We start from the raw sequence: 72,089 nt of genomic DNA on the forward strand, positions 1-72,089 counted from the left end.
AGGTGACGGGATGGGGGGAGGTGGTACAGAGGAGCTGGCATACAGGTGATGGGATTGGGACAAGCAAGACAGGGGATTTGGGACACAGGTGACGGCAAGGGGGAAGCGGTACAGAGGAGCTAGGATACAGCTGATGGGGTGGGGGCAGGGGCATAGGGAGGGTGGAACAAGTGGAGCTCGAGCTCCAGGCGCCTCTGGGGACAGAAGGCGCCGGCTCACTGCACAGCTGAGAGCCAGGATCTCGGGTAGGAGGAGATGCCTAGAAGAGAGGGAAGGGGTGGCCACCACACTGCCTGCATGTTGCATATCACTGATTGCACAGTGCAGAGAGTCCAGTGCAATGCAGTGCAGTGTGGTGTGTTGTTAGGGAAGAGGGGAGGTTTGAAGGCTTGTCAGAAGAACTTTCCTGGCTGTCAGGGATCTGCATTTAGTGATCTGGAACATACAGGCAGTGTGGTGGCCACCCCTTCCCTTTCCTCAGTCCTTTACTTCTATCCACGGCGGTCCAGCCTGTCAATCACATAGAAGCTCCGCCCCTCCAGGCTGGAACGAGGAGCTGCTCTGCTGCTGCCCTCTTGGCGAAAATTACTGTGTGTATATGTCTGTGTATACTGTGCGTTTATGTGTATATGTCTGTGTTTGTGTATAAATGTGTGTGTATATGTCTGTGTGCTAATGTGTATACATGTGTGTTTGTTTGTATATATATATATATATATATATATATATATGAAAAAAATTTTTAGATCAGTGCGCTTATCCAATGTTCGAAAGTCCCTTCCAAGGGTCGCCCGATGTCACTATGCAGAGACTTGATTAGTCTTATTGAGTCCGCATCCAAAGCCGTCTAGCAAATTTCCTCGTGATCTATAAACACCTTCCAAACTTCTTTGGTGGCAGCTCAGTTCCTCAAAAAATGACTTGGGTAGGTTCAGTCATGAATTTCTGTGGAGGTAGGGGAGAAGAACAAGCGCCATATGGTGTAGTAATTCAAGTAAATAGTGAATTATGGACACGTGAATATGAGGTAAGTGCTGGATATAATCTTGAAATCAGGCCTATCGGTCTCTCTTTTCTCAGTGGCTGCTCCCCACCTATATGTCAGGAGACAAAGATCATCGCCAAATAGTGTAATACCTTTGTGAATATCTTAGGGTACCCTCCCCTATATGTCATGCTTACCAAATCGATGTTTCAATCAGGCACATAGGATAAGCTTTTTTATCCAGATAACTCAAGCAGGTCCTGTATGATGTGCTTATTCATTCAATTTCGACCAATTACCTTGTATAGCAATACAAAGTTTTTTAATAAACAAAATAAAACATAATAAATAAATAGAGTAAAGGTCTTAAGGTGGGTACACACTGGTAGATATATCTGCAGATCAATTGATCTGCAGATATATCTATGGACGGATCGAGCAGTGTGTTCAGCATACACACTGCCCGATCCGTCGGGGACTGACGTCATGAACTGGGCGGGCGTGTACACACGCCCACCCAGTTCAGCTGTCAATCACTGCCGGCCTCCGCAGCATGTGTACGGTCGGTCGGCCGACCGCCCCGTACACACACAGCGACGCGCCAATATATCGGTAGATATATTGGCCGTCGGCTGTGCTGCGGGGCCGACGCGATACAGCCGTATTCACAGACGTATCGGCCGTACACACTGGCCAACGGTCCCGCGATATATCGGCCGTTCAGGAGAACGGCCGATATATCGACCAGTGTGTACGGGCCTTTAGCTCAGTGATACAGGCAGTAGGTAGGTAGGTCAGTCTCTCAACGCGTTTCGCCTTTTGGGCTTCCTCAGGAGAATACAGAACCATAAAAAGTGCACACATTTATAGCTACTTTCTGTTTAGTACTGTGGTCACTTCCGGTTCACGTCATTTCCGGAACCGGAAGTGGCACCCGATCGTCATTAGCCCTCTATATAAACAATACATACATAGTGATTGCATATCAAAGACATTGGTGGGGCAGTGATTCTGTGAGTGGGATAATGTTTCTGAAGCACACCACACAAGCAGTGACATAAGTCGCCGCTTGTGTGTATTCGATTACCGGAAGTGACGCGGCTTGTACCGGCCGCGGCCGCGTCACTTCCGGTCCAGTGGCCAGCGTCTGTTCTAACATTGGCGGAAGTGACACGTCCTTAATGTTAGGTCACTTCCTGTTCCTATCTGGAGGAAGAATACATGGTGAATAGGTATCTTTACTGGCGGAAGTGACGCAAATGCTGTCACATATGATAATAGTGTAACGGAGGGGGATTGATTGGGTAATCCTTTTGGTGCTATATAGCCATCCGAGCACGTAAACATAGACACATAAACAGTAACCAGAGTCCGATCCCACTCTTGCATAATATCAACAGTGGGCAGACTCCATATGCGACCCCGAAAATAGCAGATACTGGTTATGGCAGTAGGGCCTATTTGTATATATATAAACCAGCTGCATCCTTAGAGATTATTTGTGCCTATACAAATATATAAAATCATTAACAATACATCTGAATTTAGAGACAATCTTAAAACCACTCTAAAACATATCAATATACACATCATGAACATGCATAAAACAACAAGGCACAGTATATGTAAAAGACCAGCATAGGTATTAAAATATTAGTTCATATCATAAAAAATTATAAAAAAGATGATAAATCTGGCCCTGAGGCGACAATGTGAAAGGCGGTGATAATTGGGGGGGGGGGGGGGGGGGGTACATGTAAAATATCTGATTTTGGAGACAAAAGGCAAAGGCATTATCTTTCCTATACTGGTCACTGTATGTACCTCATAAAAAAGGGGCAATGTCATAGCCTTCGTTGTGGCCATGCGGTTGGAGTGTATTTAAAGTAAAAATCCAGTACATCTCCCGTTAGGATAATTTTCTCAGTAAGTCGCCCCCTCTAGGTCCTAATTTGACGTGTTCAATGGCTCTGAATGTGAAAGTTTCCGTGCATGAGTTGTGAGTCTCAGCGAAATGTCTTGAGAGGGGGTGGCTCTCCACTTTATTTTTGATGTTTCGTACATGTTCCTGAATACACAGTTTCAGGAGTCTTTTTGTCTTGCCCACATACTTAAGGTGGCATCCACATTCAATCACATAGATTACAGATGTAGTATTGCAGTTAATGAAATCCTTCATCTTAAATTCCCTCGTCCGTTCAGAATTGAAAAAAGATTTCCTATTAGGGTGGACGAACCTACACATATTGCAGTGTCCTTTATATCTTTGTACACAGTATGTGTGTGTGTTTATGTATGTCTGTGTATATTTGTGTGTTTATGTGTGTGTGTGTGTGTATATATCTGTGTATACTGTATTTCTGTGTTTCTGTATGTCTGTGCCTAAATGTGTGTGAAACTATGTATGTATGTATGACAGGATGGGGTGATAGGATAAATTTTGCCTAGGGTGCCCAGAAACCTTGCATCGTCCCTGGATTTAAGACTGCTGTGGTGTCTATTGCCAATGGGGGGGTTATTTTATAATTGGTACCTATGGACACGAGGGGGTGCAAAACACAGCCTATATTTTTTTAACATAAAATATGTTAATATTTTTTTAAAAGTACCATTTCAACTTTATTAAGTAATAAAAAAAAATTAAATTTCTGAGCAGTTTTGTGGGGAAAAGAATTGTCAGTTAAGTGGTTAAATTTGCGCACCTTAATAGTTTTAAAACATATAACAGTAAATCCTATATAGCTCAGTTCCACTATATCTGCTAAACATAACCCTAAACAGATGAGCATTTCCTGAACATTTGTGATACCCGGCTGAGTACGGTCAGGTGTGTGTATGTCAACATACCAACCGGTTGTTAATGCTCTCGTTCTACGGAACGGAGATTGCGACAACTCTCTCTGCAGAGGATTCTTGCTGGTGTTTGGAGAGGTAAAAGGAATACAGGCTGAGACTGCGATGATGCGGGTTAAATACCTCAACTGGAGGTCGCTGTATTAAACTTGTAGAAAATGGAAGGGACACTACCCGCAATGTAGATACTCATAAATGTAAACCATATGTGCACTTATAAAACAATCTATACATTTCACACCTGAATGCAACTTCTAATTAAAGTCATGCAAATACACTAGATAACCCACCAAAGTTAAACACATTTAGGCAATGATGAAATGTTTCTATTGACTTCTATGCAATAACATCTAAACATTACGAGAATGCAAACATTATTACCGAATTGTCCAGGTTTTGCCTAGGCTCAGGTTTAGCAAGAGATCCCAATGGTGTAATTGAATTAGGATATACAGTATATGCATATATACTGTATAAAAAAAACCACATTTGACTGTTTAGGCTTAATTCTGTGAACCACAAAGGTATTCCTGGCGGAGGTAATGGCAAAATAATCCTTCCCGTGCAATAGGAGGACAATTAAGCAGCTCAACAAGAAAGAATTAAATGTATTCCACTGTATATCTGAATCCACGCATTAGATGGTGCTATTCCCTCCGTTTTCCCAGGCACTGTACTACAGACACTGGCCCTCATTCCGAGTTGTTCGCTCGCAAGCTGCTTTTAGCAGCATTGCACACGCTAAGCTGCCGCCTACTGGGAGTGAATCTTAGCTTAGCAAAATTGCGAACGAAAGATTCGCAATATTGCGAAAAGACTTCTCTGTGCAGTTTCTGAGTAGCTCGAGACTTACTCTTCCAGTGCGATCAGTTCAGTGCTTGTCGTTCCTGGTTTGACATCACAAACACACCCAGCGTTCGCCCAGACACTCCTCCGTTTCTCCAGCCACTCCCGCGTTTTTCCCAGAAACGGTAGCGTTTTTTCAAACACTCCCATAAAACGGCCAGTTTCCGCCCAGAAACACCCACTTCATGTCAATCACATTACGATCACCAGAACGAAGAAAAAACCTTGTAATGCCGTGAGTAAAATACCTAACTGCATAGCAAATTTACTTGGCGCAGTCGCAGTGCGAACATTGCGCATGCGCAGTTAGCGGAAAATCGCTGCAAAACGAAGAAAATTACCGAGTGAACAACTCGGAATGACCACCACTGTCCTGTAGAAGAGACTACCTGGAGCCTGTCCCGCAGCCACACTGCCTACTGTAATTAGAGTCCTCCTTCGCATAGGCCCTGCTGACTGGTGGGATGGGAACCGGTTACTCGCTTTCCCCACACTGCCTGTTATATTGCGTTAGTGTAGCTGAAATGTCACTGAGTCGCAGGGCTCTGCATACCCCTGGGAGAACTACTGACCTAAGGCTCCTTTCTCCCCTCTTCTTGTTTGGGGCGTCAACCCTTTGGGCACATTTTCTGTGTGTCGGATGGTCTTGCCTGTCACTAGACCACAGGGTATGTGGGTGGCCGTGGTCTGGGGTAGTGTTCAATATGAGTGTACAGGGCAAACCATACTCACAATGTCCTGGATCAAAAGGCACCAGAATGCTGAGCCCTTTTCCCTGACTTTCTCTACAGCAGGGATTCCTCTGCAGCTGCTGCTCTCACTCTTCTCTGTGCATCACACTCTATGCTGCCTCGTGTGCTGCAGGGAAGTGTGGTTAAGATCACTGCATCCTGTGGGTCCCGGCTCTGTCTTGCAGCAAGGCTCCCCTGCTGCCACCACCGGGTCCTCTACAACCCCTCAAGAAGGTCTTGGGGCTGATGCTGTGGGCGGTGTAGTGCACACACTGGCGGGTAGGTACCAGTGACGTGCAGTGAGGTCAGTGGCTGGGGAGGCACTGGCAGCTAAACCCCCCCTCCTCATAGAGGGGAAAAAAAAACAAGTGTAGTCCCCCACACATCGCTAAAACCAGCACCAAGCAGAACCAGTAGGGGGGGGGGGTAATGCCATAGCAGGGGAGACACTCAGTGTGGGGTTCCCCTGCCATGCCATTAATCACCCCCAAGCCAGTCAGCCCAGGGCTGGAATGCCTCAGAAAGTGGGGACCCCAAAAAATAAAAATGGGTTCCCCCCTCCCAAGCAACAACCAGCACTGGGCTGATAGCCCAGTGCTATGCCCCACACCCCTGGTGGCGGTGGGTGCGGGGTTTATTGTATGCTAATATTGTTCTTTACAGATGGCCTACAGGTCCCAGCAAGCCTTCCCCAGCATGCTGGCACTTGAAGAACTACAAGTGCCAGCATGCCCAGACATAAAGGGCCCGCTGGCACCTGTAGTCCACCTGTAAAGAAAATATTAAAATAAAACACCACATTGACAAAGTTTTATTAGACAGGGTCTTCACCTGGGGGCGGTGGCCTTTAAGCTCTTTTGCATGGCCACCGCCTTCCCAGGGCTTCCGGCATCTTCACCTGGGGGGGACGCCGCCTTCCCAGGGCTTCCGACGTCTTCCTCCGGCGTCTTCACCTGGGAGGCGGCGGCCTTTAAGCTCTTTTGCATGGCCGCCACCTTCCCCAGGGCTTCCGGAGTTTTCACCTGGTGGGCGGCGGCTGTTAAGCTCTTTTGCATAGCCGCTGCCCATCCAGGACTTCCGGCGTCTTCTCTCTTCAGGAGCTCTTCTCTGCTTCTCCTCCTCCGTGGACTGACGCGCCGCTGCCTCGCGCTGACTTATATAAGTCACCCAGAGGGGGCGGGGCGATGACGCTCGCGGCGGCCATCTTGAATTTCAAAAATGACACTGAGGCGCCATTTTTTAAACTGGTACCGCTCCGCGGGCAAACTCTGCAGAATACAGGTAAACTTCCACCGCCCGCACCCCCGTCGCCTGCATCACCGCCGCCTGCACCACGCCGTATCTTGCACCTCCGCCGCCACCGAGGCCCACACAGTGATTAACAGCGGATCCAGTGACGGATCTGCTGGCCAATCACTGTGGCCTCACTGACAGGGGCGTGCTTTCATAGGTTGAAATCACGTCCCTGTATGAAAGCGGCACCTCTTATGCCCATGGCCTGGCCCTGCCCGTGCCCGCCCCCCCGCTCCCATACCTTTCCCCATTGACAACAGGAGGCACCACGATCGGTGCCTCCCAAACACATACAGAGAGGAGGAATGATTAGAATAATATTAAGAGGATACATATGACACAGAATATGTGTCATAAGTATCTTCTTTGTATTATTTTAATCATTAATGACAGGGGAGGCACTGCCTCCCCTGCCTCCCCTGACTGCATGTCCCTGGTAGGTACACTACCGCTGCTGCTGGTCTGGAACCGAACAGTGCTCCTCATGGTCTGTCCCACCTCACTCTGGGGCAGATTTATTAAGCTCGGTGAAGTGATAAATTGAAAGGTGATAAAGTACCAGCCAGTTAGCTCCTAACTATCATTTTTCAAACCCACCCTGTGACATGGTAGTTAGGATCTGATTGGCTGGTCCTTTATCACCTACCACTTTATCACTTCACCGAGCATAATAAATCTGCCCCCCTGTGGACTGCTGCTCACGGCTGCAACACACCTACTCTACCTCTCAGCACACTGCTGACTCTGCCCTTAGAGCTTTCCCAAGTTCTTCCTTTCTCACCATGCTCCACGCGCAGTCTGACTCTCTCACCCCACTTCCTGTTCCAACAGGCGGCTCACATGTGCTCTTTTCCTGCAGCCAGCTCTGGGTCCTAAAGTCCTCCTCTTTTTAGAGCTCACTGCAGACTCATGCTGTTCACAGTAAAAGGGCAACTAAAAGGGAATTAACCCCTGCAGCCCTTGGAAGAATATTGCCCATGCCTCTTGGGTGTTAACAAGAAGGGGAACCATAGGGCTGTGGGCTGCATGTCTCACGGTGGCACTTGTAGTTCCACAGCAATCTGGGGGTACTACACATTCATTCAGCAAAATTTTTTAGACGTTCCTAAGTACTGTAAGTCAAAAAATATATAAAAATTCAATTTATTAGACTGGAATGCTCGCCAGTGCCGTTTCTAGCGGCGGGCGAGCCGTGCAACCGCACGGGGCGCCCGCCGCGGCACTTTGTGTGTCCTTATCTCCTCTCCTCCCTCTTCCCGAGCGCTCCTGCTCGGGGGGCGGAGTTTCGCAGAATGACGCGTTTGCGTCGTGACGTCACGACGCAAACGCGTCATTCCGCGAAACTCCGCCCCCCGAGCAGGAGTGCTCGGGAAGAGGGAGGAGAGGAGATAATCCTGGAAGGAGGAGGCGGCCGGCGCGAGGGACGTGAGGCGGCCTGACCCGAAGAGCGGGAAGATGTAAGTATTATCTCTCTCTCTCCCCCTTCCTTCCCCCCCACTTGACACCTGCCTGCCGCACTGTGTAAAATGGGGATACCTGCCTGCTGCACTGTGTAAAATGGGGATACCTGCCTGCCGCACTGTGTAAAATGGGGGCACCTGCCTGTGTACTGTGTAAAATGGGGATATCTGCCTGCCGCACTGTGTAAAATGGGGGCACCTGCCTGCGTATTGTGTAAAATGGGGATACCTGCCTGCCGCACTGTGTAAAATGGGGGCACCTGCCTGCGTATTGTGTAAAATGGGGATACCTGCCTGCCGTACTGTGTAAAATGGGGGCACCTGCCTGCGTACTGTGTAAAATGGGGATACCTGCCTGCCGTACTGTGTAAAATGGGGATACCTGCCTGCGTAATGTGTAAAATGGGGATACCTGCCTGCGTACTGTGTAAAATGGGGATACCCGCCTGCCGCACTGTGTAAGATGGGGATATCTGCCTGCCGCACTTTGTAAAATGGGGATACCTGCCTGCCGTGCTGTGTAAAAGGGGGACACCTGCCTGCTGCACTGTGTAAAATGGGGACACCTGCCTGCCGCGCTGTGTAAAATGGGGACACCTGCCTGCCGTGTTGTGTAAAATGGGGGCACGTGCCTGCCGCACTGTGTAAAATGGGGACACCTGCCTGCCGCGCTGTGTAAAATGGGGACACTTGCCTGCTGTAATGTGTAAAATGGGGACTTTTTTATTTTTATTTTTTTTCCCCTGTGGTGGGTGTGATGATATCAGACAAGGCCACGCTCACTTTAATGAGACCACGCCCATTTTAATCAGGCCACACACCCTTGTCGGGAGCGCATGCTTTTTCTTTTTATAGCTATGTGGGGTGGGGGACACGTTATTTTTTTTTAGAGTAATGGGGGGGGGGGGCGCATTTTGAAATCTCGCACTGGGAGCCAAATTGTCTAGAAACGGCCCTGATGCTCGCTGTCAGAAAGAACTGGATATTCCTTCATAAAAGTAATCATTGCAATGATGTCATTATTTCAGAAAGCTTATATTTCACAAACATAAGTTAACTGTATCAATTACAATGCCGTATGTAATACAATCTTCAGATATACAGTACAGTACTTCTCTGTAAAGTTCTTCCGTGTAGCCTACTGTGGTATTCTATTTTGCTAACTGGAGTCCTAACCCCTTAACCAAAACGTATGCCCTTATTTATCAATGAGTGATAAATTTCACTGCGAGTGATAAATTGCAACAGCCAATAAACTCCTAACTGCCATGTTACAAAAATGACAGTTAGGAGCGGATTTTCTGGTGCAATTTATCACTCACAATGAAATTTATAATTCATTGATAAATAAGGGCATTCAAGCATTAGCTATCACCTTGCAAGCTACACTTCATACACTTCTACATTTATCACAGTCAATTATGAAATACTTCACATTACTATATTTAAATTGGTCACGCTTGCGGTGTTGCACATTCCTTGAGTACCTGGATCTGGGTTTGTACAGTCAGGGCCGGCTCCAGGCCTACTAGCACCCTGAGCGAGAAAATTTCAAAGTGCCCCCGCCCCCGATGGAAAAGTGGGTGTGGACTCACAACTTTATATTATCAGACTATAAATAAATATATTTTCACACCCCCTCTACACACACACAATTAGCAGCCTTACACATACCGCCCACAGTAGTGTACATTACACATAATGTCTCCAGTATAGCGTCAGATACGCCCCCAGTAGTGCCAAATACATATACACCCCAGTAGTGCCAGATACACATTATATATATATATATATATATATATATATATATTATTATGTACCCAGCAGTGCAGTGCCAGACACACATTATATGCCCCCATAGTGCCAGATACATATTATATGCACCCACAGTGCCAGATACACATTATATGCTCCCACAGTGCCAATTATACATTATATGCCTCAACAATTCCAGATTCACATTATATGCCCCCACAGTGCCAGATACACATTATATGCCCCCACAGTGCCAGATACACATAATATGCCCCCACAGTGCCAGATACACTTAATATGCCACCAGCAGTGCCAGATACAAATAATATGCCCCCAGTAGTGCAGTGCCAGATACACATTACATGCCCCCACAGTGCCAGATACACATATGCCCCCAGCAGTGCAGTGCCAGATAAACATTATATGCCCCCACAGTGCCAAATACATATTATATGCTCACACAGTACCAAATACATATTATATGCTATCACAGTGCCAGATACACATTATATGCCCCCACAGTGTCACATACACATTATATGCCCATACAGTACCAGATACACATTATTTGCCCCCACAGTGTCAGATACACAGGTGCCCCACAGTGCCAGATACACATAGATACACATAATATGCCCCCACAGTGCCAGATATACATAATATGCCCCCACAGTGCCAGATACACATTGAATGCCCCCACAGTGCCAGATACATATTATATGCCTCCACAGTACCAGATACACAAACAATGCCCCCACAGTGCCAGATACACATAATATGCCCCACAGTGCCAGATACACATTATATGCCCCTACAGTGCCAGATACACATAATATGCCCCACACTGTCAGATACACGTGTGCCCCCACAGTGCCAGATACACATAATATGCCCCCACATTGTCAGATACACATAATATGCCCCCACATTGTCAGATACACATGTGCCCCCATAGTGCCAGATACTCATTATATGCCTCCACATTGTCAGATACACATAATATACCCCCACATTGTCAGATACACATGATATGCCACCACATTGTCAGATACACATAATATGACCCCACATTGTCAGATACACATGTCCCCACAGTTCCAGATGCACATAATATGCCCCCACATTGTCAGATACATGTGTCCCCACAGTGCCAGATACACGTGCCCCCAGAGTGCCAGATACATGTGCCCCACAGAGTGTCAGATACACGTGCCCCCCAGAGTGTCAGATACACGTGCCCCCCAGAGTGCCAGATACACGTGCCCCCAGAGTGCCAGATACACGTGCCCCCAGAGTGCCAGATACATGTGCCCCACAGAGTGTCAGATACACGTGCCCCCCAGAGTGCCAGATACACGTGCCCCCCAGAGTGCCAGATACACGTGCCCCCAGAGTGCCAGATACATGTGCCCCCAGAGTGCCAGATACACGTGCCCCCCAGAGTGCCAGATACACGTGCCCCCAGAGTGCCAGATACACGTGCCCCCAGAGTGCCAGATACATGTGCCCCACAGAGTGTCAGATACACGTGCCCCCCAGAGTGCCAGATACACGTGCCCCCAGAGTGCCAGATACATGTGTCCCCCACAGTCCAGATACACGTTCCCCCAGAGTGCCAGATACACGTGCCCCCAGAGTGCCAGATATACATGCCCCCAGAGTGCCAGATACATGTGACCCCAGACTGCCAGATACACGTGACTCCAGACTGCCAGATACATGTGCTCCCCAGAGTGCCAGATACACATGCCTCCAGAGTGCCAGATACACATGCCCCCAGCCTGCCAGAAACACATGCCCCCAGACTGCCAGATACACGTGCCCCCAAGAGTGCCAGATACACTTGCCCCAGAGTGCCAGATACACATGCCCCCAGACTGCCAGATACATGTACCCCCTGTAGCACTGTTCACCACCGCGGGCCTCTCCTGCTACTCCCACTGCTGTCGCACCGCTGCTTCTGTGTGAGGGGAGGAGAGCGCAGTGTGTGCCTCTCCTTCCCCTCACTCCCGTCTCTGGTGGCTCCCTGCCTGAAATCAGCCGCCGGTCCGTCAGCCAGTCAAAGCTTGTGGTCCAGCAGCAGCTGCCGGTCTGCAACTCTAATTAGGTTATGGACTGGTGGCGACTTATTTAAAATTGCGGCAAGCTTCTGGCCGCCCTTAGGAGTCAGTGCCCTGTGCAGCCACTCCTATGGACCGTGCCTGGAGCTGGCCCTGTGTACAGTGTTAGTGTGACTAGATAACTCTGTCAATACTTCATCGGGACATACACTGTACAGTAAATCCTGCCAGTCTGGTGATGGAACACCTTAGGTTTAGCTGAACTGATAGGGCCTATTTATTAACATTATTTTTACTAAACAAATGTGAAAAAGGGTTTTTTCACACCGTTGCACAATATTTTAGTTTCACTCAAGTGTATTAATGGGATTTTGGAGCAGTTTTTGTGAGAAACTCCTCCAGCCCCTTTAATTCACATTTTTTTTCATACTTTTAATGGGAAATGTGATCTGCCCAAATTTATTTTAATTTTTTTTTAAAAAACATACAGTCTCAGCTGGTGTAATCACAGAACAGCACTGCGATATGAGTACCTCTGCCCAGCTTTATCTTCCCCCCAGCAGAGAAAGCTGTGCGGGTGGTCTTCTGTATGCCGACTGACGGGATCCCGGCGCACAGTATACCGGCGCCGGGATCCCGACAGCCGGCATACCGACACTAATTCTCCCTCGTGGGGGTCCACGACCCCCCTGGAGGGAGAATAAAATAGTGTGGCGCGCATAGAGCACCACCGTGCCCGTATGGTGGCGAGCGTAGCGAGCCCGCAAGGGGCTCATTTGCGCTCATCACACTGTCGGTAAGCCGGCGGTCGGGCTCCCGGCGCCGGTATGCTGGTCGCCGGGAGCCCGACCGCCGGCATATCGTAGTGAACCCAGCTGTGCAGGGAGCCGGCAGTGTGATCAGCTATGTGTGTCTGCTGATCACCTTTAAAAAAAAAAAACAGCATACTTACCCACCCAGGAGCTGGTTATCGGTGCTCCGGTGAGCACTGCCCCTGTGCAGTAAAGTGATGCTGCAAAGTGAAAGCTCACTTTACAGCCCAGGGGTGACATCACCAGAATCTGGCGCCCGGCAGCCTCCGGGAAGCAGTGGTCACCGGCTCCTGGACGGGTAAGTATAAATACCGGTGTAGGTGGTCTCGGCACAGGGGCACCCGGTGGCGGCAGTAACGACGGATTGCCGCACATGCGCAGTAGGACATGGGGTTATTTATATAACATAAAGTGCTCCGATTATGCTGAGGAGCGCATTCGCAGGGACAGAGCTTTCTCGCAAGCTCTGTCTCTGCATGCAATAATTGATAAATCAATGTGATGTACTCAATTATCACATTGTTAGTTTGGCCGATTTTATCACCTGTCATTCGCATCCTCAGATGCTGATGGTGATAAATGAGGCCCTAGTGGAGTATTGACTTACATGCAACCCAGCTACAGTCTCAGTAGTGCGGTGAAACAGGGCAGTGGCGTATTCAGGGGGGTGGCACCAAGGCACATGCCCGAAACCAACCCTCCCCCCAAATCGTCTGCGGTGCAGCCTGTGTATTGTACCAGGGCTCGCCACTATTAAGGAGCCCGCAGCCATTGGTTAAATGAGGGCCAGCTTGAGGGCACTCAAGCAGAGCAGGAGCATGCGGGCAATACCCAATGAAGTGCGCAGTGTGGCAGCTGGGAGAGATGACTGCTGCTGAGAAAGAGACAGAGTTGAATGAGAAGAGTGGTCATAGCGGCTCACTCTGCATCTGCTGTGCATCAACCCTCCCGCCTCCCAGATTAACATGCTGGACTCCGGAGCCACACATGCTCATTAAGAAGGAGGGCACCGCTGTAGCAGTCACGTGCAGTGGTTGAACTAAGGACTCAGTGTAGGTGAATAGTGAGCAGAGCAACGTCTCAGGAGAGGTACTGTAAGTGTTACACTGGCTGGCATGGATTAGAAGTTTGGATTATTATTTTTTATAAAACGAGTGCTGCTGCCCAGACTGTCATTCTCTCTCTCTCTCTCTCTCTCTCTCTCTCTCTCTCTCTCTCACTCTCTCTCACTCTCACCAGGACAGGGGCTCGCTTTGCGACGGCACTCTCCCCGTCACCCTCTGGTTCTCTCTGTCACCTTCTCCCTGTCACCGACTGCCTTTCCCAGTCACCCTTTCCTGGTCTCCCACTGTCTCTCCTCATAACCTCTCACTCCTTTTACCCTCTCCCTTTCAACCATTGTCTACCTTCTTCATTCTCTATGTCACTCACTGCCACCCCCTGTCATCACCCACTTCCTTCCCCTGTCACCTATTCCCTGGCTTCACCCACTGCCTCTCACTATCACTCTCTTCTGCCAGCCTCTGCCTCTCCTTGTCATCCACTGCCTCTCTGTCTCCTACTGTATCTCCCTGTCACTCATTGCCTCACTCTTCTGCTTGTACCCTGTGCAACTATCTCTCCATCACGCTCTCTCTCTTCTGTCACCCTCTGCCTCTCCAAGGCATCACCCTCTTCCCGTCATATGGATATGGCATTCTCTTTGAGGCCATGCAGCTCATTGCCAGACCACGCCCTTGTAGTGAAGCCACACCCACATTTCCAGGAGCGTGCAAGAGGCATGCAATAATACCCCCACCTTCTCATCTCCTTTCATGGTTCACCCCCCCCCCCCGTTGTTTTGTTCCGAATCTGCCCCTGAAACAAGGTGCTCTTACAAACCTGCTCTGCAATACCTATATTACAGTCAGGGCCGTAACTAAAAGTGTGCCAGTGGTGCCTGGCACACAGCGCAGATGCACCGTGGGCGCAAGACCACTGGTAACACCCGCCTGGCCATGCTGCCAAAGCACTGTGGGGTCTGCGACCCCCGCCATCACCGATATGCTGCATTGCCCAGCTACCTCTTCTCACATAGGTAGCTGGGCAGTGCTGCAGCTCCCCCTCTGCTCCCCCCTTGTGCTGTGAGAGATAATGTCTCTACCAGCCCACCCCCAGCCAACCCACAATGTCCTGTGCTGTGAAGAGTGCAGCGTAGGGCAGGAAGGAGGAGAGGCCTGCTGGCTGGTCACAGGTAAGGATAACACATCTCCATGTCTTTCTCTCTCTCTCTCTCTCTGCCTAATGTGTAAAAAGGGGGACTCTGCCTGCCTAATGTATAAAAGGGGACTATGCCTTCCTAATGTATAAAAGGGGGACTCTGCCTGCCTAATGTGTAAAAACGGGGGACTCTGCCTGCCTAATTTGTAAAAAAGGGGACTCTGATGCCTAATGTGTAAAAAGGGAGACTCTGCCTGCCTAATGTGTAAAAAGGGGACTCTTCCTGCCATAATGTGTAAAATGGAACTCTGCCTGCCGTAATGTGTAAATGGGAGCTCTGCCCGCCGTACTGTGTAAAAGGGAGCTCTGCATGCCGTACTGTGTAAAAGGGGACACTGCCTGCTATACTGTGTAAAAGGGGACTCTGCCTTCCGTACTGTGGAAAAGGGGACTCTGTCTGCCGTACGGTGTAAAAGGGGACTCTGTCTGCCGTACGGTGTAAAAGGGGACTCTGCCTTCCGTACAGTGTAGAAGGGGACTCTGCCTGTCGTACGGTGTAAAAGGGGACTCTGCCTGGCATAATGTGTAAAAGAGGCTCTACCTGGTGTAATGTGTGTAAGTGGCGCTACTGTGTAGCGTAATTTGAATAAGGCAGACTCCTGTACAGCGTAATTTGAATTGATATTATTTTGTCGCCACCTTCCTTACTCATGAAGCCATGCCCCTATATTTTTTATGCGCACCTACAGTGCACACTGGTCCTGCTTTCTATATGAGGGGGTGCCGATGCTGTATCTTGCACACAGCGCTAAAATGTCTAGTTACGGCACTGATTACAGTAATGTCTGGTGAGTCACTTCCCAGTTGGGGAGATTCTGTCCTGTCTACCCTCTGTCCACTAATCACGGCACATCCCTGGTTCTTGGGACCACCTTAGGCTCTGGCTTTTAGTCAGGAAGATGTGCCTGGGGCTGCCTTTCTCCAAACTGACGATCCCCTAGGTCCACCTCTGCTGTCAATTACACAAAGAAAAACTGTTACGTGTCCCTACACTAGGTTATATATATATATATATATATATATATATATCATAATAATTGATGTAATAATTTAACATCTTCACTGAGCAGTCCTATAAAGAATAAACAAGAACATTTAATATATTATGTGCATTAAATGTCTGTGGTAGCATCTTGCTACATTAATAGGTTGTGTTTTTTTTAAAATACTTTATTTATTTATTCATGGGAAATCACGTTTCAGAGTAAATCAATAACATTTGTTTAATTGCTACTTTTCAAAATCGCTTTGCAGGCAACCTAGGTAGCATTCAGCTAAAGAGTGAGAGGAACCACAGAGGTAAGAAGCAAAAGATTGAGGGTTATTATTTATTTATTTACAGTTATTTATATAGCGCACACATATTCCGCAGCGCTGTACAGAGAATACTTGCCCATTCACATCAGCCCCTGCCCCAGTGGAGCTTACAATCTATATTCGCTATCACATGTACACACCACCAACAACCACCAGTGACAAAGTAACTGTTCGTCACAATGCCTATACTTCATGTTCCTAAAGCTATGCACCAGTCATAGCACAGCCGCACCATTAAATTTAGCCGCCATGTCCTATTAGCCGCCTTGTCACATTAGCCCCCGGGTCTTTATGCCTATCTGTCATGTCTAACACGGCTGTCCCTAAAGGCTAAAGCTAGTGATACCGTCTAAACATTGACGCCCCTCCCTGTAGTGACACCTGCTGCTGCAAAGCGTAGGGAGGGGAGCTGGCAACTGTGCCTAGAGACAGAGAGAAGGAGGGAGGGGAGGTGGGAAATGCGCTCAGAGAAGGAAGGGAGCTGGAAATGGTACCCAGGCAAGGAGAGAGGGAAGGAGGGAAGCTGGGACCCGGTCAGTGCACAGCCGCACTGTTAAATTAACACTAGTGCAGCCGCTAAAGCCTAGGGAGGGAGGGGACGGGAAACATTGCCCAGGAAGAGATAGAGGGAAGGATGGGAGCTGGGAACCAGTCAATGCACAGCTGCCTGTTAAATCGAGCCGCCATGTCATATTAGTCACCTTGTCACACTAGCTCCATGTCATTCTGCCTATCCGTTATGTGTAACACGGCTGTTCCTAAAAGCTAAAGCTAGCGCTACCATCTAAACACTGACGCCCCTCCTCGTGGTCACACTCGCTGCGTTTAACATTAGTGAGGCTGGTAAATTTGTACTCCATTAAAAATGGTGGAGTGCCCTCGAGGGTATGGTATCTGGTCCTCGAAGATAAGGGGCGTGGTGTTTCTACCCGAACCCCCCTTTCAGTCACTCCTTGGGTCCGTTATATATGTACTTTCCCATGGGACCATTCTGTTTGCAGTGCCTCCTCCCTCACTGTATCAAGAGCTGAGCTCTGCACGTTTTGCTACAGTGCAGCAACAGGCTCCTGACACTTAGAAGTATTCTGTACTGTGCACATCAGCGGGTGACACCCAGGTTTGGCCGCTCCCACACCACCCTTTTGACGCCACAGCATCTACCCACCATGTCACACAGCCTTGCTGTCATGTCCTACATGGCTTTCCCAAACCTAGCTACTGTTTAAACAGTGCAGGGACGTAATTTATTAGATGGGAAATTAGACAGCTAACGTTAGCTACCTCTCATCCTATATATTCCAGTGTTATACAAATGATTATGTCTGGGCCGCTGGTAATTTAACCAATCTCTTGCTTTGTGAGTGTCGGTATTTTGTACTAACAGTATATTGGCTGTCGGGATCCTTAGCAATACCCTTTGTTAAGATGGGTGGTCTTCAGTTTGCCGGGCTCCCGACAACCAGCATACCGGCGGCGAAATCCCGACCACCGGCATACCAACAGCTTTTCTCCCTCTTGGGGGCCCACGACCCCCCTGGAGGGAGAATAGATAGCGTGGCAAGCGCAGCAAGCCCGCAAGGGGCTCATTTGCGCTTGCCCTGCTGTCGGTATGCCGGCGGTCGGGATTCCGGCACTGGTATGCTGGCCGCCGGCAGACCGAAAACCGGCATAACATACTACACCCGTGAAGATCTTCCCCTTTGCAGATCATCCCTCCCCTTGTGAAGAAACTCCCCTTTGCATAACTTACCTGACAAGTTGTCATACTGCCTAGCTTCAGTCCTCCCTCTCCCCGCAGTCACGGCTCCCGCTTTCACGCTGCATGGCCTCCTGCTGGCTGCTTCTCCAGTCGTCGCCACCCCCGGCTGGTGCAAACTGGATCCAACTAGCGCCCAGGCTCCTCACATCGCGGGTGACGTCATTACGTCACCCGCGCTTCCGCACACTGCATCCGTGGGAACTGTGAAGAGAAGCAGTGGCTGCAGTCTACTTAGTTATTTTCTGTTAAGTCTGTCGCGATCTACTGATGGATGCTCCGCAAGCTACCGGAAGATCGCGGTCTACCTTTTGGTCACCTATGGTCTAGAGGTGTTATGATTGTTGGGATTTTATATTTGCGATTTCATTTGTCAGTCATTTAGTTGTCGGTATTGTGCTTTGTCGGTATTACATTACTGTCGGTATGCTGTTTGCCGGTAGTTTGTTTGCGTGCGTTATGTTTGTCGGTATATGGTATCTGTTGGTATTGCGTGTAATCTGTATTTAGTGGGTGTCGGTATATTATATTGTTGGTATTGGGGCAGTCGGGCATTCAGCAATGCCGGTATTTAGCATCTGTCAGTATATGGTGTGTCAGCATTTAATTACTGTCGGTATTTGGTTTGCCTGTGTTATGTTGCTGTCAGTATTTTGGGTGTCGGGTTTAGTTTTCGGTATTGTAAATATCGGTATGGTGTTCGGTGGTATATTAACTGTATCCCCTTAAGAAAATGAATGCATTTTGTAAATCCTGGATGTGCCTCAGTCTGCACAAGTAGAGACATAAGATTGATTTAGAATTTATGTGTGCACTGTTTCAACCAGCTGACCACTTTTTCCTGGCAATATTGGTTAAAGGCCTATCTCTAGACTCATGTCTAGAAACCCCAGTTTGAGTATTTAGCTTTCATTTTAGAACATTCACATGTCATCCATCCTGAAGTTGTCCCAATCGGTTTAACAAACGCCATATTTAATAAGTTCCTTTACCTACCAGCACAGAATATTTGACCTTTTGTGACCCATCTCCTGCCAGACAAAGTTTAAGATTGCTTTGTGAAATAAAGCTGTCGCCAAGATCAGCCTCATAAAAAATGGATTGTGCTTGAAAACCTGTACTACGAACACTGACAGCTCTGAAATATGGAATTAAATTGAAACTAGATTAGTTTGGGAGAAGATATAAGGAGAGAAAAACATATCTTTGAACTTTGGAGTTTTAAAGTTTTTTTAATGAAAGTATTTATCATTTTGTAAGCATTTTTTTTTTATCTTCGTTATCTTTGCTCTGTAACCTTAAAGCCAAGTCTTTGACAGTTTACGTTGTAAATAAAGTACTATCTTTTATATTAAACTCTATAAGCGGCATGAACATGTCCTGCTGGTAACTGCAATATAAAAATTGTCACCTTTTATAGTATAAAGTTAAGGGATCCAGTGTATTAGGCTTAAGCATGACAAATTGCTTCAAGAGAGTTAAAAAGTGTCTTGTGTTTGGATTAATCTGTGTTTATCTCAGAACATATCAACTGTAGTTAAAAGGATCTGTGAGCGGATTTTTTTCAAGCACAAAATATTATTGCTGACACATTTTATAAACTGAATGAACCTTTAATATCCACAATAAAATAATACAGCATTTACAAATGTATCCAAACAGTTCTTTTAAAAAAGATTTAGTAGGTTTTCAATTTATTTTAAACTTGATTATTTATAACGGAAGATACCATATTGATTTTTTTGGGTGGGAACCTTAACTGGGATACCAAAGGATTCATACACTTCGAAGATTCAATCAATTCCATAAATCAAACCAAGAACTCAGAATTATTAGATTTTTTTATACAAAATATAATGAATCATATAATTCTATTAAGATAACCATATTATATTTAAAAAAAAAACTTTCCCCTGTGGTATATTTCTTTTTGTGTCCACTCAAATATAAAGGAAATAAAATGAGCAGCTTGCAGTGTCCCCTGGTGTTTATACTGTACTGTACATTAGTTAGTACAATGTAATATTCTTTTTTTACTTCTTTCCTTATGAATGGATGCTGAATAGATACCTGGCCAGGAACTTATGGCAGACCAGAAGTGGTTCTTGTACAGCCAGGCAACATGAAGCTTGCTATTCTGGTGACTCCTGTACAGTGCATTACAAGTTATGAAGTGGCAGCATGTCCTGAGATTTGTTTCAGGTCTGCTCACCAGTGGCAAACGCAGGATTTCTAGAGGGGGGTTTCCAAATACAATCCATAATCTCCCACCCTGCGGAACACTGGAGGAAGGGCAGTAGTCTGGGGGAGCGGGAGAAGAACCTAGTAACCTGAATATTAATGTACACATTTGTCTTTTTATACACTGGATACCGTATGGAATACAGTATTACTATTTAACACTATAGATGGTCTATAGTACAGGCTGTCTCAAACAATTAAATAATATAAATAAGTGGTCAGGAAAAGGTTAAACATACCTTAATTAATAAATAAATAAATAAATAAATACACAAACATAAGCACACATTGCTATTGTCATAATTTGAGCCACTTGCCAAGAGGAGGGGGTTTCCGGGTAACCGGACCCCCATCCCCCTGCGTTTGCCTATTGCTCATGTCCAGGAACTGGAGAGAAGTCATTTAGTTTAGTGATTATAGACTGATTCTCAGTGGCACACAAAGCACCTGTAATTGAAGATATTCACAGCAACCAGATTAACTACCTTATAATCAGTGGCGCAAGTGTGCGGGTACGGTCGGGTACGGCGTACCCTTAAGAATTAGACAGTGGGTACGCCGTACCGCCATCCGCACACATTGCAGCGCACCAGTGACCTGCCCCGCCATTACTGCCGCCTCGCACTTTGCCTTTCCAGGGCTGCCTTGTAGGGAGAACGTGTTGGAGAGAGGAGAGCGCAGCATGCGCCTATCCTCTCCTGCCTAAATCCGGCGGCCACGGCGTGCACTGAAACGCCGGTTCATGAGCCAAGCAGAGCTCGCGGACCACCAGCCAATCAGGAGCTGCCGCTGCTGGACTGCGAGCCCTGATTGGCTCGCGGACCAGTGCCAGATCTAATATACAGGATGATGCCACCACAGGAGGACGCGGAGACCGGACTGAGGGCAGGAGAGGGGCAGGAGGGGCACGTACTGTGATCTCCTCTCCCCAGCAGCAGCAGCGCAGCAGCAGCAGCAGAAGACAGTGCCAGCCCCAGGCAGCAGCAACAATGGTGAGTTGCACTGCTGGGGCATATCTGGCACTCTGGGAACATGTGTAACTGGCAAAGTGGGGGCATATCTGGCACTCTGGGGGCATGGCATATCTAGCACTGTGGGGGCATGTGTATCTGGCACTGTGGGGGCATATCTAGCACTGTGGGGGCATGTGTATCTGGCAAAGTGGGGGCATATCTGTCCCTGTGGGGGCATATCTGGCACTCTGGTGGCATGTGTATCTGGCAAAGTGGGGGCATATCTGGCACTGAAAGTGCATATCTGGCAACCTGGGGGCATATCTGACACTCTGGTGGGAATATCTGGCACTCTGGGGGGCATGTGTATCTGGCACTGTGGGGGCATATCTGGCACTGGGGGCATATCTGGCACTCTGTTGGGAATATCTGGCACTCTGGGGACATGTGTATCTGGCACTGTGGGGGCATTTCTGGCACTGAAGAGGCATATTTGGCACTCTGGAGGCATGTGTATCTGGCAAAGCGGGGGCATATCTGGAGTGTTTGGGCATATCTGACACTGTGGGGGCATATGTGTATCTGGCACTGTGGGGGCATATCTGACACTGTGGAGCATATCTGGCAATGTGGGGGCATATGTGTTTCTGGCACTGTGGGGGCATATCTGGCACTGTGAGGGCATTTGTGCATCTGGCACTATGGGGCATTTGTGCATCTGGCACTGTAGGAGCATATCTGGCATGGTGGGGGCGTATCTGGCACTGTGGGGGCATATGTGTATCTGGCACTATTGAGGTCATATGTGTATCTGGCCCCCCCATATGTGTATCATGCCCCCATTTTCATTGGCCACGCCCCATGTGGCATTTGGCCACACCCATTAGGCATTTTTCTACTTGGACCACTGCTTATGCTACTGTGAGTATCCATGTTTTATAATCTACAACCACAATCATTAGCAATGGTACAGGCACTTACACCAGCGACATGTAGGCTGCAAGAGATTTTAAACTTCTTGCCCAATGTGTGCAACATATCTAGAACGTACTTCTACGCACTTTAATGTGGGGTGGAGATGTCACCGCTTGTCAGTGTCTGTTATTTGCCTAGAATCTGTTACAGCATGCTGGAACTGATTTATCTGGCCCTGCAGCGCTGGTCTCTGGGGTCTGCAGCGAGTACCTGGAGGCAGGTAACCACTGGCGCCAGTTGCAATAATTCAGTCTGGCGGGCTGTTTCTTCTAATAGCTGTGTTAGGAGCTGCAGAAGGCAACGCAGCAGTTCACCACCTCCTGCCGGGTCCCAGTCATCACTAGGAGACCGGGACGCTGGAGTAGGGCCACTGGGTATGCTGGTCCTGGCCATTGCTGGGAGCCTGGGACGCCGGAGCAAGCCAGCCTATAGAGAGCAATGGCTACAGTGTTCCCAGCTGGTTCTAATTAGCGGGAATACTCTGTACTGGTCTAATACTGGTCCCATTTAGTCAAGGGACCTGTCTCTTTTGGGCCATACTGATAGGTTGCTGTGTGTGATAAAAGGCAAGCAGGTGTCGAAGTCGAAAATATTTCAGTACACACATCACGTACAGAATACACACAGATGGCCTCCGTGCGCGTACTTGTTCTGCCGTGCGTGCACATATTCACAATTTGCGTATTAGCGCGTGGTATGAGTAATTACGGTAGTATTTGTAATCGTATAGAAAAGCCATAAAAAAATTACATATTTAATCCACAAAGTGCACAATGTACACATAGTCTACATGCACCACACCAGCGAGTTATACTTGCTTAAAGGGTATGATAACAAAGGGATTCACCTTTACAGGATTGGAGGGGACAGAATTAGGTTAGGAGGTGGTGTTTGGTATCCAGCTGTATGGTATTTTAAGAGCAATATTCCGGTGTTAGTTTGCAGAAGATCGCACGCTCCTGCGAATAGTTATGCGCAGGAGCAGAACATTAATATCAACTGTATTTACTGTACTCCTGATATTCGGCGAGAACCCAGTGGAGAACATCTGCAAGTGCACCTGGACCAGACATCGCCCACCTATTCAAACCAACCTATGACCTCTCCTGTACTGTAAATGACCATCCCAGTGACCAATAGACAAAGAGATTACAGTTTCCATTGTGTTAGTTTTTGGAAAAATGTATAAAAAGCCAGCTGCAGGCCCGGTCGCACACAATCTCTGAAGATCATCTACCTTGATGATTGAGGACCGGACCGGGAAGCGCAGGCGAACAAACGTATGTACCATTGACTGTAGCCTTTTTCTCTTATTGTATTGTATTATTCTTGTAACCCCCTGCTAGTAAAATAACCGTTGGTGGGTTGGACCCCAACATAGTTTTGAAATACAATTTGGTGTCGTGTCCCATTTCCTGCTAAGGTTTAAGGTATATTACTATCACACGTGTAGGTGCATTGTGCTCTCAGCATGTCCGTGTGTGTATGCACTGCGTGTACTTTGTACGTCCGTTGCGGCGTGAGTACGCAAAGTGCGTACAGGGTATGGGCCTTTGTACGCTAACTGTGTAAAAAGTACGTAGGATAAGGATTACATACAGCGGCCGCCGCGGCTCGAATTAAAGTGTATTAAGGTATAGCTTTCTGTCCTGTTAAATAATCAGCATTTGCAATTGGGGGCTCGATACGGTTTTCACACACTCAAGGGCTAGCAGATCATAGCTGACTTTAATCTATCAGCAAAGCGTGGAAATACATCTTTACGTTAAACCTTTTTCTGGTTGCTGGATGTTTTAAAACCCTATTTGTGTGCTGTTAGATTGCGTCTGCTCTGTCTGGTCTGCAGAGGTGCTGAAAGAATCCGGAGGTAAACAGGAAAAAGCTATTTAAAAATCTGTGTAATTTTTTTTGGTGCCAAAAGCGTACACAAAGGGTACCGATACTTTGCATACCCTCTCACATATTGTTGCCACAAGGTATAGATTTTTAGATCAGTTTAGATCTGTGTGAAATCGGATACATTTGTTGCTATATAGATAAATTTGAATTAATGTGTTAAGGGAATACTTATAATAAAAACACAAAACGCAGTTCTGGCCTGGTTGAAAAGGGTTACACAGAACAAGTGTGGGTTGTGTTTGTGAGCAATTATAGTTTGTATTGCTCACATTTATAGAGATTGTGTGATTTGTTTTATTGCGGATGCACATTTTGTACACGTGGCCTGGACAAAGTACATGAGCGCGCACGCAGCGTAAAAGGCACGCACGGTTTTGTGTTTACGCAAGGTTGCGTAGGAGTGCGGACTCTAAGTACAAATCACACAATAGTTGTTCAATTAAAGGAGGAGTAGTATACCTTAAATACAAATAGCACAGAACTATCCGATTTCAAAAGCAGATTAGTATAAGACTATTGTCTAAACTGTACTGCCTCTGGGGTAAAGCTGCCGATCAGAAATAGTGGAAATTTTCTGTACAGAAAAACACTGTGTATTTGTGTGAGCTGAAAGTAAGAGTGAGTGTATTTGAACCCCGTGAATTCGGGATCCCGTCGGTGGTAAACCAAGTAAGTGGAGGCTTGGCGGCATGAGGCGGCTGACTCACGTTAGTATAGATAGTAAAGTACGCAAATCATGAGGAGATTTGCAGAGTAGCGTAATAGGGAATTGTACATTGTGTAGTATTGAAGTAAAGGTTTTTTATTACGCTCTGGCTGAGGAGCGCAGCTTGTATATTCGACTCCAGTGGTCGCAGAGCGGATAGGTAACAAGTACCTATACGCTGTGCGATTGGACCGTGCGTTTGTGGGTGCGATATGTGACGCAACTTGATACCCTTGTGCAAACTTTTTGCACAAAACTGTGGTATCATTAGCGCCGTGTAGAGCATAAGCAAGCGTGATTTGTGTATAAGTGCATAGGGAGTTTTCGCTGGTCTCTCTCAGGAAAATCTCCAACGGTGGATATGCACTGGAAAAGGTAAGTCACTCCTAAAACTTCCAGTGAATAGAAACCAGTTAGGGTCCTCACTGGGTATGCGGTGGTCACTATTGGAGTGAGTCGTGGTACATCAACAGAGAAGGAGTGGGTGAAAGCGCTCAAAGGACTTTCACAGTCTATTCGTGTCATGCATTGGGGATTGCGTAAAAGGAAAAAGTCCGCGATGGGATCCAATTGCACAAGCGGTGGACGTATGGTAGCCAGGGTTCAGGTTGAAGAGCCGTGGCCCAAGGGGTCAGCTAGGTTTATTATGTGTGGGAAATATGGTCCACATGCGGAGACTTTTTGTTCTGAATGGGTACGTATGACTGCGGAAGATAGGGCATCATTCACTAGGATGGGCAGCTTTGAGCCAGAGGTACTGCAGAACGTAAAGATTAGAATATGTCTGATAAAATCTAGGAAACAAAGGATCAGACATAACGATTGTTTAAACTTGTGGCAGCAAGAGGGGAATGTGCAGAGGGAATTGGCTCTCACAGCAAATTCCAAACATAGCAGGAGTGTGGGCATGAACACACCATTACCGACACAGGTCGAAGGGGAGAAAATGGCTACAATCAATGGTATATCTGTAAATGATAGAAAAATGCAGAATCAATGTGTTAACCTTAACCCTTGCAAGTTGTATCCTGTTTTGAACTCTCTCCAAGGTCATAGGTCAGATGAAAATGATGCATCCATCCCACTCTCAGCCCTTATCCAGGCAGTCGCCTTACAGGAAATTCAGGTGGGCCCTGTCCAACCAGTAAGAGCAGTAACAGTATCCCCCACTGAAAGGACTGGTGAGATCACAGACATCGGTAAGTGTGAGACTGTTTCTTTACACAGAGACATTAACACCTCACAGTGAGCAGTTCAAGAATGGAATGGTTGGGTTACATCTTGTCTTGGAAACAGTAACTCCCAATAGGAGAACCGATAGTCAGGGAGTAACCCTCACCAGGAATACTGCAATGTATTGCCCGTGGACCAGATCAGAGCTGCGGTCAATCATTTCAGAATTCCCCGATCCCCAGAAGCATTTAGCCAGATGTCAGAAGTATATAAAGGCTCTGGGTAATGCCCATGAACCTGCAAACAAAGATTGGCGGATACTTTTGAAAGCATGCCTAACCCCTAATATTGACACCCACAAATTTATAATGGATTGTAAATTAGAGTCGGATAGTCCTATGACTGACGAACACAATCAGGAGAACGTGGAATGAATTAACATACAACTAGGATTGTATTTCCCCACTGCTGATAAGTGGAGCAAAATTTTCTCCATAAACAGAGAAAAAATGAAATGACATCTGAATATTTCCATAGGGCTTTGCAAATAATGGCTAGATACACTGGGGTATCGGATATAGGGAACGATGAGAATTACAGGGAGGTGGCTGTCTCTGTGCTAATGGACGGGCTCAATAAGGCATTAAGGGACAGGGTGCAAACATCTTTGCCTACTTGGAGAGAGGTCACAGTAAATAGTCTCATAGAGTGCGTTATGGAACATTACAAGAATACCGCTATATGTAGAGAACAGGAGGAGGATGGTAAGTATACAGGCATATACAGAAAAAACCCATCTGCCTAAACCTCAGACCCCTAAAGGTAAGTCAAGGTCAATAATATGTTATACTTGTAGGAAGGAAGGACATTTTGCCAGAGATTGTAGGAGTAGTAGGACACATAGTCAATATAGACCCTCTAGACAGAAAACACAAGCCACATTATTAAACACATAGACAGGACCAAGGGACATATAGTAAGGAATCACAAGCCATATAGAAAACACAGATTCGGCTAATGGGAAGAACGGAATATATGCAACATTACCCTTTGACAAAACTTGCTGGGGTTAAAATGGGGCCTCTAAACTTTTGCTTCTTTCTCTAGCAGAAATGGCCCCTGATTAAACTTAACAGGAGCTTTGTTAAGATGATATACATATGATGTGCTCCCACTCAGGAAGTACAAAGTATGTTAGACACCCACGAAGACTAATGTTACATTTCACTGTTCTAGATGCATGTCCATCACAGGTAGAGGAAATTATCTCACAGATGCCGGGTTCCTTATGAACTTAGAATGGACAGGACACTGGATTGATGGCTGGGATAGTCCCAGTATTGACACAGCATGCACAAGTTTTAAGGGGAGTAGACCAAGTAGAGAAGTCATTCCCCATAGTGCCCAATCCAGTTGTCAAATTCTCTTTATCTCTACAAACTTATCTGTCACTAACTTCTATGTGATTTTCTTTCTTCACAAGTTTCCTCTTCATCTTACGTTCACCGACAGGAGGGTACAATACATGGACCCGATTACAGTTCAAACGCCACATGCCTACTCGGGTTATGCCCAAATCCAGTATATCTCACCAACACAAGGACACCAGTATTACTGCAGTGTGCCTGGTCATGCACAAAGGGTGGAGAATGAGAATACTGGTGAAGGGAGACTGTGTAATAACACCGATATGCATGATGGTGTGACAGCCTGTTGGTGAATGCCAAACCTGACATTTTTCTTTTTTTTATTATTATTCCCCTCTCTTCTCTCATCCAGAGACGGTTTACTTCACACAACTGATAACACACGACAGTAAATTGGAAAGAAAAAAATTGTGTTCCCTACAGGAGAAGGAGGTCTGGAAGTCGAAAGGGTATGGTTAGGAGTCCCCAGGACTCTGGAGAGATGGACAAGGTAAGCCAGTGGCCCCAGAGCATATCTTCCAAACCAAGCTGAGGTGGCATATGGTCTGACTCACCTAGGGCAAGGATCGTATGGGTAAGCTGGTAAGAGCCTACTGGAGTGTGCCAGGATTCTCTTCTCATGCAGGTAAGAAAGCAATGACATGTCTTATTTGCTTGAGGAAGAATATTGGTAAGGCAATACCAACGGAGCCATCCCATATCCCTCCTACAGACGAACCTTTTCAGGTAATACAAATCGACTTCATACAGTTACCACCCTGTAGGAATTTGAAATATGTGTTAGTATGTATTGATGTGTTTTCCAACTGGGTAGAAGCGTTCCCTGCTGCCATAAATACTGCCACATTCACTGCAAAGAAATTTGTGCAGGAATTTGTGTGCAGATATGGTATTCCTAGAATGATTGAAAGTGATAGGGGTACCCATTTTACAGGTGAAGTCTTTCAGGTCATGTGCAAACTGATGGGAATTAATAGCAAGCTGCATACTCCGTACCAGCCACAGGTGAGTGCAAAGGTGAAGAGAATGAACAGCACCATTAAGAACAAGCTGAGCAAGGTGATGGCTGAAACTGGATTGCTGTAGCCAGAAGCTTTGCCGCTAGTGTTGTACAGCATCAGAACCACTCCCAGGTCACCGCTTAACTTATCACTCTTTGACGTTCTTTTTGGTCGACAACCACATGTAATGATAGACCCCCAGGGTGATTTGAAGTGCAATAATGAAAAAACTGTGAAATATTTGGTTAGGATGAGCCAGCAGCTGAAAAATCAACAAAGAAATCTAAAGCTGGTGATTCCTGACCTACCAAACAGTAATTGTCATGATATTGAGCCTGGGGATTATGTGATGATTCAAAAATTTTTACACTCAGGTTGCCTCATAGACAGGTGGGAAGGACCGTACCCAGTCTTGTTAACCAGCACAACAGCATTAAAGGTCGCCGAAAGAGAGACTTGGGTCCACTCGTCCCACTGCAAGAAGGTCGCTGATCCGGAGAAAACTCGTGACAAAGAGCAAGGTGAAGAGAACCTCATATCACTAGAGAGTCAATTCCGGGAAAGCTGAGAGGCAGGACTGTTGAACGGCACCTGAGCACGGAGAGCAACAAGATCAAGGACGGTTGTCACACCATTTTCTTTTTTCACACACCCCCCCCCCCTGCATTTTTCTTTCTTTTCTCCTCCTTATTTTCCTTCTTTCCCCTAACGAAATGGATCTATCACAAGAGACTGCGTTGTGGGTTCTGCTAGTAACACTGTTTTGCTCAGGACAATTTGTTTTGGTGAGGGCCCCAGAGAGGTCGAGCAAGGACCTGGAATTGGTTCTGATGGCGAGTACAAATTTGTAGGATCTCAGGAGCAGCACATCACTCGAGTAAAGGCTGGTATCAGTAAGCGCTCTGATAGTCATGGAGCTCGGAGGCAATGTGAGGGGTTATTGTCTGAGGAATATTGTATTTGTAGATATTGCGAGAACATAGTCGAAGATGGGTGCATCCAAAGATGTCAGTCCAACATTAATATCGATATGGACCGACATCCGTAGAGTGATTACCACTCATTAGTGGGTAAGGTCTTAAACCAGACAGAATGTTGGGTGTGCTCCCAAGTACCACAAGGACAGAGTAAGTTGGGATTAGTGCCATAGCCTTTAGCGTTAGATGAGGTACTCGAATTACGGGGTGGGAGACCGGTGGACAAGAAATTCAATATATCTAGGCCCCCTAGCTTGAAGCTCTACCAGTATCATGTAGATAGATCACTAATATGTTTAATGTCTCCAATTTCCGAAAACCCGGAAATTGGGAAGTAACCTGGAATAACGAGACAATGACCTTTTCACACAGAGCTGATAGGATACCTATTGACTCTGAACTTGTACGCAAGATAGCCAACAGTAGAAGGTATTTTCGGTATAGGTATACACGTGGGAGAAAGACCATGTGGGTTGGAAAGGTATCACAAGGGTATTGTGCCCACATCATCCAGCCTGATACTTGTACTGAGCAGATGAGAGAACTAGGGATTGGTTTTTTTACCGGAAAATTTGCAATATGGTGTTGTTACATTCTGTTCCCTATGTTCTCCCAGATGCCTATTTCATATGTGGTAGTAAAGCGTACAAGTGGCTCACTCCGAGCTCTGAGGGATTGTGTTACATTGGAAGGGTACTACCAGAGTTCATGACCTTAGAGTACGATAAAATGAAAGACATTCACTGCAACGCTCAGACTCCTTATACTCATACCCACTATGAACACATCATCAAGAGACACATCATAGATAGGGCTGAGCACGCAGCCTCTGATTTGATCCATGAGTCCACCAGGATTCAAATTCTTCTTGGATTAGACATCACCCGTACTGCCAGAGGAATTATACATTTTAAGTACATCTATGCGCTTGCGAACTTGATAGATAATATCACTGAGATGTATGATGACACCTTTAGGTATACGAGCAGGGAGTTACAAGCCTACAAGACGGGATTGGTCCAGCACAGGATGGTCTTGAATTATGTCACGGCTGTGACGGGTGGGTACTGTGTCACTTTGACAACTCAATATGGTGTGAAGTGCTGTACGTACATTACGAACAGCACTGATGACCCCACGGAGATCATCGATCAAAGGATGGATGAGATCTTGCAGTTGAAGTGGGAGTTCCAGAGGAGACACAATCTTACCTTGATGGCTGTGGGTAATGAATTGACCAGCTGGGTCTCATGGTTAAACCCACTCAAATGGTTTTCTGGATTAGGAGAGTGGGTGCATAATGTAATTGCAAGTGTAGGAAAGTTTCTCCTGTGTATCCTAGGTGTCGTCATAATTATTGGGTTGATATTTAGGTGTGTTCGAATTCTGACGCGGCGCAAGCGCAGCACAAATTTGATGAGTCTAAGGAGCGAGGGCGTTGTTACAGCAGCAGATTTGATTTATGATCCATCCATAAAAACAGCGTTATTATAAGGATTGCAAATTAATTTCATGGCCTGTTTCTTTCACCATTTTTCTCTGTTTCCCCCTTTACCCAGAAACTTCCAACCAGAACAGACGTCAGCCCTACCCAATGTTTATGTGAATGCATTTTTATATGTGTCTTATCTTCATCTCTGCAACCTCCAGTTAATGGCACACATAGTCGACAGGTGTTATCCACATATACTAGCACTCACATATGTTCCCCCTCCATGTATCATCAACTAAATGTGCTCCCCATATGTTGGTACTTGAAGCCGAAGAGGCAAGGGATTAAAAGCCCTTGCCCGAACGAAGCTCGGTAGTGTTTGTTTGCCCAAGTACAGACCCATAATAGGGGATGAGAAGGATTTAATGTACTGTATACTTCGTAATACCTCAAAGCTTATTTAGAATATATACGGCACGATGATACATGCCCCTCAGACATTGATTCATATATACATGCTTTTACTATCCCACTAGGTTATACATTTCCCACCTACAACTCTCCCCCGATCATCCAAACTTGTATATATTGTGTAGATAATATTTTCTGTTTAGTAGTAAAGTGTGGCAGTTATTGATGAATGCCAAAGGGTGGACTGTCGAAGTTGAAAATATTTCAGTACACACATCACGTACAAACTACACACAGATGGCCTCCGTGCGCGTAGTTGTTCTGCCGTGCATGCACATATTCGCAATTTGCGTATGGCCGCTCCCGCGGTCCTGCGTATTAGCGCGTGGCATGAGTAATTACAGTAGTATTTGTAATCGCATGCAAAAGCCATAAAAACACATCACATATTTAATCCACGTAGTGCACAATGTACACATAGTCTACATGCACCACACCAGCAAGTTTTACTTGCTTAAAGGGTATGATAACAAAGGGATTCACCTTTACAGGATAGGAGGGGACAGAATTAGGTTAGGAGGTGGTGTTTGGTATCCAGCTGTAGGGTATTTTAAGAGCAATATTCCGCTGTTAGTTTGCAGAAGATCGCACGGTCCTGCGAATAGCTATGCGCAGGAGCAGAATATTAATATCAACTGTATTTACTGTACTCCTGATATTCGGCGGAAACCCAGTGGAGAACATCTGCAAGTGCACCTGGACCAGACATCGCCCACCTATTCAAACCAACCTATGACCTCTCCTGTACTGTAAATGACCATCCCAGTGACCAATAGACAAAGAGATTACAGTTTCCATTGTGTTAGGTTTTGGACAAATGTATAAAAAGCCAGCTGCAGGCCCGGTCACACACAATCTCTGAAGATCATCTACCTTGATTGAGGACCGGACCGGGAAGTGCAGGCGAACAAACGTATGTACCATTGACTGTAGCCTTTTTCTCTTATTGTATTTTATTATTCTTGTAACCCCCTGCTAGTAAAATAACCATTGGTGGGTTGGACCCCAACATAGTTTTGAAATACAATTTGGTGTCGTGTCCCATTTCCTGCTAAGGTTTAAGGTATATTACTATCACACGTGTAGGTGCATTGTGCTCTCAGCGTGTCTGTGTGTGTGTGTATGCACTGCGTGTACTTTGTACATCTGTCGCGGTGTGAGTACGCAAAGTGCGTACAGGGTACGGGCCTTTGTACGCTAACTGTGTAAAAAGTACGTAGGATAAGGATTACATACAGCGGCCGCAGCGGCTCGAATTAAAGTGTATTAAGGTATAGCTTTCTGTCCTGTTAAATAATCAGCATTCACACAGGGCTTAGCTTCCTGGACAGTTATAGCTTCATGTTGTGGTGTTTAGCTTGCTCATCCTGGTACCTGGTGAAAACTCTGCTGCTGTTGCAGTTCTGGGCCTATATTTACTAATATTCGTGTTTGAGTCGGTTTGTGTAGTGTTTTAACTCGTTTTGTATCGGGTGCATTTTCATGCAACTTTTTGAAACTATATACGCAAAGTTACGAAGCAGTCGACTTTATGGTTTTCGTGTTTTCCGATGTCGATGCCAGTCGTTTTTTTTGGCACATTTACGGCCGTCATTGTCATTTGCGTACGTGTTTTTGTTGTTTTTGCTGGTTTATTTTCTAAGTTAAACGCGGCAGGTTTTTTTTAAACCCCGGCCGCATTTTCACTTTTAGTTTCGTTTTTCATCCCCGTTCGTGATTGGTTGTGTTTCAGATGTAGGAGTGTCTGTGCGCAACCATATAAATACGCCCCAAACCGTCCGCACCTCGTGGGTTTAGTTAGTGGTGAGGAGGGAGGTTGTGCTGTGGAGGTAGGTGAGTTTTTGGTTTGGTGAGGAGTGTTGTTTGCGATTTCTGAGTGTAGTATTGTGTTTGAAAGTAGTCTTGTCATTCTTGTAGTCTTGTTTTTTGAGGTTTTATCTAATTTTTTGTCCAAGTATTTTTTATTTATAGTCCCTTGTCAGTGTGTGTGTGTGTGTGTGTGTGTGTGTGTGTGTGTGTGTGTGTGTGTGTGTGTGTGTGTGTGTGTGTGATTTGTGCAGTGGTAGTGGAGGAGTGTGTTGTTTGTATTTTTTATTCTGTGTTAAGTGTTTAGACACACAATTATGTGTGACTCAGAGGTGGGTGAGGTGGAGGGTGTGAGTGAGGGGGAGGAGGTCGGTCAGGTGGAGGAGGTGAGTGTGAGTGAGGTTAGTGAGGTGGGTGAGGTTGCTGCAGCAGCCTCAAGTGACAGTGATAGTGACAGTCAGAGAGCTCTGCAGCCACGCACCACTACTAAGACTGGGTGGAATGTCAAGTTTAGTTATGCAGAAAATGTGGCATTGGTGCGGGAGCTGATGAATTATCAGCGGCAGCTATTTGGGCCTGAGTCCACCAAGGTGCCAACACGGAAGAAGACGGTGTTGTGGGCGAGAGTTGTTGCTGCTGTCAATAGTGAGGGGGTTGTCAAGCAGACGGAGGACACGTGCCGCAAACAATACTATGACATAAAGCGACGTGTCAAGTCCAAAATGGCCAAGGAGGCGAAGTCGGCTTGAAAAACCGGTGGTGGGCAGCCCTATATTGCAAGATATCTGGAGTATGAGGAGCCCATGCGGAGTGTAATACCTCCTGAAGTAGTCTCTGCAACCCATGTCCGGGATTCAGATAGGCCCAGGAAGAATGGTGAGCATGTGTATTTGCATTAACATTCTATGACCTTACTTTTTTTTTTGTTTGTTTTTTCAAATGTGTGTCATGTGACGTTGCATATTACTCCCATTTTCAAGTGTGTGTCAGCAAATAAATTTTTTTTTTTTTTGGTAATGTTTTCTCCAAAAGCCAATGTAACATCTTACTTTATTGTATGTCATGTGGTTTTTTTCTGTATATTTTCCATGTGTAGCTTGGACTTGGTGTGTCATTGAATTGTCCAGCAATAATGTTTCCTTTTGCACATTTTTAAGTTTTTAATTTGGACTATGTTTTTTTATATTTAGGTTATCCATGTGCAATGTTGCAAAAACAGTGGCTGGAGTAGTGGAAAGTGGTTTGGAAACCACTTACATGTGTAATGTCATTAGTACTGAATGTAATAATTTTTTAGATAAACCCACTATTTGTATGTTCAATTTGAGTCTGTATTTGTACCCTGACACAACACTGCAGTCTAATTATTATTATTTTCTTTGGCTTTTTTTGTTTGGCTCATATAGTGGTAATGTGTGTTTCGAGTGCCACATCACAGAGCAATTTCTATATTGCATCTGTAAAATTTTTCCTTTCATTACAAAATGAAGATGTGTGTGTTTTTGGTTGTTAGTGTATGTATTTTTACTTGTGTCCTATGTCTGTGTCCTGTACATGTTTTCCTGTGTTGCACTTTCCATAGTGCATATGGTTATTGGACAATGTTTTTTTTTTATGTAGTGGTTTTTTGGTTTACGGTCCTTATGTTTTTAAGAAAAAAAAAAAAAAAAACATTTTTTACAGAATTAATGTTTACAAGCATAATGGGTGGATGTATCAACAATAGCATGAATACATGAGTTTTTATTTTGGTTTTACAGTGTTGGAAAAAAGCAGTACTGCTTGTCCTACAGTAACTCCCATGACATCTGATGATGATGACGCTGCGGAAGCAGGTAAAGTGTCCATTGTAGTATAGGATATGTTTGTAAAGGAATGGCCATAACAACATTTAACTTTCAATACTAGGTCCATCAAAAGAAGTCTGGAGCAGCAGAAGTCGGACTTCTGTAACACACCACCAAAATAAACATGTGGCAGCAAAGAAAGCAAGGTCTGATGTCCAGGGCCAACCACAGCAGGTTACCCCGCCACGAAGATTATCGACAGTATGTTCGGTCCCCCCACTCCAAATTTTGGACACACCTCCAAGACGTGAACCACACTCCCCTCATCTTGATTGTGAGTATCAAACTGAAATAAATTTAAGAAATTTCAGATCGTAATTAAACTTTTACTTAAACGCATTAAGTCAAAACACATCAAAATCTGATATACTTACCAAAGTCAGTAAAACATGAAATGTAATCCTACAGAAATGGCCTTGTCCACATCCTGTAAATGTATGTATGTCCACTTCAGCCATACAGTAGCACATTGTGTGTAAGATGCTCCAACAGAAACTCATGTTTCATTTTGGAAAATAGTAAGGTTGTTTAACAAATTTTCTCATGTGTGTTTGACCTAACATTGCCAAATACATATAAAAACATTACTATGTTTGTTTTTGAAAAGCTATAAGGTAACACATTATGGATTACAATGTGTTTTTATGGTGGAGTATGTCTGATCTACAATAAAACTAATGTGTTTGCTTTCACAATGAAGTATCCAGACATATTTGCCACAAACAGGCATATGTATGTATTTAAGTTATGAGCGATGATGTTGCTAGGCAGGATATCTGAAAGCAACAGTCAATGACATGTGTTCCATGTGTAGTGATTTGTTATAATTTATCAAACATATGGATAGCTAACAGATATTTTATCAAAATTTCAGCTTCTACTCCTGGTAACAGCATCTCTCCGCGACAACAGCAACACAGTGACATGGATGAGACAATCATGTTAGAAATGCAGCCATTAAGCCAAGGAATCAGCCCCCCAGCACCTGTGAGTACACCACCACAGCAAAGCACACCACCACCGCAACACAGCCCAACAACACCAGTAACACAAGGCCCTGATCACGTGTTTTGGAACATTTGGGCTAGACAGCAGGCCACTAATGAAGATTGTCTGTGTAGGCAGACACAAATGTTTGCAAGCCTACCATGTCACCTCAGAAGAATAACCAGAAATATGAGTAGACAAAATGAACAAACCACGAGAATTGGCAATACCATGGAACTCATGCGTGCAGACAATACACAGGTCATGGCCAACTTACAGCGCATAATGGAAGAACAGAGCAGACTAATGGAAGAACAGCACAGACAACAGCAAAGCTATATGAACATTTTTCAAAACAATCAAAAGATAAATTAAACTTTATTCCGAATTGTAGACAATCAAAATGCTGCTACATGTGAACTCAATGCCACCCTCACTAACCTCAATGAAACACTCAGATCCATGCACCAACAGCAAACAAGCAGCAGTTCTGGTACGACTACTCCAAATATCACGCCAGTGTCATCACCACCAAGACGTTCCACCAGAGCACGCCAACATGACAGTGGTAAAGGCAAAGGGCAGGACAAGCAGCCACCCAAAAAAAATTAACAAATAAACCACACATTTTTAATTTCAGAAAGAGGAACCTAACCTCACTCACAGGAGTGGGTATGCCTCGCGCTTGACAGGGCTAATTCTACTAAAGCAGCTGTAAAAAATTGAACCGTCACTCCAAACTAAACAGTAAATACAATTGTACTAAAAGTACCAAAACAGCGCTAAAACAATAATGGAATAAATGAAATTAATGGATGTATGCAGACAGGTGGAAAGGATCAATCAATATTTAATAAATGTCTATTTGGTCAGTTAAAAATAATTTGTTGCACATAAATGAACATCATAAGAGCATATTTAAAACATGACTGACTTTGCGCAAGCCAGAGGATCCTATACGGGACACTTATAATTAACCAGTGGTTGGTAGACCTGTATATCCTGGGCCAAACTGATGTAAGTCTCTCCGTTGATAGTTACCGATCCTGGAAGAACCAATGCCAGATTCCCTGGTGATGTCTCAACAAAGAGAGATTTCAGTACACCGGTTGGGGGAAAGTAGATTCTCCGTTTAGCAATGGAAGGGTCGTCAGACAGAGTCCCAGCTTGTTTTAAAAGGTCCACCGTCCAAATATCCTGGATGATAGTGCCACAAGATCCAATAGGTAGGTACGAACCACTGGTTAATTATAAGTGTCCCGTATAGGGTCCTCTGGCTTGCTCAAAGTCAGTCATGTTTTAAATATGCTCTTATGATGTTCGTTTATGTGCAACAAATTATTTTTAACTGACCAAATAGACATTTATTAAATATTGATTGATCCTTTCCACCTGTCTGCATACATCCATTCATTTCATTTATTCCATTATTGTTTTAGCGCTGTTTTGGTACTTTTAGTACAATTGTATTTAATTTTTAATTTCAGAGAAGTAAATCAAAATACTTAGTAAGTGTATGTTTGTCAAAATAGATATAACACTTAGCTCCTTGACAATTTGTACAACATCATTAATTATAAGTGGTACAAACAACAGGAAATTTGTACGCACATTTATTCTTTACCATCTTTGATTTTTTTTGGGAGGAGGGAAATGTTGTTTGAGCTGCACATAGATGTTAGCTGGAAGTAACCAGACCACTTGATTTTTTTCTAATCATTACTCTTTCTAGATTCCAATCATTCTTATATACTGCAGACACAATAATTGGCAGCCAGGCAAAATGTCTTTAGCAGGAAGTAACCAGACCACTTGATTTTTTTCTAATCATTACTCTTTCTAGATTCCAATCATTCTCATATTTTGCAGCCAATACAAATTACAATGTAATTGTTAACTATTTTACCTTTCTTCTATATACAACATTACAAGAATAACACAATTGAGTTGGTTAAAAAGGTTTTAATATGTTGTGATTGAATATAGATAATTCAGTGCCAAAATGAATGTCATTATTTTTGGGCCATGTTTGTGTGTGTTAAAAATGAGTAATCAGTTTCTTACACATGATGCAGAAACAAAGAAATGTGAATTTAAAAAAACAAAACACAAAAAATGTGTATAATAATGTATTTATGTGGCAAACTGTGTATTTACTTACAAATCAGCAAGTTTACTGCAGCAAACATTACGAAATAAATTATTTTGGATGAGACTAAGTTTGTGTCCCTTAAATACGATGGAGCATCACACATAGGGACACATGTATTCCTCAAGGCTAACATATTATATGTGGAGGACTGTTTAATTAGGACACAGGTTCTCAAACTCGGGCCTCAGGACCACACACAGTGCATGTTTTGCAGGTCTCACAGAATCACAAGTGACATAATTAGCTCCACCTGTGAACCTTTTAAAATGTGTCTGTGAGTAATTCATACACCTGTGCTTCTACTGGGTTACCTTCAAAACATGCACTGTGTGGGGTCCTGAGGGCCGCATTTTAGAACCTGTGCATTAGGACGTTATACACAATCATAAAGTAAAATACCAAATAAATTACTCTGTGGATTATGTGTGCTTGTAGTAAATTATCAATCCAAATTTATTAACACTTATCCAGACTTCATGCATACCACTCATAATCTGTTGTTTTGAGTTTTTAAATAAACACAATACACATGCTACATTTGTATAGCATAAAGCGAGGGTATGTTTGTATGTCTCAAGGAGACAGACACATTCTGAGTAATGGTTTTTAATTGAAAAATGGGGAAAATAAGAATTTACTTACCGATAATTCTATTTCTCGTAGTCCGTAGTGGATGCTGGGGACTCCGTAAGGACCATGGGGAATAGCGGCTCCGCAGGAGACTGGGCACAAAAGTAAAGCTTTAGAACTACCTGGTGTGCACTGGCTCCTCCCCCTATGACTCTCCTCCAAGCCTCAGTTAGGATACTGTGCCCGGACGAGCGTACACAATAAGGAAGGATTTTGAATCCCGGGTAAGACTCATACCAGCCACACCAATCACACCATATAACTTGTGATCTAAACCCAGTTAACAGCATGATAACAGAGGAGCCTCTAGAAAATATGGCTCACTACAGCAATAACCCGATTTTTTGGTAACAATAACTATGTACCAGTATTGCAGACAATCCGCACTTGGGATGGGCGCCCAGCATCCACTACGGACTACGAGAAATAGAATTATCGGTAAGTAAATTCTTATTTTCTCTAACATCCTAAGTGGATGCTGGGGACTCCGTAAGGACCATGGGGATTATACCAAAGCTCCCAAACGGGAGGGAGAGTGCGGATGACTCTGCAGCACCAAATGAGAGAACTCCAGGTCCTCCTCAGCCAGGGTATCAAATTTGTAGAATTTTACAAACGTATTTGCTCCTGACCAAGTAGCTGCTCGGCAAAGTTGTAAAGCCGAGACCCCTCGGGCAGCCGCCCAAGATGAGCCCACCTTCCTTGTGGAATGGGCTTTTACAGATTTTGGCTGTGGCAGGCCTGCCACAGAATGTGCAAGCTGAATTGTACTACAAATCCAACGAGCAATAGTCTGCTTAGAAGCAGGAGCACCCAGCTTGTTGGGTGCATACAGAATAAACAACGAGTCAGATTTTCTGACTCCAGCCGTCCTGGAAACCTATATTTCCAGGGCTCTGACAACGTCTAGCAACTTGGAGTCCTCCAAGTCCCTAGTAGCCGCAGGCACCACAATAGATTGATTCAGGTGAAACGCTGAAAACCACCTTAGGGAGAAACTGAGGACAAGTCCTCAATTCCGCCCTGTCCGAATGGAAAAATCAGATGAGGGCTTTTACAGGATAAAGCCGCCAATTCTGACACGCACCTGGCCCAGGCCAGGGCCAACAGCATGACCACTTTCCATGTGAGATATTTTAACTCCACATATTTAAGTGGTTCAACCAATGTGACTTTTGGAACCCAAAAACTACATTTAGATCCCAAGGTGCCACTGGAGGCACAAAAGGAGGCTGTATATACAGTACCCCTTTCACAAACGTCTGAACTTCAGGGACTGAAGCTAGTTCTTTTTTGGAAGAAAATTGACAGGGCCGAAATTTGAACCTTAATGGACCCCCATTTCAGGCCCATAGACACTCCTGTTTGCAGGAAATGTAGGAATCGACCTAGTTGAAAATTCCTCCGTCGGGGCCTTACTGGCCTCGCACCACGCAACATATTTTCGCCAAATGCGGTGATAATGTTTTGCGGTTATATCTTTCCTGGCTTTGATCAGGATAGGGATGACTTCATCCGGAATGCCTTTTTCCTTCAGGATCTGGCGTTCAACCGCCCTGCCGTTAAACGCAGCCGCGGTAAGTCTTGGAACAGACAGGGTCCTTGCTGGAGCAGGTCCCTTCTTAGAGGTAGAGGCCACGGATCCTCCGTGAGCATCTCTTGAAGTTCCGGTTACCAAGTCCTTCTTGGCCAATCCGGAGCCACGAATATAGTTCTTACTCCTCTCCATCTTATAATTTTTCATCACCTTGGTTATGAGAGGCAGAGGAGGGAACACATACACTGACTGGTACACCCACTGTGTTACCAGAGCATCTACAGCTATTGCCTGAGGGTCCCTTGACCTGGCGCAATACTTTCGAGTTTTATAAACATGTGGAAGACTTCTGGGTGAAGTCCCCACTCTCCCGGGTGGAGGTCGTGTCTGCTGAGGAAGTCTGCTTCCCAGTTGTCCACTCCCGGAATGAATACTGCTGACAGTGCTATCACATGATTTTCCGCCCAGCGAAGAATCCTTGCAGCTTCTGCCATTGCCCTTCTGCTTCTTGTGTCACCCTGTCTATTTACGTGGGTGACTGCCGTGATGTTGTCCGAATGGATCAACTCCGGGTGACCTTGAAGCAGAGGTCTTGCTGAGCTTAGAGCATTATAAATGGCCCTTAGCTTCAGGATATTTATGTGAAGTGATGTCTCCAGGCTTGACCATAAGCTCTGGAAATTCCTTCCCTGTGTGACTGCTCCCCAGCCTCGCAGGCTGGCATCCGTGGTCACCAGGACCCAGTCCTGAATGTGCGGCCCTCTAGAAGATGAGCACTCTGCAACCACCACAGGAGAGACACCCTTGTGCTTGGTGACAGGGTTATCCGCTGATGCATCTGCAGGTCCCACTGGAAAGTTCTTGCGTGGAATCTGCCGCATGGGATTGCTTCATAGGAAGCCACCATTTTTCCCAGAACCATTTCATTGATGTACTGAGACTTGGCTCGGTTATAGGAGGTTCCCGACTAGCTCGGATAACTCCCTGACTTTCTCCTCCGGGAGAAACACCTTTTTCTGAACTGTGTCCAGGATCATCCCTAAGAACAGAAGACGAGTCGTCGGAATCAGCTGCGATTTTGGAATATTGAGAATCCAATCGTGCTGCCGCAACACTACCTGAGATAGTGCTACACCGACCTCCAACTGTTCCCTGGATCTTACCCTTATCAGGGAATCGTCAAAGTAAGGGATAACTCAAATTCCCTTCCTTCGAAGGAGTATCATCATTTCGGCGATTACCTTGGTAAAGACCCGGGGTGCCGTGGACCATCCATACGGCAGCGTCTGAAACTGATAGTGACAGTTCTGTACCATAAACCTGAGGTACCCTTGGTGAGAAGGGTAAATTGGGACATGAAGGTAAGCATCCTTGATGTCCCGAGACATCATGTAGTCCTCTTCTTCCAGGTTCGCAATCACTGCTCTGAGTGACTCAATCTTGAATTTGAACCTCTGTATGTAAGTGTTCAAAGATTTTAGATTTAGAATCGGTCTCACCGAGCCGTCCGGCTTCGGTACCACAACAGTGTGGAATAATACCCCGTTCCCTGTTGCAGGAGTGGTACCTTGATTATCACCTGCTGGGAATACAGCTTGTAAATGGCTTCCAAAACTGTCTCCCTGTCAGAAGGAGACATCGGTAAAGCCGACTTTAGGAAACGGCGAGGGGGAGACATCTCGAATTCCAATTTGTACCCCTGAGATATCACCTGAAGGATCCAGGGGTCTACTTGCGAGTGAGCCCACTGCGCGCTGAAATTAATTGAGACGGGCCCCCACCGTGCCTGATTCTGCTTGTAAAGCCCCAGCGTCATACTGAGGGCTTGGCAGAGGCGGGAGAGGGTTTCTGTTCCTGGGAACTGGCTGATTTCTGCAGCCTTTTTCCTCTCCCTCTGTCACGGGGCAGAAATGAGGAACCTTTTGCCCGCTTGCCCACGAAAAGACTGCGCCTGATAATACGGCGTCTTCTCATGTTGAGAGGTGACCTGGGGTACAAACGTGGATTTCCCAGCTGTTGCCGTGGCCACCAGGTCTGAAAGACCGACCCCAAATAACTCCTCCCCTTAATAAGGCAATACTTCCAAATGCCGTTTGGAATCCGCATCACCTGACCACTGTCGTGTCCATAACCCTCTACTGGTAGAAATGGACAACGCACTTAGACTTGATGCCAGTCGGCAAATATTCCGCTGTGCATCACGCATATATAGAAATGCATCTTTTAAATGCTCTATAGGCAATAATATACTGTCCCTATCTAGGGTATCAATATTTTCAGTCAGGGAATCCGACCACGCCAACCCAGCACTGCACATCCAGGCTGAGGCGATTGCTGGTCGCAGTATAACACCAGTATGTGTGTAAATACCTTTTAGGATGCCCTCCTGCTTTCTATCAGCAGGATCCTTAAGGGCGGCCATCTCAGGAGAGGGTAGAGCCATTGTTCTTACAAGCGTGTGAGCGCTTTATCCACCCTAGGGGGTGTTTCCCAACGCACCCTAACCTCTGGCGGGAAAGGATATAATGCCAATAACATTTTAGAAATTATCAGTTGTTATCGGGGGAAAACCACGCATCATCACACACCTCATTTAATTTCTCAGATTCAGGAAAACTACAGGTAGTTTTTCCTCACCGAACATAATACCCCTTTTTGGTGGTACTCGTATTATCAGAAATGTGTAAAACATTTTTCATTGCCTCAATCATGTAACGTGTGGCCCTACTGGAAGTCACATTTGTCTCTTCACCGTCGACACTGGTGTCAGTATCCGTGTCGGCGTCTATATCTGCCATCTGAGGTAATGGGCGCTTTAGAGCCCCTGACGGCCTATGAGACGTCTGGACAGGCACAAGCTGAGTAGCCGGCTGTCTCATGTCAACCACTGTCTTTAATACAGAGCTGACACTGTTACGTAATTCCTTCCAACAGTTCATCCACTCAGGTGTCGACCCCCTAGGGGGTGACATCACTATTACAGGCAATCTGCTCCGTCTCCACATCATTTTTCTCCTCATACATGTCGACACAAACGTACCGACATACAGCACACACACAGGGAATGCTCTGATAGAGGACAGGACCCCACTAGCCCTTTGGGGAGACAGAGGAAGAGTTTGCCAGCACACACCAGAGCGCTATATATATACAGGGATAACCTTATATAAGTGTTTTTCCCCTTATAGCTGCTGTATCTTTAATACTGCGCGTAATTAGTGCCCCCCCCCTCTCTTTTTTAACCCTTTCTGTAGTGTAGTGACTGCAGGGGAGAGCCAGGGAGCTTCCCTCCAACGGAGCTGTGAGGGAAAATGGCGCCAGTGTGCTGAGGAGATAGGCTCCGCCCCCTTATCGGCGGCCTTATCTCCCGTTTTTCTATGTATTCTGGCAGGGGTTAAATTCATCCATATAGCCCAGGAGCTATATGTGATGCATTTTTTGCCATCCACGGTGTTTTTATTGCGTCTCAGGGCGCCCCCCCCAGCGCCCTGCACCCTCAGTGACCGGAGTGTGAAATGTGCTGAGAGCAATGGCGCACAGCTGCAGTGCTGTGTGCTACCTTGTTGAAGACAGGACGTCTTCTGCCGCCGATTTTCCGGACCTCTTCTGTCTTCTGGCTCTGTAAGGGGGCCGGCGGCGCGGCTCTGGGCCTGTGATCGTCCCTCTGGAGCTAATGTCCAGTAGCCTAAGAAGCCCAATCCACTCTGCACGCAGGTGAGTTCGCTTCTTCTCCCCTTAGTCCCTCGATGCAGTGAGCCTGTTGCCAGCAGGTCTCACTGAAAATAAAAAACCTAAAACTAAACTTTTCACTAAGCAGCTCAGGAGAGCCACCTAGTGTGCACCCTTCTCGTTCGGGCACAAAAATCTAACTGAGGCTTGGAGGAGGGTCATAGGGGGAGGAGCCAGTGCACACCAGGTAGTTCTAAAGCTTTACTTTTGTGCCCAGTCTCCTGCGGAGCCGCTATTCCCCATGGTCCTTACGGAGTCCCCAGCATCCACTTAGGACGTTAGAGAAACAAATATTTAGGCTTACACAACAAATGAAATAAGCAAACAAAACTTACCTTAAAAATAACGATTTATGAGGTCTTGCCTAACCTGCCTCCCTACATCTGTACTCCAAGTATCACCAGATGTCTCTAATTCCTCTGCTTGCTGGCTGCTTTCTTCGTCCTCCTCCTCCTCCTCCTCAACATGTGGCAGATGTTGTTGCAAACACATGTTTTGAAGAAAGCAGCAGAACACAATTTGAGTCACCTTCAAGGGACTATACAACAAAAGGCCACCAGACTTATCCAGACACCGAAACCTAGATTTCAGCACACCAAAACATCTTTCTATCACATTCCGCGTGGACTTATGTGCATGATTGTAATTGTGTTCAGCAGGGGTATCAGGTCGGGACAATGGAGTTAGAAGCCAAGAGAAACAGCCATATCCTCCATCACCTAAAAGACAGATATAGTAACGTGATTCATGTTAAGATACAGCAACACAACAGTAACACACTGTGGGGCAGATGTATTAACCTGGAGAAGGCATAAGGAAGTGATAAACCAGTGATATGTGCAAGGTAATAAAGGCAGCGGGCAATCTGTCCCTAAATGATAATTTACATATTGGAGCTGATTGGCTGGTGCCTTTATCCCCTTGCACATATCACTGGTTTATCACTTCCTTATGCCTTCTCCAGGTTAATACATCTGCCCCTGTATTTGGACAAAGTAGACGCAGGCCTACACATATCAAATTACATACCCAGCAGCCACCCATCTGGCATTTGTCCGTCCTCAAACTTATCAAAGAGGGATGACTGACTGAGGATGAAGGAGTCATGGCAGCCCCCAGGGTAACCAGCAACAACACTCATTATTTTGAGATTTGCATCACAAACCACCTGCACATTTGTGGAGTGCTCTAGATGATGATTAGTATAGATGTGCTGCCTGCCCCTAGGTGGTCTCAGCTGAATATGTGTGCAATCTATGGCTCCCAGCACATTGGGCATGCCAGCCAGCTCATAGAAATCTACCCTGACGGCATGCCACTGAGACTCCTGGGTAGGGAAGCAGATTGAGGCATCGATGTGGGGCTGCAAAAAAGCCAACACCTGTGTGTATATTTGAAAGAAAAATAAACATGAGATTTTAGGACAGAACTGGCCACCGAGAAATTTTAAAAAACAAAAAACAGAGGAGATAGTTAGGTATACATCACCTGTGTTAATATTCTTGAAAATGAGGGCTGTGAGATTCCTATGACATCCCCAGACACAGCCTGAAAGCTCCCAGTAGCCATAAAGTGAAACACAGCCAGGAGTTTGTGCAGGCCTGAGACAGAGCGAGAGCGTGCTGTCTCAGGGTCTTGTCCCAGTTTGACAAGGTCATACAGATGGAAAATGTTGTTACGATTTAGACGGAACATCTGTATGACCGTATCATCGGACAATGCGTTCAAGTTTAAACGCCCCCTAAAAAAACGAGGCCTGCGCAGCCTCCGCGGAACCTGTACAACCTGCTGACCATGTTCAGTTTCCTGGCCCTGGTTACTTACAGGTTGATGTCTGAGTCTGATGAATCCCACAGCACACAAAATATCACTTGCCCACAGTCCTGCTGCCATTTCTGAGTGTAGGTGGATTGAAATGGGCCTAAGATCCTTTTATAGGCATCCTTATTCAGGTGTGAGTGATTTGTAAGTTGCAACACATGTAAACACGCCTGAAAAAAGCAGGTCTATTTTTTTGCCGCTTTTTTTAACGAATCGCAAAAAAATACGACCGCGATTGAGCACTCAGGGACTAACACCCGAATACGAATGAATAGTGAATATCCGTGTTGTATGAAATTACAGCCGCGTTTGACCGATGGTCTATTCATTCGTATTTTTGAACTTTGCCATTAAAACCATTACGAATAGCCCAAACACTGCCGAAATTTGTGCTTAGTGAATTCCCGTGTTGGGACTTAGAAAAAAAAACACAAATCGGACAAACTCGATTTTTTTGTAAATATTGGCCCTGGTTTCACTTTATCCTTCCAGTAGGGTCTACAGTCTCCTGCGCTCTGCATCTCCTGTTCTTTCCAAGTATTGCCTTCAGCACTGTATCCGGAGTGCTGCCAGTAATTCTGCTGTTCCAGTGCCTGTTATCTGCAAAACACTATGAGCCTGATTCAGAGTTGATCGCAGCAGCAAATTTGTTAGTAGTTGGGCAAAACCATGTGCAATGCAGGGGGGGGGTGGCAGATATAACATTTGCAGAGGGAGTTAGATTTGGATGGGGTGTGTTCAAACTGAAATCTAAATTGCAGTGTAAAAATAAAGCAGCCAGTATTTACCCTGCACAGAAAAAAATATATATAACCCAACCGAATTTAACTCTCTCCGTTGTGATCAACTCTGAATTATTCCCTATAACTCCAGTCCCGCTTCATTTTATGGTCCCTTAGTTTTAGATAAGCAAGAGGTGGAGATTGTAACATCTTTTAGATTTTTAGGCATGACTATATCTAATGACTTGTCATGGAATTCTCATGTTAATGCTGTTATAAAGAAAGCTCAACAGCATTTATATTTTCTTAGGAAGATGCAATCAGCAGGTATAAAAGAGGTAATTTTAATTAATTTTTACTCATGTATTATCGAGAGTGTTCTTACTTACGGTATTTTAGCCTGGTTTGGAAATTGTAGTATTACAGAGCGTAAGTCGTTGGAAAGAATTGTGAAAACTGCTGGCAAGATAATTGGTTTACAATTGCCTAGTATTCAGTCTGTTTATGAGAAGAGGCTGCTTGCGAAGGCTGGGAGTATACTGGGGGATGCGACTCATCCTAATCATGGGATGTTTACTCTGCTTCCTTCAAACTCACGCTATAGATCGATATTGTGTAAGACCAGCCGGCTGAAAGATAGCTTTTTTCCTAGGGCTATAACAATGCTTAATGGTTCTAAATGTAGATAGGATTGTTGTATCTGTCTATGTGTTACTATGTCTCTATGGCTTTTTTAAAGTATCTTATGGTATTGTTCTTTGTGGTATACATATTTTGTGATGATTGTTTCTTGCTTACATGAAAATTTCATTGATTGTTCATGCGTTGAATATTTAATGACAATAAAACCAATCTACTTCAGCCTACTTCCTGCTGTCACCTGGCTACTTGTGTATGCCCTTACTACCCAGAGATAAGACTTGGAAGCATCTCAGTACCGGTGAGAGCGTTGTCTCTATAGGAAAAAGGCGGCTCTTAGGGCGAAGACCTATGTAGCATTGTTCTAGGGGTCTTACACAGTTTCTCAGGCAGAGCCGGCAACAGATTCATTCAGATTTTTTACTACATTGATCACAGTAGATAAACAGTGTGGTGAGGGTGCCAGGACCCAGGAGAGACTCACCTGACCACAGTCAGGGTGTCTCGTGTCTGCAGGGACAGCAGTGGGGCTGCTGCTGTCTGTAAATATCCTCTGTCAGTCACAGTGTTTGCCCGGCGGCAGGCAGTTTTCCTATTGGGCACAAGGCTGCTTGGTTCCTTGGGGGCTGAAAGAGACAGGGAAGGACAGATGCAGCATAATGACATTGCAACACCAGCAATGCAGGAGGGGGGTGGTGACCGGGCCAAGTTATACGGTAACGAGGGAGGTGAAATCAGTTCCTGTCACTCCTGTGCCCAGTTCCTGTTTCCTGTCACTGCTGTGTCCAGTTCCTGTTTCCTGTCACTCCTGTGCCTATCCCCGTGCCTGAGGTATCCCATTCGATCCAAACCCAGCTGTTGACTTTGTAATATACACAGAGTCGGACTGGCCCACAGGGGAACAGGGGAAACCACCGGTAGGCCCCACTACCTGTGGGCCCTCCTCCACCTCTAGGGATCAGGTTCCAGTCTCTATCCTAGTGCACATAAATTATGCATTATACTTCATAAGAACATGGTTTATTATATATTTACCAAGGGGCACAGAACATGTACTTGTAATGGTTAGCCAAACCTCTGTGGTGGCTGGCCACACCCTTAAGCATGGGCCCCTACAACAGCATTCCCCCGGTGGGCCCTTCATTCCCCAGTCCGACGCTGACTATACACCTCACCGGGGGCAGATTGGGATAGAAAAACAAGCCCAGGAAATTTCTGGGAGCAGCCCTAAATGGGGGTGGGATCTGTGGAGGGGGCGGGATCTTTCTTCAGGAATGCTGAACACTTTGGGCCTTCCTTCCAATACTAGCCCCAACGCTAAATAAGTTTAACTTAATTTAAAATTTACCTCTTTCCCCCAACTAGCATTATTTTTGATTACCCCATCAGACTACAGATTACATTTATATTTCCACTATATAACCTTAATAGCCCTCACCACTTCACGCTAATAGCACCCACATATTACATTAATACCATCACACATAAATAATAATAATAATAATAATAATAATAATAATACCATTACGTGCATAGTATACTAATCACTAGAGATGTGCAGCGGGCACTTTTCGTGTTTTGGTTTTGGATCTGGATCCATGCTCGTGTTTTGGATCTGGATTGGTTTTGCTAAAACCACCCTTTTGGGTTTTGGTTTTGGATTTTTTAAGAAAAAAAAAGCTAAAATCATAGAATTTGGGGGTAATTTTTCGGGTTCCCGGCGCCGGTATGCTGGTCGCCAGAGACCGACCGCCGGCATACCATACCACACCCATTATGAACACCTCACACCTCACAATATTGTTTTTAGGCCAAGAGGTTGCAACAAGGTCGCTGGATGACTAAGCTAAGCGACCCAAGTGGCCGACACAAACACCTGGCCCATCTAGGAGTGGCACTGCAGTGACAGACAGGATGGCAGATTTAAAAATAGGCCCCAAACAGCACATCATGCAAAGAAGTAAAAGAGGTGAAATGAGGTAGCTGTATGACTAAGCTAAGCGACACAAGTGTGTGGCACAAACACCTTGCCCACCTTGCACTGCAGTGGCAGACAGGATGACACTTAAAAAACTATTCCCCAAACAGCACATGATGCATAGAAGTAAAAGAGGTTTACCAAGGTTGATGTATGACTAAACTAAGTGACAAGTGTGCGGCACAAACACCTGACTCATCTAGGACTGGCACTGCAGTGGCTGAATGTCGAAAGTGTCCCGCAATTTTTTGGGCCACTGACAGCATCTCCTGCACGCCCGTCATTTCTCAAATAATTCTGCATAACCAAATTAATTGTATGTCCAAAACATGGGACGTGCTGGAATTTGACTAGATGTAATGCACTCACAATATTGGTGGTGTTGTCCAATATCACAAATCCCCAGGAGAGTCTAAGTGGGGTAAGCCATTGTGCGATGATGTCCCTCAGTTTCTGTAAGAGGTTGTCAGCGGCAGAGGTGTATCTAGGGGTCCGGGCGCCCCTGGTAAAGTAAGAGACTGGCGCCCCCGTATTTGAAATAGGGAAGGCGCATGTGCAAAAAGGGGCATGATCTTGTGGGAAAGGGACATGACCACACAATAGTACTCCCAATTAAAATTACATTTCACAGTAGTACAGTAGTAATCCTTGTCACACTGTGGAGAAATCAGCAGAGCCTGGCGCGGCCGAGGTGGGGCGCGGCCTAGGAGGGGCACTGCCCGGCGATGCCACCCGGAGCCAGGGGGTATAATCAAATATTAATGGCAATGAAAAGGTATCTCTGCTATGTAGTGATATATTAAGGATAGTATTCTAGTAGTTTATTTTGAGTTTCTTCACTGTGGTCCATTGCAGTGCCGAACACCGGTGCAAGCTCCTGGCTGCTGTGTGAACCACCTGCCCTGGCACTGCCACTACTAAGTGATTCCACCCCCTGGCCAAGGGTGGCAACACCAGAAAGCGCCCCCTCCACGGCCAGTGCACCTGGTGTGTGCCATCCTGGCCAATATGTACTGTAGATAACCTCCTGTCCCGAGCACATAGCTGTAGTCCCCACCTCCTCCCAGCATAGAAGTAGTCCCCATTCCCCTCCCAGCACATAGCCGTAGTCTTCATTCTGTTCCCAGCACACAGAAGTAGTCCCGATCCCCCTTCCAGCACATAGCCATAGTCTCCATCCCCCTTCCAGGACATATCCGTAGTCTCCATCCCTCCCTCAGCACATAGCCATAGTCTCCCTCCCCCTTCCAGGACATAGCCGTAGTCTCCATCCCTCTCTCAGCGCATAGCCAGGGGTTTATCTAGGGTTCCGAGCGCCCCTTGCAAAGTCAGGGGCAGGCCCATCCCCTCCCCCACACACACACACACACACACACACACACACACACATACACACACACATACACATATTTGAAATAAGGGAGGCGTGTCAAAAATGAAATGTGTCCTTGTGGGGAAGGGAAGGGGCATGGACACACAATCATACTTCCAATTCAAATTATGCCACACAGTATCACATTGCACCGCACAGTAGTTTCTCTTATTCATGTTACGCCATACAGTCATACCCCTATAGAAAACACCATCTATAAAGGGAATATGGGGAATGCAAATAGAAAATGGAAATGTGGACCAGTGCAAATAAATATATTTATAATTTTATATGGGGAATGCGGTCAAACCACATTTGCCATTAGTATATCTGATCCTGCCCATAGGCAGACACATATACACTTACATACATAGTCACACACAAAACACATACATATGATATACAGTACAGTCACACGTGCAGTATATACAAATACAGTCACATACATACTGTGTATAGTTACACACTTATTCACATACAGTCACACACTAAAACACACATAAATACAGTAGATACTTATACACACACAAAAATACATATATACATAGTCACATACATACATATATTCAGTCACAGACACACATACAGACAGACTATATAGTGTCTCCCCCCCCACCCCCCACATTACAGACAGGGTACGCTGACTGCATGTACTTTAGTAGCTCATTGTCCTCTCTCCCTCTCCTCCATGCTGCTGGGCTGTGAGTGTCGTGTAGTCCCAACCCCGTGCTTCCACTCCATCCACTGCCCTAGCCTAATACAGGGCAGTGCAGTCCTGTGCCTCGACCCCCCATAGTCCGGCTCTGACTGTACCTGGTGACTGTCTGCTAGTGCATGGCCAGTGTCCAGCGGCACAGCTCCGCACTAGTGATCAATTAGCCTTAAAGTAAACTATGATTGGATGTATAAAAAGTATTTATATATATATATATATAAAATATCACAATAAAAATAAAAAAATACTGTGCACAGTACAAAACGGATTCAAACAAGACAATATCACATTATGAATGTATCAATTGCAATCGCAACAATATGACAAGTGCTGTGCTGTCTGTTGTTATAGACTGTATATATCAAATCATTTGTTACATTCACTAATTAATATTGAAAATGAGATAGCCCAGTGATAGCCAGTCTCTATATACTCAGATGAGATCCTGATGGTATAATTTATAATTGGAAAGTCCCTGTAGAAGTCTGATTTTGTGTATCACAATAGAACTCGATGAGCAGGTGGAGAACAATTACATTTGTGCAGATTTGCGGCTGGAAGGATGCCGTTACCGGACCAGGTAAGCAGGGGTGTAACTACGGGTCCCTGGCAAAGAAAGGGACTGGTGTCCCCCATATTTGAAATAGGGAAGGTGCATGTGCAAAAAAAGGGACATGATCTTGTGGGAAAGGAGCATGACCATACAATAGTTCCCCCAATTCAAATGATGCTACACAGTAGTAACCCTTATACACATTATGCCCACACAGTAATTCTTATAACACTGAGGAGTGCCTGGCCTGGCTGAGGAGGCAATGCCACCCAAAGCCAGGTAGTATAATCAAATAGTAGTGCAAAAAAGTGCAGTGCAGCGCACTACCCAGTGGTGCAGGTGGAAAAAAAATCATAGTGGTACTGTGTGCGCGTGCCATAGGCACGCACATGCCAAAAAATGGGTGTGGTCACATGCCATATGGGGTGTGGTCAATGAAAATGGGGGCATGATACACATATGACCTCAATAGTGCAGTGCCAGATACACATATGCCCCCAATAGTGCCAGATACACATATGCCCCCACAGTGCCATATACACACATGCCCCCACAGTGCCAGATACACACATGCCTCCACAGTGCCAGATACACATATGCCCCCACAGTGCTAGATATTGCCCCACAGTGCTAGATATGCCCCCACAGTGCCAAATACACATATGCATCCAAAGTGCCAGATATACCCCCATGTTGCCAGATATGCCCCTACATTGCCAGATACACATGCCTCCATGGTGCCTGATATCCCCTCATAGTGCCAGATATGCCCCCATGGTGTCAGATACACATATGACCCCCCAGTGCTAGATATGCCCCAAAAGTGCCAGATACACATATCCCCCCACAGTGCCAGTTAAGCACCCATGTTGCCAGATATGCCCCAACATTGCCAGATACACATGCCTCCATGGTGCCAGATATGCCCTCATAGTGCCATATATGCCCCAATGGTGTCAGATACACATATGACCCCCCAGTGCTAGATATGCCCCAAAAGTGCCAGATACACATGCCTCCATGGTGTCAGATATGCCCTCAGAGTGACAGATATGCCCCCATGGTGCCAGATACACATATGCCCCCACAGTGCCAGATAAGCCCCCACAGTCATATAGTCCCCCATCACATAGCCATAGTCCCCTCCCAGTAAATAGCCATAGCCCCCACCTCCCCAAGCAATAGCCGTAGTCCCCGCAGCACATAGCCATAGTCTCCACCTCTCCCAACCCAGTCATACAGTAGTCCCCACCCCCCTCCCATCACATAACAATAGTTCCCTGCAAGCATAGATAGCCATAGTCCCCTTCCCTGCACATAGCCCTTCACCTCCCCAAGCACATAGCCATACTCCCCATCTCCCTCCCAGCACATAGCTGTAGACAGCCCTTAGCACGTAGCAGTAGTCTCCCCCACTCCCAGCACATACATAGCCTCCCCACACAGCACATAGCCCTAGTCCCCACCCCACAACATCCCAGCAGATAGCCGTAGTGTCTGGCAATACCTGCTGTGCCGAGCAGCCTGGGATGGAGAGCGGAGGATCGCTCAACAGGCATGAGCTGGCACCGGTGTATGGCACTGCACCAAATTATGTGAAGAAACTGAAAATAAACTACAGCTCCCAGCAGCCCTTGCCACCGGGAGCTACCGACAGCAAGGGTTGCTGGTAGTTGTAGTATATTTTCTGTTTCTCCCTTGTAGTGCAGTGCTGGACACCGGCGCCAGCTCCTGCCTGCTGAGTGATCCTCCGCCCTCCATCCCAGACGATGCACAGGCAGCTCGGACAGCAGGTATTGCCAGACACTACGGTTTAAGGGATTCCATCCATTGACCGATGGTGGCACCGTCGGGCAGCAACCCCTGCTCGGCTGGCACCCCTGACGAGTGCCATCCTGGTGTCAAAGTCAGAAAAATATCATGCTGCACGTTGCCATATATTCACCTCATGCGCGTGCCTGCTGCACGTGCACATTCTCTCCCGTGCGTGCGGATACTCGCAGCCGCGTGATGGCGCCTCGGCCATGCGCTCGAGCGCGTGGTATGTGCATTTACGGTAGAGTTTGTGTGCGTCTAGCGGGCGACTCAATCGTTAAATAATAACACCAAATAGTATGTTTTATAGATAATGTTCCCCTTAATAATGACTGTAAGTTTGTTTAATGTAAATGGTCGCTGGACAGAGGAATTCCTCTTTGTATGGTACGAAGGGTCAGACAGGGTTTGAACAGCTGTGTCTGGTACCTAACTAAAGAACATTTTAATAGCAACAATCCGGTGTTGGTTAGGTAAAGATTAATCGCTCCTGCGTATAGTTATGGCCATTAGTAGATTCTGGACATTTCATATATTTGCGATTCATTACCCATGCGGCGGGAATCTTCAGATTCCCTCCCACTTGAGCAGTTTGATATAGTCACAGCCCACCTGTTCAAACTAACCTATGACCTTTTGTTATGATGCGAGGAGACATTCCTGTGTCCAATGAACAATGAGATTATAGGTCCCTTTGTAGTATACTGTACTCAGTGTATATAAGATCAGCCAGCCTGGGCAGCTCTCCCACTCTCCACAAACGGTTTTTATATTGACTAACTCGGAGCTGGTACCAGGCTGCGCAGCGATCATTCCCAGTGTGTGTAAGTAATTCTCTGTAATCATCTCGCTCTTTGTTTGTATTGGCCACATTCTCTCTCTCTGTTTAGTATAAGATTGTAACGTTATTGTATATTTTCTGTCTAGATATTCTGTTAGAATTATATGTTAGCTTGTAGTGTATGACTTGTAACTGTTTCCCCTTTTCAATATAACTAAAAGCTCGTTAGTAAAGGTGTTGGAACCTTAGCACGGTATCGTGTGTTCATTACATTGCAGAGGGTAATAGGAGCGTCTCGATCGCTCAAACAGCTTTAGTATTAACAAGGTTAAGCAGCGTTATATCGCTACAGTGTTTCAGAACAAAGTTTACAGCATAAGAGTATCCTTTCTGTGTGTTACATTCAAGGTTTACTGATTGTCATCTTGTGAGCGTCTGCGCCGCTCGTGATCTCCTCGTGGTCTCGAGCGTCTGCTACGCTGGTAGCGTAGCATTACGGTAGTCGCTCGCCTATAGCGTGCTCGACACTAAGCGTAAGCTGTGAGCGAGCGTGCCGCATGTGCATCTCGATCACGGCCGAGCGTATGCTACGCTAAGTGCGTACCCTTACGGTACCCCATACGCCAATTGTGTATTAAGTCTCTTACCCATATAGTGAAGGTTATAAGGTAATCAAAATCAGCATTATCACTGGCCAATGGGTAGATATGTCCCTGGTCCACGTGACCTAAGATTGCCACAGGGCCTGCTGCGTGGCAAGCGCAGCAAGCCTGCGAGGGGACAAGTTGCGCTCAATGCTGGGATTCCAGCTGTCGGGATACTGGCGTTAGTCTCCCGCCTGCCGGGATACCGCCCACCGGGATCCCATACCAATCCCATGTGGATGACCTGGATTGTAATGTTGTTGTACTTTTTTACAATGACATTAAAAAATATCTCTCAACAGTATCTGTCTATTGAGCAGCAGGATAGGAGACTGTAACATCTCCCTGCAGTATTACTTTCACCAGTGACAGCATGGCTCCATGCAGGGCTTAGCAGCAGAAACAACGGAGGGGAGGGAAAGCTCTAGATTAGTGATGGCTAACCTTGACACTCCAGCTGTTGTTGAACTACACATCCCAGCATGCCCTGCATCAGTTTTGCTATTTGGCCATGCTAAAACTGATGCAGGGCATGCTGGGATGTGTAGTTCAACAACAGCTGGAGTGTCAAGGTTAGCCATCACTGCTCTAGATGCTCCAACAATCATGAGCTAAACTCATTGGTATTTATCTATTGGCAGATGACAAAAAAAGGTAGATTGCTTTTTTTGGAGCACTCTTTTATCATGTAATTTACCCGTATTTTTCGGACCATAAGACGCACCTGACCATAAGACGCACCTAGTTTTTAGAGGAGGAAAACAGGAAAAAAAATATTCTGAACCAAATAGTGTAATAAGCTTACAATCTATACTGTAGACAAAGACATCAGCTTTACAGGCCATTTACATAGAATACGGTACACAGATTTTTCTGGGACAGTGTGTGACAGAGGCAGCCACACAAGCACAGCCATAGTCACAGTACAGAGCAGACGAGAACCTTTTTACCTCACAACATACAGATGACGGCGAGGCAGTAGCAGCAATACTTTGGAGGAGGCAAGGGGAGGAAGCGGGGGAGTCACGTGATGCCGCCTCTCAGATGACGGCGAGGCAGCAGCAGCAGTACTTTTGAGGAGGCAAGGGGAGGAAGCGGGGGAGTCACGTGATGCCGCCTCTCAGATGACGGCGAGGCAGCAGCAGCAGTACTTTGGAGGAGGCGAGGGGAGGGAGCGGGGGAGCCACGTGATGCCGCCTCTCAGATGACGGCGAGGCAGCAGCAGCAGTACTTTGGAGGAGGCGAGGGGAGGGAGCGGGGGAGCCACGTGATGCCGCCTCTCGGATGACGGCAAAGCAGCAGCAGCAGCAGCAGACAGGACCCGCCGCTACCCACACTCGTAACTGCTGCCTCTCCCACCCAGTGCGCTCCCACCCAGCGCATTGAGAGCGCATTGAGAGCGCTCCATAAGGTTTTTACTCCTGCTCTGTTATTCGGACCATAAGACGCATATTCGGACCATAAGACGCACGTACTTTTCCCCCCACATTTTTGGGGAGAAAAAGTGCGTCTTATGGTCCGAAAAATACGGTACTTGTTAATTTGACATGATTACTAGTTTAAAACAAAGCTTTTAATATTTGTATAAATGGGGTAGAGTGAAACAAATATATGTACCCCATATGACTTATAAAAATTGAGCAGTGTTTGTCACCCCCATTGTTAATACAAATAAACATAATAAAAAGACATGTCTCTGAGGTGAATTTATTTTGTGTGAATCAATTATTTCTTACAGCCCAAATATCTGGGTCGTTGTTGCCTGGATTATCTCGTTTATTTTAAGCAATCATAAATTCATAATACATTTTTCAGGCATCATAATTAACCAATTATCTCAGCAATAGAACATAGTTATAACAACTGCTGCAGCATGACATTCGGTTTTAGCATATTAATTCTCCCACAGAATTTCAAAACATGTATAGTCTTCACAAATGGCCTAAAATCACAAAACCGCAAAAAATTACATATTTTATCCTATATCTGAACCAGCACAATCAAACATTAGCCATCTAGTTCTAAAATACAGTTTGATGATTGATTGTTGGAAAAAAGCATAAGGATATCTTAGTCCTGCAATGAATATGCTTTTAGCTATTTTGCTGTGTTACAAATGACACTTATCCTTACTTTCACCCGTCATCCGCTCCACGGATGATGACGTGCAGTAGATGAGGGTAAGTGCGCCACAGACTGTACTACCCTCTATACCTATATAACACAATCTGAAATAGTCATCACATGACATGCCTGACCATAATACAAGGGGTGATATATAAACAATGGGCAACAGACATTTTTTTGTTATGGTAAGAGGGAGTGAGTAACAAAAGGTCCTGCAGTGATAACAATTCACTACGTTCACTGCACACTCTCCGTTACTATGCCTCAAATCGGGGTACCCCAAGAACACTGTACAAAGCAATGACATAATGGGTACAGTTGGCATGTATTAACAACTGCATTAAAAGAATTATATTGTTCAGACTGATGTGATGTGATGTTTTAGGTACAACTGTTCTTGATAATGTATCAAGCACATCTAGCAACAAGAACCAATGCAAAAGCTATCATAGGAAACAGTATGTCTTTTCTGTGTTTAAACATAGAATGCATTGAATGTATCCTGTGTTCAATGACAGTCTGCCAAAAGAAGTAATGTATTACTTGTAACACAGAAAAAGTAGCCAAGAGCTTATTTGTTTGTTTATTTATTTATTTATTGTAGAATTAAGATATTTTTATGATTTTTTTTCTACAAATTACTAATTGGATTTTAAAATTGGATGGCTAATATGTGACTGTGCTGACACAGTGCTGGTGTGATGTTTTAGGTACTACTTTTATTGTTAAAATATTAAAGAACGTTTAACACTAAAAACTAGTGCTAAAACTACCACTGGAAAAAGTATGGTTTTTCTATGTTTGAACATAGAATGTATTAAAGGTCCGAATACAGTTTTAGCTCTGTTCCTCAAGAAAAAAGAAAAGTGACTGATTGCGCTATTTCTTCAGAGAATTTCCTTTCACCCTGCCAAGTGATCAGCGACATTGTTTGGGATCAACCCTGCCGGATTGGGAGCTAAGGACAACCAACGAGACCTCCTACACACCTGCCGCTCCAGCTGAACTGCAATCAAAGGAGACGCGGCTAGCAAGGTGGAGAGTCTATTCTGAAAATTGTCCACATACAAGCGGCCCCACTCACGTTGAGGGTTAGAAACCATCCAGCACCGCTACCACCACGGAGGACGGACGGGGAGAAGGAAAGCAAACCAGCATCGCTGTGCACGGCGAGGATCTCCCCATCACGTCTGCATCCACGGACACGGTGGTAAGCGGCTCAATTTAGAAACTGTCAGTCTATGGACTTTGCAATTATATGAATGAGAACTGTGGTCCTATGCTAAAGACTGAGTTCTAATACAACGAAGATAAGCAATATTCAATGTTGTGGAAACTGTGTCTTTAAACAAAGAACTGAGTTTTCACCTTGGAAAATCACCGTTTAAACGTTGTGGATACATAAATTATGTTGCATTTTAATCCAGGAGTGTAACTATTAATTGTCTCTGATAGATTTGAGCACTGGATGTCTAAAACAGAGAAATATCATAATTTTTATTATTATAAAATAATTTTTTAGAATGTGCCCCTAATGAGTATGCATACTTAAATTTTTTATATTGTTGTATGAGATATAACGTTTGTACTAAAATAAACACCAGAGAAGTGAAAAGCACGTGTTTTTATTTATATACGCACCTGGAGAAATAGCGCAATCAGTCACTTTTCTTTTTTCTTGTGTAGCTTCTTGATCAATGTTTTGATCAAGTTTTAGCTGTACGTACACAGGTACAGCTGGACAAAGATTGCAGCTCTAAATGTATAAATCTCAAATTAAGAGTAAATAATACAATTAACAAATAAGCGCCTGGATCAGGGTTGTTTTTTCTGGTTTTAGCTCTGTTCCTGTCACTTCCTACAGTGCGGATGCACTGTGGGCAATGCACCGCTGGCACACACCTACTTACGGCTATGACTAGTCCTCTGTGACACTAATTTGTCACATAGAGTTTCAGAGTAACTCCATAACAGTATGTGAACTATAACTGCAATAGTCATACATAACTGGATTGAAGACACTTTCCATGCTGTTCACCCGGATTGTTGAGTGCTGTACTGGCTCTCTCTGAAGGTATCTGCGACAGCCTGGAGCGGCAGCCGACAGCCTGGATACCGTCTCTTCTACTCCCCACTCAAGCCACGCCGCTGATGTCATCTCCTCCCTCCTGTGGCAGTGCAGTGACGCTCACAGGGGGAGGTGTGGGGGCGAGACTCACTTCGGGAGCAGAGAGCTGCAGTACTGTCAGGAGCCACTAGATGACCCCATCTCAATGGACGGAGCCATCTCACCACCTGCCAGGACTCAACAGAGAGACTACCCGGGACCAGTACAGAGGAACTAAGTGAGTTTTCCTTTTATGTGTGATTGTCTATCTATCTATCTATCTATCTATCTATCTATCTATCTATCTATCTATGTGTATGTCTATCATCTATCGATGTGTCTGTCTATTATCTGTCTATTTATCTATCTATCTGTCTGTCTATTATCTATGTGTCTGTCTATTATCTATCTATGTGTCTGTCTGCCTATTATCTATGTCTCTGCCTATTATCTATCTATTTATCTAACTATGTGTCTATCTATCTATCTATCTATATATCTGTCTATGTGTCTGTCCAGGGGCAGAACTGCCAGAGACACCGGAGTCTGTTGCCACCGGGTTCCAACCCAGAAGGGGCACTTCCTCCATTGTCCCCCGTTACATTTGTACCCATTCTGCAGTTGCTGTAGTAAAGAAGCCACCAAGCGCAGGGTCTATTGTCATCATCAGCTCTTACTCCTCTTATGTGACTGTCTCGGTGCTCTCTCTGCTATGCTCTGGGCTGCAGACATCATGTGACATCCGACAGCAACCCAGAGTGAGGAGCCAGCAATGTAAGGGGGTCATGGCTAACCCGGAAAGCACCAGGAACACATTGATGTCCCTTATGCATAGGCACTGCCTGGCTGAGTAGCCCGGGGTCCGGAGGCTGTACACATGGCCTGCACTGAGCTGGCGTCCCTTCTCCCGGCTGTCGGCGCCTGGGTTCCTGCTTTCTCCGTGCTGTGGTGCGGCCGCATCTCTCACTCACTCCTACCCTCCTAAATCCAGTAGAAAATGAGCTCTCTGTTGAAATTAACTGGTACAGATGCTGGAGCTTATGAACTGGGAGCCACTTCTGTCACAGGGGACCTAGAAGACTAGTTGTACTGGCAGTGGACAGGTGGCAGAGAGGATTTTAAATAAGGAGCTTTACCACAGGATTGTAGGTAAATGTTATGTGCAGTGTAGAGATGCTGTGAATGGCTGTGCCACAAACTCATGGATGGATAGTAGATGGATAGTGGCAAGGTGTCTAACGTGTTGGTTGTGTTCGCTGCACATGACACACAGGTCGCAGTCCTCTGTCTGGGTTTCCAGGTACGGAGGCTGGTATGCAGTGGGTCAGACACTGGTAATACGCTGATAGTTGTCACAACTGAGGGCCTGAGCTGACGGGAGGCAGCCTCAGTTGTAGGGGCTGAGATGTACCGGAACCTGGGAGGTTGTATCAGACCCCTGGACATGTAAGTAACATGAATAATAACTGCCCGAAGGCGTGACCACGACAACTTGGATAAAAGTCAATGATGTTTATTATGACAACTCCGCAACACAGCAGCAGTAAAAGAAAACGTAAAAGTCAGCAAAGAATAAATACAGTTCCTGGGTACTACAGGATGGCAGGAGCCACAGGGCACTGGTAGTGTGAGATAGTTCTTATGATCTTCTAGATGGAAAGTCCTTACCAGGCCCGACTGTAGCAATGGAGATAACCCAGGATTGTGCCAGCTGGTGTTCCAGGAAAAGCTGGGTTGCTGAAGGTAAAACAGCTGCTGTGGATACTGGCTGGAACCAGACTGTTGTTAGCACGGAGTGGATACTGGCTGGAACCAGTTAAATAATAAATGAACTTGGGAGCGATGAAATATGAACTGAAATGTAGAACTTGAGAGCGGAGAAATAATAATACCGGTGGAGAGTGGTAAAGTGTAGAAAGGACACCGGCCCTTTAAGGGAAGCTGTACTCTGCTGGAAGCTGAGCTGGAAGCAGGTACTGTTGTAGCTGGAAACAGATGAATCCACAATGGATTGGAGAGTCAGGCTACACCGCAGGTGGAATGCTGGTGCGGGTCTCTATGGTGGAAGTCTTGAGACAGGAGCTGGAACCTGGAAGACAATCACAGGAGAGAGACAAACAGGAACTAGGTTTGACAACCAAAGCACTGACGCCTTCCTTGCTCAGGCACAGTGTATTTATACCTGCAGCAAGGAAGGGATTGGCTAGGCAATTATGCAGATTATCAATACTGAGAACAGATTGGTGGAAATGATCAGCTGACAGAATCCAAGATGGCTGCGCCCATGCAGACACTTGGAGGGAAGTTTGGTTTGTAATCCATGTGGTAATGAAAACAGTAATGGCGGCGCCGGCCACCGGAGACAGGAGGCGCCAGGCTGACAGATGCACATCCAACCACGCGGACACAGCGGAGGCCGCGGCTGACGTAATCGCCACTCAGACACTCTGCATGCAGAAGTTCAGGGACGGCGGCGGAGGCCGCGGGAGACGCCATGCCAGGTGTAATATGGCGTTTACTGTGACAGCGTCCCAGAGTGACAGGAGAGGATACAGGAATGTACACATCAGGATAACAGATGGGATCCGGTCCTGGAGCGCTGAGCCAGCCTTAGGAGGCATCTGATGGGTAAGAAATGGCGTCCAGATACCCGGATCGTGACAGCACCCCCCCCTTTAGGAGTGGCCCCAGGACACTTCTTTGGCTTTTGAGGAAACTTGGAATGGAATCTCCGGACCAAGGCAGGAGCATGGACATCAGAAGCATTGGTCCATGAACGTTCCTCAGGACCATAACCCTTCCAGTCAATAAGATATTGTAGTTGACCGTAACGGTGACGTGAGTCCAGGATCTTGGCCACTTCATACTCAACGCCTCGTTGAGTTTGGACTTTCGGAGTTGGAGGAAGTGAGGAATGAAACCGATTCAAGATCAGCGGTTTCAACAGGGACTTTAGGGTGGAATCCAAAGTTAGTGAAGAATGGTGTTGAAGCAGATGAAGAATGATACTGGTTGTTATGACAGAACTCGGCCCAGGGAAGTAATTGAACCCAGTCATCTTGAGAGGAGGACACATAGATGCGGAGGAAGGCCTCCAAGTCCTGATTCACCCTCTCGGTTTGACCATTGGTCTGAGGATGGTAAGCCGTGGAAAACTTTAGCTTGACTTGGAGGACTTGACATAAACTTCGCCAGAATTTGGCTGTGAATTGAACTCCTCGATCTGAGATAATTTCTTCAGGAAGACCGTGGAGTCGGAAGATCTCTTGTATGAATACTTGAGCCAACTTGGAAGCTGACGGAAGACCGGTGAGAGGAATGAAGTGTGCCATCTTGGTGAACCGGTCAACTACCACCCAGATGGTATTGAACTTGTTGCACATGGGTAAGTCTGTAATGAAATCCATCGACAAGTGGGTCCATGGTCGACGGGGAACGGATAGTGGAACCAGTTGCCCCGCAGGCGACTGGCGGGATACTTTATGTTGGGCACACTTTGGGCAAGATGCAATAAACTCCAAGACGTCCTTTTTCAGAGTTGGCCACCAATAGGACCTAGAGATAAACTCCAGGGTTTTTTGGATACCTGTATGTCCGGCAAAACGGGAAGCATGGGCCCAATGCATGAGCTTCTTCCTTAGCATCGGCTTCACAAAACTTTTCCCTGATGGGGGCGTAGAGTCCATCCCTACCGTGGAGAATGCCAACGGATTTATAATAGGATGCTTGTCTGAAGACTCTGACTCATTTTCTTGCTCCCATGAGCGGGAAAGGGCATCGGCCTTGCGATTCTGAGAGCCCGGACAGAACTGGAGTTTAAAGTCGAACCTGGAAAAGAAAAGTGCCCATCTGGCCTGACAAGGGTTGAGACATTGTGCGCCCTTCAGGTATAAAAGGTTCTTGTGGTCTGTAAGTATGGTGATTGAATGAGAAGCTCCCTCCAACAGATACCTCCACTCTTCTAGAGCGAGCTTGATGGCTAGCAACTCCTGGTCGCCAATCGCTTAGTTGCGCTCAGCTGGGGAGAACTTCCGGGAGAAGAAACTGCAAGGGTGTAAATGGCCATCTTTAGCCCTCTGAGATAACACCGCTCCTACTCCAACGGAGGAGGCATCCACCTCTAAGATGAAAGGAGAGTCGATGTCAGGCTGTTTCAGAACAGGCGCAGAGATGAACCTTTGTTTTAAAAGATGAAATGCTTGCATGGCTTCTTCAGACCACTTGGACGGGTTAGCACCCTTCTTAGTGAAAGCAGTAATAGGCGCCACAATGGTGGAAAAGTCTCGTATAAACTTTCGGTAATAGTTGGCGAACCCTAAAAACCTCTGGACCCCTTTGAGGGTTAAGGGTACCGGCCAATTTTGGATTGCATGTAGTTTCTCAGGATCCATCTCTAGTCCGGAACCGGACACAATGTACCCTAGAAACGGAATGGACTTGACTTCAAAGACGCATTTTTCTAATTTGCAATAGAGATGATTGACACGGAGACGGGACAGAACCTCTTTAACCCAAAAACGATGTTCCTCTAAATCGTTGGCAAAAATGAGGATATCGTCTAGATAGACCACGACATGACGGTATAGAATGTCTCTGAAGATCTCATTGACAAAATGCTGGAAGACAGCTGGAGCATTGCTCAATCCGAAGGGCATGACGAGGTACTCATAATGTCCGTCACGGGTGTTAAAGGCGGTCTTCCACTCGTCACCCTCACGGATCCGGATGAGATTGTATGCACCTCGCAAGTCCAGCTTTGTAAAGATGGTAGCTCCGCTAACTCTGTCAAAGAGCTCAGTAATCAGGGGTAAAGGATAACGGTTCTTGATGGTAATGTCGTTCAAACCTCTGTAGTCGATGCACGGCCGCAGACCACCATCTTTCTTTTTTACAAAAAAGAAGCCTGCGCCGGCTGGAGAAGAAGAAGGTCGAATGAACCCCTTTGCTAGGTTCTCTATGAGGAGGAAGGATATCAGCAGAAGCTTTACTGAACACATCCGTGAAATCTTGATATGGAGGAGGTGGAACATCAGACGACCTGGGGGAGGAAGAACAGACAGGCAATACTTTAAACAAACATGTCTCAGCACAGGAGGAACCCCATGCCAGGATTTGCGTAGTCGTCCAATCAATTGTAGGATTGTGAAGACGGAGCCATGGAAGGCCCAGGACCACAGGATGTGTGGCTCTTGGAATCACTAAAAAAGAAATAAGTTCGGAATGAAGAACTCCCACTCTCAGACGAACTGGTAGAGTCCTTAAAGAAATAACTGCATCAAAAATTTTGCTGCCATCCACGGCAGTTAAAGAAATGGACGAAGGAAGTCTCTCGGTGGGTAGGGACCACCGTTTAACATAGGCTTCGGTAATAAAGTTCCCAGCTGCTCCGGAATCAAGGAGGGCAATGACGTTCCGATAACGTTGAGCAACTTGAAGCGAGACTGGGAGATTACAATCTTGAGGAGATGGAGAGGAGATCATTACTCCTAGCCGGCCCTCTCCTTGGCGAGCTAGGATTTGGAGTTTCCCGGACGTTTGGGACAGGCATTAATGGTGTGAGACGGAGCTGCACAATAGAGACAGAGAAACTCGGAGAGACGTCTTCGGCGCTCAGCAGGAGTTAAACGGGAACGGCCAAGTTGCATGGGCTCATCTTTAGATGGTGACAGTTGACGAGGAGGAGGAGCAGAAGATTTTGGAGCAGATGATCTTCCACGCTCAGTTGCTCTCTCTCTGAAACGTAAATCAACTTTCGTGCAGAGTGAGATTAGCTCATCTAACTTAGAAGGTAAGTCTCTGGTAGCTAACTTATCTTTAATACGCTCAGATAAGCCATGCCAGAATGAAGCATACAGAGCCTCGTCGTTCCATGCCAGTTCGGATGCCAGGATCTGGAACTGTATCAGATATTGTCCTACAGTACGTAACCCCTGGCGTAAACGGAGAATCTCGGATGAAGCTGAGGTTACCCGGCCTGGCTCGTCGAAGATGCGCCTGAATGTTGACACGAAGGCAGTGTAGGAAGATAGCAGGGTGTCGGACCTCTCCCATAACGGTGATGCCCAATCAAGGGCTGAGCCACTGAGAAGAGAAATAATGTAGGCAATTTTTGTACGGTCACTGGGAAAATTGCCAGGTTGTAGCTCAAACTGAATCTCACACTGGTTGAGAAATCCCCTGCAGAATCTTGGAGATCCGTCAAATTTTGCTGGCGTTGGAAGATGAAGACGTGGAGCAGAAATGGGTAAGGTGGGTGGGGTTATAGCTGGAGTCACTGTGGTTGACGCACCAGACGCGCCTGATCCACGGAGAGTTGTCTGAATCCCATCCAGCCGAGTAGAGAGATCCTGGAGACAGCGGATGATGTGGCCCTGTGCAGCCTCCTGATGTTCTAGTCGGGCTGCCAGTTCTTGCATCGGCCTGGCCGCTTGATCCTGGTCTCCGGCTGGATTCATTAGGTCAGTGCTTACTGTCACAACTGAGGGCCTGAGCTGACGGGAGGCAGCCTCAGTTGTAGGGGCTGAGATGTACCGGAACCTGGGAGGTTGTATCAGACCCCTGGACATGTAAGTAACATGAATAATAACTGCCCGAAGGCGTGACCACGACAACTTGGATAAAAGTCAATGATGTTTATTATGACAACTCCGCAACACAGCAGCAGTAAAAGAAAACGTAAAAGTCAGCAAAGAATAAATACAGTTCCTGGGTACTACAGGATGGCAGGAGCCACAGGGCACTGGTAGTGTGAGATAGTTCTTATGATCTTCTAGATGGAAAGTCCTTACCAGGCCCGACTGTAGCAATGGAGATAACCCAGGATTGTGCCAGCTGGTGTTCCAGGAAAAGCTGGGTTGCTGAAGGTAAAACAGCTGCTGTGGATACTGGCTGGAACCAGACTGTTGTTAGCATGGAGTGGATACTGGCTGGAACCAGTTAAATAATAAATGAACTTGGGAGCGATGAAATATGAACTGAAATGTAGAACTTGAGAGCGGAGAAATAATAATACCGGTGGAGAGTGGTAAAGTGTAGAAAGGACACCGGCCCTTTAAGGGAAGCTGTACTCTGCTGGAAGCTGAGCTGGAAGCAGGTAATGTTGTAGCTGGAAACAGATGAATCCACAATGGATTGGAGAGTCAGGCTACACCGCAGGTGGAATGCTGGTGCGGGTCTCTATGGTGGAAGTCTTGAGACAGGAGCTGGAACCTGGAAGACAATCACAGGAGAGAGACAAACAGGAACTAGGTTTGACAACCAAAGCACTGACGCCTTCCTTGCTCAGGCACAGTGTATTTATACCTGCAGCAAGGAAGGGATTGGCTAGGCAATTATGCAGATTATCAATACTGAGAACAGATTGGTGGAAATGATCAGCTGACAGAATCCAAGATGGCTGCGCCCATGCAGACACTTGGAGGGAAGTTTGGTTTGTAATCCATGTGGTAATGAAAACAGTAATGGCGGCGCCGGCCACCGGAGACAGGAGGCGCCAGGCTGACAGATGCACATCCAACCACGCGGACACAGCGGAGGCCGCGGCTGACGTAATCGCCACTCAGACACTCTGCATGCAGAAGTTCAGGGACGGCGGCGGAGGCCGCGGGAGACGCCATGCCAGGTGTAATATGGCGTTTACTGTGACAGCGTCCCAGAGTGACAGGAGAGGATACAGGAATGTACACATCAGGATAACAGATGGGATCCGGTCCTGGAGCGCTGAGCCAGCCTTAGGAGGCATCTGATGGGTAAGAAATGGCGTCCAGATACCCGGATCGTGACAATAGTTGTACAGACACTGGGATGGGAGACTGCAATGGAGCCAGCCGGTAGAAACAAGGGACGAAGAACAGGAAGACAGGTACTTTCAGCCTCAATTTTGGGGTTGATGGTAAACTCTTCAATGAAACGCGAGCAGCCTTGGAAAATCTATTCACCACTACCCAGATTGTATTGAAGCCTTGACAAGAGGGCAAATCTGTAACAAAGTTCATGGAGATGTGGGTCCAAGGATAATTGGGTACCGGTAGTGGATTCAGGGAACCCATTGCAGAGTGATGTGGAACCTTATGGTGAGCACAGATAGGACAACCTGCCACAAAGTAATTGATGCATTAATGAATTATCCCTTGCATTTAGTTCCACAGTTCTACTCATCCCTGCATGACCGGTGAAGCATAATGAATGTGCCCACTGGAGTAGTTCACACAAAGTGCAGGTGCCACAAATGTTTTCCCCCGAGGAATCTTAACTTTGCTGGTTACCGTAACAAAGCAAGCAGCATTCAGAATAGGCTTATCCTCCCGAATTTCATCTTCCTCAGTGGAACAGAGAGCCAGATATAAAGGATAAGCTTTAATGTTTTCAAGCAATCAAAGAATAATGACCATGTGGAGTCGCAGTAGTTCAAGCAGTGAGCTGTTTTGAGTTAAGGTAGGCTCTTGTGGTTGGTGTAAACTACCACTGTGAATTTTGCCCCCTCCAACAAGTATCATCACTCCTGCAAAGCCAGCTTGATGGCTAAAAATGCCTTATGTCTAATGGCATAATTTTTCTTTGGAAACAATAATATACTGGAAAAGAAGCCACAGGAGTACTACTTTCCTTCTTCATCTTGTGAAAGCACTGCCCCAACCCCAACCATAGAGGCATCAACCTCCAATAATAAGGCTGGTAACAGTTGGGTCTTCTCAGAATGGGTGCTGAAATTAAACACTGCATCAGTCAAGAGAACAGTTCTTCAGCCTCAAGATGCCACACTCTGGTAACTTGGCTCCTCTTGGTGAGCGCGGTAATGGGAGCCACAATTTATACATAGTTTATGATAAACTGTCTGTAGAAATTGTAGAACCCTAGGAATCATTATATTGCTTTCAACACAGTTGTATGAGGCCAGGTTACAAGGGCAACAAGTTTTTCTGGGTCCATCTGGAGGCTAGAGCCAAAGATGATGTATCCCAGGAATGCCAGTTTCTTTTGCTCGAATTGGCATTTTTCTAATTTACAGAAAAGCTGGTTTGCTCAGAGTCAGGTAAAGCACTTCACATACATGTTTGAGATGATTCGCTGAATCCTCAGAGAATATCAGAATGTCTTCCAAATAGACCACTAGGTCTTGGAAGATATTATTCATGTACTTTGGGAAAACAGCAGGTGTATTACTGAATCCAAAATCCATGACCAAATACTCATAGTGGCTATCACAAGTGTTGAAGGCCGTCTTCCACTCATCCCCAGATTGGATCCTAATTAGATTGTAGGCCCAACCATCGATCAAGTTCGGTAAAAATCTTCACCCCTTTTATTTGATTGAAAAGTTCTAAGATCAGGGGTAAGGGGTGATGATGCTTAATGGTGATGGCATTCAGACCCCAGTAATAAATGCAAGTCCTTCTAAACAAATTAGAGACAAGCTCCTGTGGGTGACTTGGACTCTCTAATGAACCCACTCAAGGTTCTCCTTGATACAGAAACATAGAATTTGATGGCAGATAACAACCACTTGGCCCATCTAGTCTGCCCCTTTTTTTACCATATTTTTTTTTATCTCAAACCTTATCTGATCTTCATTTCTTTGTAAGGATCGTCTAATGTCTATCCCATGCATGCTTAAATTGCTCTACTGTCTTAGCCGCTATCAACTCTGATGTCCACTACCCTTTCTGTGAAGTCATTTTTCCTCAAATTTCCCCTGAACCCCCCCCCATCCTCCAGTCTCAGTGCATGTCCTTGTGTCCTATTGCTGTATTCGGTCATTGCATGGGTTTCTGGGAGTGACAGAGGAAACAGTCTTCCTTGAGGAGGCATTTTCCCGGTGAACGGGTAGATAGTGCAGTCCCATTCCCAATGAGCGGGTGGTGTTTCAGCAGATTTTTTACTGAACACATCACTAGAGAACTGTTATGGAACTGGTAAAGAGTCATCTTGAGAGATGGTCGAACTTTGAATAACTCGATACGTACTGTAGGTCAGATAGTTAGCAAACATCTCTGATGACACTGAGACCGCCACAACAAACTTTGGTGTTCACTCCAGTATAATATGGGAGCGTGTAGATGTAGACATGGAAGACCCAGGATAATTAGACTCTCAGTTCATGGATATGCATAAAAGGAGATACTCTTTGTGGAGAGCGCCAACCAGCATTAATACAATAGAAGTGCGGGAGAGAATATTAGCTGTAGGAAATTTATTCCCATTTACACTGATGATACAGAGCGGTCAGCCAAGGCACATTGTTATGATCTGTTACTATGATCTGCTTCTATAGGATCAGCTTGCCATGTTTTCCTGCATTCCCAGTTCATTTCAGATTTTTGCATGTTCCTGTGTGTTTAGCTTCAGCTGCGTTATAATGAGGAGTTTTGCCTGTGTGTGTAGTTGAACAGAGGGCCATTCCAGTCATCCTGCTAGCCATAAGCATGGGCCGCGAGGCAATGACAGTACCACCCCCAGAGCCCTGCACTTTGTGTGACAGCACCGCTCGCACAGCCCTAGTTATGGCCCTAATTTCTCTGAAACTTCTGAAAAAAATTGAGCCTTGTTGGGCAGACAATGAGTCTCATTCAGATGCTGTCCAAAAGCGGCTGAAGTACGCAAGTCAGTCAATGTTTTTTTACTGCGCATGAGTCTGAGTTGCAGTGCGCACGTACAGTGAGTGAATTATGATGGCACCTGCAACAAGGAATTAATTGCAAAGTAAATGACAGATAGACAGCATTTTGGGGTGGTAAAGGGAAGGGATTAGGCAAACACAGGCATGTCACGGCAGTTTTCTGGGCGTGCTTAAATTAGCAGTTGCTATCTCTGTTGCTACTGGAGAGCCCTCTGCATCCTGTGGCAATGGTACCAATGTATCAGCAGTTGTGTGCTGTTGGACAGAAATGAGGAGACAGTAGTGGGGTCTCTATACTCAGGTTAGCTTCTGCCCATATTAGCATATACTCATAACTACGGATGGCAAAAAATAGCAACAGCAATTGCAAGAACAACCACATCTGAATGAGGCCCAATGTTTGGAGTTGGCATTCAGTAGGAATAGAGAATAAGAATATAGCCAATGTCATCATAATACAAAGGCTCAACCAGATTATAGATCGAATAATTTTGCATTAAACTGTCTTTGCCAATATGTTATAAAATTTACACCAGTAATGGTATAAATTGGTGTTGTAAATGACGTTTTTTTATTTCTAATAATCCCCAGAGCCATCTCCCCTGTGTTTCTCCAGCCATGCTTCTTTCCAGCACTACCCCCTCTGTGTCTCTCCAGCCTCACCCAAATTTATCTCCAGCAGCACCCCGGCTTTTCATCCTAACCCCATACATATTCTTCCACTCCAGCCTCTTCCCCCTGTGTCTCTCCAGCATCATGTTATACTCTCTAGCATCACCCCCACTATTTTCTATGTTATACTCTCTAGCATCACCCCCCCCTACCTATTTAATCCTGGTGTGGTACAGGAGATCTGTATTGGGTCTACAGTCATTAGGTCGACCCCATATAGTAGACATGGACAAAATGTCAACAAAGACAAAAGGTCAAAAAATTAAAGGTTGACAGGTGGGAAATGGTTGACGTGTGCAAAAGGTTGACATGACATTGGTCGACACAAAAATGGTCAACACTTTTTGTATTTTGGGGGTTACTGTTGATAGTTTTGACATCTGGGGCCACCAATTGTTGAAACCTTTCCCTTTGCAGACTCTCTTTGCTCACCATGCTTTGGGCACAGTGTATTGCTTAACTCGCCAACAGGTTGCTAATGGTTATTATTTGTGACACGGATAGTCAAGGAAGGAAAAAGTAAAAACGTTTTTTTTAAAGTGTCGACTTCCGGCTCTGCCCACCATGCAGTGAGCTGTGCCTAGCTGGAGCTCCGTTCTAACCCCAGCAGAAACTCTCTCCACGGCTGTTTTATAGCCTCCATACCGCCTCCAGAACACCCCCTGCTTACCCTGGTGACTCCTATCTACTATGGAGAGGTTTCTCCTGCCTCATATGCTGGGGAAATCAAATAAAAATAAGGCAGAACGCCGTGCTGCCGAATCCAAGATGGTGGCCGCGGCTGTAGCCACGCTGGCTGGAGAGGAAGAAAAGCAGGCTGCTGACCAGATCCCCCTCACCACTGCCTCAGGTACCACTGATGCCTTTATTACCTATAGGGAGGTGGTCCACGCTATTACTGAGGCGATGGAGCCTATGTTTCAGAAACAGGCTGCCCTCTTGCAGAAGAGCCTGTCTGCTATGGAGGGACAGCTGACATTACTATCCCAACGGGTGGCCACTACTGAACATGTATCTGGAACCAACTTTCATGAATTGACTGCTTTAAAGGCTGACTACACAACGCTGCATAAATCACACTTGCAGCTGAATAAGGTCGACGACCTCGAGAACATGTCCCGGTCTAAACAACCTGCATGTGGTTGGGAATTATGAATCACTGAAAGGCTCCACGTTGGTTTCGATTGTGTCTGAACCCTTCCTATGCTTCTTGATATAACTGATGAATTTTGGGATATAGTAATTGAAAGGGCACACAGTTTGGGATCGCTGAGAAACATACCTGACCGCAGACCCCGCATTGCCATATTCAGGTGCCTCAAATTTATTTACAAGGAGAAGATCTGGTCTACCTACTGTAAGATCTGCAACCTGACCTGGGAAGGTTATAAAATCTGTCAATTCCAGGACTTTTCTACGGAGGTCACTAGGGCAAGGAAAGAATTCTCCCCAGTCTGC

General features: G+C 45.9%; 1 long non-coding RNA gene across 1 annotated transcript; it reads right to left on the bottom strand.

Moving 5' to 3' along the window:
- Positions 1–34,993: 34,993 nt before the first annotated feature.
- On the bottom strand, positions 34,994–44,559 carry LOC134956913 (uncharacterized). The gene is made up of 3 exons (XR_010186288.1): positions 44,406–44,559; positions 35,410–35,518; positions 34,994–35,321 (listed from the first exon to the last, which is right to left on the bottom strand). It is a non-coding gene; the product is annotated as an uncharacterized LOC134956913 (long non-coding RNA).
- Positions 44,560–72,089: the final 27,530 nt, after the last annotated feature.

The sequence above is a fragment of the Pseudophryne corroboree genome, chromosome 9 (genome assembly GCF_028390025.1).
Source record: "Pseudophryne corroboree isolate aPseCor3 chromosome 9, aPseCor3.hap2, whole genome shotgun sequence".
Taxonomy (NCBI): domain Eukaryota; kingdom Metazoa; phylum Chordata; class Amphibia; order Anura; family Myobatrachidae; genus Pseudophryne; species Pseudophryne corroboree.